We start from the raw sequence: 72,089 nt of genomic DNA on the forward strand, positions 1-72,089 counted from the left end.
ATGTATCTTTAAGCAGATGAAAAGAGAAATATGTCTACAGATGTTGGTTAAAAGGCAGTTAAAGGAATACTTGCAAACACAAATTGGCATGTTTGTATAATATCTTATGGATTCTAGAGTGTCCTGAACTAGTGGGAGTTACTTGAAAAGTCATGGAGAACAACGGCGGTAACAAGATGAGGGAGGAAGGGGGAAGCAAATGTGGTAGCCAATCTTGTTCGTTACTGTTAAGTAAATGTGCCTAATAAAATTATGTATCATCTGTCTTAAGTATTTATATTGAATTTATCATACTAAGAAATTAAGCAGCTATGTATCTATCTGAAGTACTTATCTGTTCCCCATCACCATAGCATTTGAGTGCCTCACAATTCTTATTTATCTTTACAACACCGCTGTGAGCTAGAGAAGTGCTGTTATCCATATTTTACAAATAAAGGGACTTATGCATGTAACTACCTCTTTAGGCACCTAAGTCTAACATTTAAGTGCCACTGACGTTCACAAAACCACTGCTCAGCTGCCACTTAACTCTGTTGGTGCTCAAGTCCCCATATATGCCAGCCTAAATTTTTGCCAGTAGGAATGTACAGAGCTGTCTTGCTGCCATACACCCCCTCCTCCCACCACCTAATGAGCTGCTGGGAGCAACTACACCTGATCCTCAGCAGAATTTGCAAATTTGGTTTTTCACCCACCCCGCCTTTGGGGCCCATTGGGTAGGTGTACTCAGAGCATTGCTAGCACCCACAAAACAGCTGGGACTGAGCAGGTTTGGCAGGGACACACAAATTCCCAAGTACCCAATAGCCTAGTCATTGGATACTTACCTGTGGTGAGGGGAGACCCAGGTTTGAATCCCCACTCTGCCTGATTTGGATCAAAGTTTTGAACCCAGGTCAACCAAATCCTAGGTGAGTGCCCAAACTACCAGCTTATTAGTATTCGGGGTGGCTTTCTCTCAGTCTCTCCTGTTGAAGATTTGTATAAATAGTTAATTATTGGAGAAGGGACTTGAACCCAACTCTTCCCCGCAACCCATGTGAGTACCCTAACCACTGGGCTATAAAATTAGTCTCTTGTGTTTTGTTGCCTAGTGACTAATTATTTATCCATCTTCAACAGAAGAGAGTGAGAGATACACACATCAGAATTCCCCATAATGTGGTCAGCACATTCACCTGGAATCAGGTAGACCTGGGTTCAAGTTCCTGCTCTATAGCAGAGCAGGTGAATACTGTAGCCACTGGGATATTGGCTATAATGGGATGAGGAGGCCAAATCCTAAGTGGACATAGGTTCCTACCTCCAACCTGTCACTCAGGTACTTAAGGCCCACCTCAATCGGAGTTAGTGCTGAGGTACCTTTGTGAGTCAGGGACCTCAGTTCCACCCCTTTCCTCTGCATTTCACTGCTGGCTAGGTTAGACATCTCCCTGCCCAGCTTGCTGGCTTCTGAGCCTCCCCTTCTTAGGCACTTGACTCTACAATGTATAGGGAGCCTGGGTGCCTACCTTGAGGCTGTGAATTCCAGAAGATGGCAGAAGACCTAGGACTTAGGTGTTGGTCCACTTTGTGAATCTATCTCTAAATGACTTTCCCAGGGTCATACAGAGAACATGTGGCAGAGGAAGGACATGAATCCAGGACTCCCCTGTGCCAGGCTTTTGCCCTGATCACTGAACCAATTGTTCATTTCTGAAAAATAACTTATAGGGACAATTTTTGAACTCTATAATTTCTAAAACAGTTCATGTAAAATGTGTAAAGAAATGTATGATGGTATCAAGTTTTTAGTGGTGCTAGTTTGGAGGTGCTGCATAATTCACTTTCAGGTTCAGTGTGTGAGGAATGCAGCACTTCTGAATTCATGCTGATTTAGATAACAGGACAATGAGCAGTAAATATGATGGGTTTCTAAAGAACAAAATCATGGTATAAAGGCTGGGTTGTGATCCTTCAGTCCTTAACTGCTGAAGGAGAGTTTGGGGTATGCAACTGCAAGAGGTGGCCTTGCTTGCTTCTTTTGTATCAAATCATAAATCAATTGGGTGCAGTCAATGAAATATTTCTGGATTTTCATTAAAATTAATTTGAGAAAAAAATATTGGCTTGGGTATTAGTAGTTACTTGGAGTGAAAGCTGCCTGATGGAGTGTGAATGAAGGATAAAGAAACAGCAATGTATCAAGATGGGGGGAAGGCATACGATGGGCTGCTGCAGTGATTCATGTTCATTTTATTTAATATCTTTATTAAAGATCTGGAAGAGGAGACAAAATGTGTGATAGTTAAATTTCCAGATAATTGCAAATTGGGAGGTTGTGTTAAGACAGAAATAATACAAAAGGCCCCTGTGATTAGATGTATAGATCCTTATCTTCCCCTCCACTTCCATCCCAAAAGGGACCCTACTTACGTGGACCATGGAGATGGAAATGCCAGTTCTGTGCCATCATACATCATTCACTGTGACCTTGTGTAAATCCCCCTACTGGAATTCCAGGGGGATAGGGCTGCATAGAGCTTTGCACAGTAAAAAGGAAAGCCACAGTCTACATTATCTCATTTTGGAGATGTTGGATGTCCGGTTAGATAGCTGCAGCAAAGTTAATGGTGGCTTTGTCCCAGCACCCAGAGAATTTTTCCTTTCTTTCTTTCTTTCTTTCTTTCTTTCTTTCTTTCTTTCTGCCAGGTTCCCGGTCAATGGGGAATATGAGGTGAGAGCTGGGGCACAAACATTTCCAGTCCTTCATGAGAATGGGTTGGGAGGTAACTGCCATGGGATTTCCTCAGCCAATTGTCTTTTTTTGTGGGAACACTTGCAGGGTATAACACCAATATTCAGTGGCAGACATTTATTTAGAAAACAGTAATGCTGCAAAGGACCAAGTGATTGATAGTGGAAAGTAAATTACACGAGACCTGTAGAAAGAATGTAGTATGGTGGTAATAATAAACCAATACAGCTTTGGACTACCTGCGTAGAGGCATCGTGAAGATATAGAGGCACAAATCAGGAAGCTGATGGTCTCCTGCCAAATGCTATTGCTAAGACTATAACAACTTAAGAAAGCTGCATTTATTCCTGGGCACTTAGTAATGTAAAGATGTTGACAAATTGGGAGCAAATCATTCATCAAGTAACAAGAATGATTGAAGGACTGAAATGGATGACGTGAAAAAAGATAACTTGCCCAAAGCTGCCTGACTGGAATATGATAATAATTCTCTACAAGTGTAACTATGAAGAGGGCTTAGAGGTCTGTCTGGGTAGAGCTCAGTGCAGGATCAGTGGCTGTCAGAGGCTAGCTGGCCCGTTAAGGTGGAGGTGGGGGCAGCTCAGCATCACCTGTGATGCAGCAACTATTCTCCTGCTGATCCTGACTTGGTGGCTTGATTGCAATTATTGGAGAGCTGGGAAAGGAAGGCTGACAGAGAGAGAGCTTAGTGGGGGAGAACACACCTAGAAGATTGAGAGTTCCCTCTCTTTGAACTAGGTCTGATAGAAGTTAGGTAGCAGGATAACTAGGAGAAAGCTGTAGGAGGGAGGTAGCTTCTGTGGTGGGCCTTGAAATAGGAGTTAGAGTCTAAGAGAGGTAGCCTTGGGACTCCATGTTCAGCTAAGGAATGGCACCTAAGGGTAATTTAAAGAGAGGAGAAATTGAGCCTGAGGGGGATAGAAGTGGTTTAAGTTCGTGGAATTTGTTGGGAATTCTAGAGGGGACACCTGGAAGCCCCTTCCTTGAAAAAAGGGTGAACCTAGAGAGGCTGTGGAACCTGGGAAGGTAGAGATGTTGTGAGGCTCTGAGACAAGGAGTGTAAGGATGACAGAGACCAGAGTCAGGGGCTGAAGACCTAACACAAGGTCATTGAATAATTTATTGGTAGGACTTCCTGTTACCCCAGGAAGAGGAGGGACTATAAGTGACCTGGCTAAAGAGCTGAGTCATGAGAAGAAGTGGGCCACAGTAGGGCTGGAGTGGTGTTTGGCAGCAGGTTCCAGGTGATGAGAGCCTGCTACCCCATCCTGAGCCATGAGGGGGTCTGCTGATTGGGGAGTCACTCTCCTCCAGTGCCAAAAAGTTAAAAATGAGAAAACTAGTTGCATGTGGAAGCCCAGAGAACAGCCTCATATAAATAATAGAACACTGTTGCATTACATGTGGTCCAAACCTTCTTTTCTAAAAGTACATTTGTGCAACTGTCTAGGAGCAACAGGAATATTCTGTGACTTTGTTTAATTTCACTGTATTTTTTCAACATTGCAGTGTTTGCAGCCCTAGCACAATATTTTGCTAATGCATGAGAAAATGAAAGTGAATCTGTCTCTTTTTGTTTTTCTGTCTGGTGTGTGTTTAACACACAAACAAAACATAAAACATAACAGCCTAGATTCTTTATTATCCACGTGGTGAGAAACACAAAATAAACACATGGCATAAACAGTACACTATAACCTTTAATATTCTTCAGTTTCAATAGTCCAAAGTGGAGCATTTAATATAGGGAAGGACACTAGTATTATTAACCGGCCTATACTGCCTTAAGGGAAGGAAAATTCAGGCTGAGTTACAGTATGGCCAACCCTAAGAGTTTGAAAATCATGAGTCTGAACCCAAAATTTCCTGAGACTTTCAAAAGGTGAATAAATTGTAAGTTTTGGTCTGGCTTTTGCACACCCCCTTGCCATCTTCAAAGTGTATATAACAATGGCAGGTTGAAAATTCAAACTTGAATGCCTACAAAATGTATGTGTGTGCACACATCCTGCTCTCCTGGATTCCACTTGTCTCTGGCCCTCCCCACTCCTTAGCTTCTCACTGCACAACTCCAGCTGCCCCCAAAATTCCAACAGCTGCCTCCAGCCTGCAGGTGAGGTTCCAACCTCTATTAACTCCTCCTTTCTGCAGTGTAGTGCTTTTGGAGGGAAAGGGGGAGTTTGAGGAACCTGCTGCTGGGCTCAATAGAAGGGTTGGATTCACCCTGTTGTGCTGTGCCTGCTCTGGGGCTCTGCCCCACTCAGAGCGCACAGCAATACCTCTGTATTGCAAGCAGTGACTATAGCTCTGCTCAAAAAGAGAAACTGCAGATGACTCAAGCAAAATTCTTGATCTGTCTGATTGATCAGAATTCAGCCCAAAATTGACACTCATGGTAATGTGAGTATTGACACCAGTGTCAGGAAAAAATGGCCAACCATGAGATTTTACCAGTCTCTGGAGCAATGATCTAAGGGCTTTGGTGGAAGCTCCAGAGCCTGTGACCTTTAAAACAAGGAAAGCTCTGGAAAATATCATGGTATTAAAACTCCTGCGTTGGCAGGAGGATGGACTATGACTGCTACTTCCTGTATAAAAAGGTTGGGTAGGGTTTTGATGTCAATTCTCTGAGAGATCAGGCTGTAGCCCTCCACTGCCTGCAGGATAAGGTGAAGCTGTGATCAGTAGGCTCACAGCCTGAGGTAGCTAAATTCCTAATAGCTGCTAGTAAATTGTATCTTTGACTATTCTCTAGCTTTTTTATGGGATTTGAACTTAGTATTCAATGCTTTAATATATGCACTTCTTGAATCCTTAATTGCTTTAGAACCTGTATCCTGAGTAGGCCTATAGCTTTGGCCAGATGGGTCGGAAAATTACGGTTCCTCTTGTGCAAAAAAATCTGGTTTTTCAATGAGATGAGAGTAGTTAAAGCAGTGCCACATTTCTTGCCCAAAGTTGCATTCAAATATCAACTGAAGGTATCATTTCTGATTCCTTGACTAAATCCTGGTCATGAGGAGAAGAGACTCCACTGTATGATTGCGGTGAGCCATCAGGATTTCCCTAAAAAAAAGACTTGATACCCATATGTTTGGGTCACTTATTTGTTTTCTAAGAGCTCACTCTACCAGAACATTAATGCCCTTCTAGGCAAAGAGAGTAGAAGTTTCTCCACTTGAGCTGTCCAGGGTAACCACCATGGCCACTCCATATACTTTTGTTGAGTACTGGTGAAAGCTACAGCTTGACATTTCTAAGCAGTACAACCAGTTAGTTATGGTCACCACTGAATACAGATTGAAGTCCTATGTGTTTCGGCATGTAAGAGGGCACTGGAAAATGGCTATTTGTGTCCTGCTGATTTGCTTTTTCCAAGTACTCCTTTAGCAGGTACCAGTCCAGCAAGCATCCCAAGTCTAGAAGTTCAGCAACGTAGCTTTAATGGCTATTGCTGCTGTTTTAAAAGTTAATCAAGCTTACTGCTCAGCAAAGCAACTGACCGTGAGCTAGCTAGTGCCTAACGCAGGGTGAGTGGTGATTGTTTGGGGAAGATCACGTTCATGTTCCTGACTCTGGAATAACTAAAGTAGACAGTGAAATCCAATCCACGTTTCACACAAGACCTTGTGCACGCTGGGCCAAGGGTGCTGAGAGAGTCATGGAGACCTCCAGCACGGCCAGATGTGAATAATAAAGCTGCTAACTGCTAACTGCACTGCATAGATTCTTCCTTTTATATATTCAAGGCTTCCAGTCTAATGTGACCTGTGCTGCAACACAAAGTGATCTTGAAGTCAACTCTGATTGTTCCTGACTCCAGTTGCTAGGATAGAGGAGATATCAATCCTTTCCATCTCCCTGAGGGTCCCCACAAGTTGAAGAAGTTAGGAGTGTGGTTATCCCTATGTTAAATATCGTAATTGTTTTATTTCAATACGCATTCACCTCCCATATTTCAGAGGTGGGTTAATTTGGAGGAGGTGAGGAATGTTGGCTTTACTTATTTTAAGCCATTCTAATAAACTTTAAACTACAAAAATCTTAAATGTTTTTCTTTCAGTGACAATATAAAGCTACTAAAGAATGGAGTACAGACTAAGTGTTGTGTAGTAGCATCAGTATTGCAGAATGGTTTTGAGCTTATTTCTCTAGAGAAACTGTCTTGGTTGCCCTTGGACAAATATTCTTCTCCAGTCTAGTAGAACGGCTCATGATGATCTCTCTTCGGAAGTTCTATTGGCACTAGTTTCTCTCTATGTTGGCCCATCCAACAAATGGAGCTCTTTGTATACTTCCTGAAAGAGAAGAAACATTTAGCATTCAATCAAATGGGCAAAGTTTGTTCTCCCCTTGTAAATATTTCTACCTCTTTGGCCAGTTCAGTGACACAGAAATAAGTTTTGATTACAGCTGGTCACATAATGCACAATCATTTGCTAGTAATACATTCAATAACTGCTTCAAGGATTTGTTGAATAGATTTATTCAATAAACAGTTTTTACAGCTTATCATGTAAAACATTATTTGCTGAGTAATGTAAGGAACAAAAACTGGCAAATTCATTGACTAGACTGTTGGGATATCACTCGGACCGCTTTAGTTTTGACACAGGATTCCTTCAGCTTAATTTTTGTCTGTGTAAGTATTTTAGTTACTTTACTATTTATTCAGAAACATAAATATCTTTGGAGCTTTGAAGAGAAAGACATGGTCCCATGAACTGTGGGAGCATGTTACCCTACTTATCCACTAGGTGGCAGTTTTTGCTTAACTTTTTTTTCTTTTTAAATTTGAATTAGATGGAGAAAGGAAAATACACCTCTACCCTGATATAACGCCACCCGATATAACACGAATTTGGATATAACGCGGCTAAAGCAGCACTCTGGGGGGGGAGAGGGGGAGGGACTGCGCGCTCCGGCGGATCAAAGCAAGTTCAATATAACGCGGTTTCGCCTAAAATGCGGTAAGATTTTTTGGCTCCCGAGGACAGCGTAATATTGGGGTAGAGGTGTACTTTATTATGCCGTGTGTAACAGACACTTGCATGTTGCTAGCTTTGATCTTTGTAATGATTCTTTCTCTTTCTGCAGTTTGTTTAATGATAGAGGAGAAAGGTGAGAGCAAAGGAGATTGAGTCCTTAAATCTTGTCCAATAAATATGTATTTCTCAGACTGGTAGTCAGCAACTACCCTATCCTATTCTCAAGTTCATTGATTTTTAAGGTCAGAAAGGTCAGATTTTTAAGGTCAGAAAGACATCCATAGAATCATAGAAGATTAGGGTTGGAAGAGACCTCAGGAGGTCATCTAGTCCAACCCCCTGCTCAAAGCAGGACCAACACCAACTAAATCATCCCAGCCAGGGCTTTGCCAAGCCGGGCCTTAAAAACATCTAAGGATGGAGATTCCACCACCTCCATCATTCCAGTGCTTCACCACCCTCCTAGTAAAATAGATTTTCTTAATATCCAACCTAAACCTCCCCTACTGCAACTTGAGACATTGCTTCTTGTTCTGTCATCTGCCACCACTGAGAACAGCCGACCTTCAGTCTTGCTTTAAAGGCTCCAAGTCATAAAGAATCTCCCTTGATAAGTTTCTCCAATGGCTAATTACCCTCACTGTCAAAAATGTCTTATTTCTTATAAGAATTTTTCTCATTTCAACATCCAGCCAGTAGAACTTGTTATATCCTGTCCTTCAAATTAGTACTACTTAGTGAAGGGGCACAGAGCAGCAGCAGAGATTGGATAGCAATAGTCTACTCAAATTCAGATAATGGTTGGTTTGATTAGCCAAAAGAATCCTATGGGACCAGGATTTCACCAATAAAGACAATAGCAAAATTCCCATTGACTTCAGTGGGGCCAGGATTTCACCCTATAACATCTGTAACATGACCCCATAAGAATTACAGTGGCCAACTACCGTTTTCTGTGATTTCCCTACCTCTTTTTCCATGATGTTGGACTCCTTTGAGGCTGATCTTTGTTAAAGCAGACAGCTGGTGTAGCTAAAGGCTTCTCGCCATCAGAGGAGTGAGGCCCTGAAGCCAGGGCCGGCTCCAGGCACCAGACGAGAAAGCACGTGCCTGGGGCGGCACATTGTAAGGGGCGGCATTCCGGCCAATCTTGGGGCAGCCAGCCCAGCCCTGAAGGGGCACGGACTCCGACCCGGGGGGCAGGAAGTAGTGATCCCCGCTGCTCATCGTGCCGCCGGGCTCCCCGGGACGCGCCACTCCCCGCCGCCTGCACTGGCCTCCGCCTCCCGCGCCGCTCTGAGCCCGGCCCGGCCGAGCCGCCTTTAAAGGAGCGGCTGAGCCATCACCTTCTGCAGCCCCCGGTCACCAGAAGGAGGGAGGGTTCTGCGGCGGGCCGGCGGGCAGCGCTGGCAGGGATGGTTCTGCGGCGGCCCGGCAGGCACTGGAGGGAGGGAGGATTCTGCGGCGGCCCGGCGGGCAGCGGAGGGGCGGGCCCCACTGATCCCGGCGCCGTTTGCACTGTGCCGAGCCCCGCTGCAATGCCGGCCCCACGCGGAGGTCGCAGACCCCAGCCAGCGCTGCCTGTGTCCGCCCCCTTGGAGCCTGCCTGGCCGGGAGAGGCACCCCAAGGCCGGAGGGGGGAGCCCATCTCGCCCGGCTGCAAGCGGGCTGCAGCGCCTGGCTGCCCACAGGCGGAGGGAGCGGGCGGGTGCCGCCCTTCACCCCCCTGCAAGCCGCCTTGACCGCCCTCCACGCGCTCCCTGCGGCTGCCGGTTTTTGGGGGTTTTTTTTGCTTTGGCAGTCCGGCCGCCTTTTTTTTTTTTTTTTTTTTTTTGCCTGGGGCGGCAAAAAAGCTAGAGCCGGCCCTGCCTGAAGCAGCCTTCCAATTGGAGTAATGGGACAAACAACTGAACTAGTTTTTAAAATGGAGCTTGATAAGTTTGTGAACAGGCTTATATGATTGGATTCCCTATGAAGTCTCTGACCCAGGAGGACCTTTGCAGTCCTGTGCCCTATGTAGGGTTGCAGCACATCTTGAGAAAAGTCAGGGAAGTCCTGAGTTTTACAATTCAGTCCTGTTTATCCCTCCAAAGTTTTTCAGGGGACACACATAAAAATTAGCGCACTGTTAAAAGGCATCAGTTAATTTCTGATCAGTGAAGCTCCTACCTAAAGAATGTGGATACAGCATATAAATACTATAGAACTGTAACTTTGTGCCCCTACGAGATTTGGGGGTTCATTGTTAAATATGTAATCACATAGGACCTCCTCTGCTTATGCATTATGGAAGGTAGCAGATGGAGCTCCATCACATAAAGGATGGTCAGAATGAACCAGGCAGAAGGAAAATGTGCAAGTATCCTCATTCCCATGTAGCCATCTAACTCCACTATTGCTGTGCTGGAGTTTGCCCTATACAACGGAGTAGGGACATACACAAGACCTCCTGGTAGGTCTTTTTTGGTGAGATTTCCCCCAACGAATCTGCAGACCTGAGCAATTTGGAAGGTTCTTTCAGATCAGGATTTTTGTGTGCTTAAAACTCATCTGAATCTCTGAAGCTTTTGATGTCCTCCCCATCATTAAAGGACAGATTCACTAGTGCACTCTTCCTCTTTTGTTCTGATACAAAGCAGCTGGAATGTACTGGGAGAACCTGACCTCTAGTCTAGATACTCTTACTGTTTACTTATTCATCACAATGAAGTTGATAGTGGGAGACTGTAAATCCTCTTTTGGGGCCTGGTCTTTCACCATTGAAATAAATGAGGGGTTTGCATTTACTTCAGTGAACGAAGGATCAAACCCTCAAGGAGTTTGATCTTGCAAGCAAACCTAAAGTAACTTTCCGTTTATTAATCTGGCAGTAAAAGGCCACAAGTTAACTAGGAGTGTGGTGGGGATGCAAATACACTTGATACTTACTGTTTAGCTAGTTCCATGGATATTTGCTCTAAAGAGCATCCCTTTGTCTCTGGTATAAACACAATGATGAAAGCCAGTGATGCTAGACTCATTATTGAGTAAATGAAACACACCCATGGCAGACCAATTAGGTCTATAAAAGAAAAAAATATGTTTTGTTAGTATTACAAGAGGGTTTTTTAGGCAGTCCCACTGAACTCAGGGTTGACAGCACTGAGCCCTCGTATTTGTAAGTAACTGTTATGCCACAAGGAAAACTTATATTTTTAATTGGTGCCTGGTGCAGGGGTGCTGGAACAATGTGTATAGTAGGGGTGCTGAGAGCCATTGAACCAAACTATAAACCCTGCATATAATGGAAGGAAACCAGTTCAAGCCAGGGGATGCAGCAGCACCCCTAGTTCCAGCCTTGTGCAAGCAAACTAGGAAACCACAAATAGAATTCAGCCATGTTCTACTGGCTTGACTTTTAACTGCTATCCCCCAATAGCAGGTCTGGTAACCACTGGTGCAGGTCAGAAAGGTCAGAGGCTCTGAAATGTATTTTTGATGCGAACATTTTATGAAGCAAAAATAACATATTTCACATAGTTGTAGTTGCCAGCTCTAACTAATCCTTTCATGCTGGCAGTTTCCAGTACTTCCATTGCTGATAGTCCACTCTGTGCCAGTAATGGATCAAGGAGTTAACTCCTGTTGGTTCCAGTGAATAACCAGTTTTTGAAAATACATTTGGAACAATGGAGAATACAAGAGATCAGAATCACAATCTCCTAGCATCTGTCAATTTGTGTCATGAGCTGAAAGTTAAGGCTGACACTCTGGGCTCTATTGTACGCTCAGATATGCAAGTACAACTCCTGCTTGCTTCAATGGAACCTGAATGCACCTTCAGTCTTTTGACTGAAGACTAACAGCCACATTTTGCTTGCCTGTGTAAATCCAGACTAACTCCACTTTTGCTAGTCGAATTTTTGTGGATTTACACTCATTTAACTGAACAGAATTTGGCCTGAAATTTCTCTTGCGTTTTAACCAGGGAAAAGCAGTCTATTTTTCCTTACCCTGTTTTAAGTCTGAATCGTACCTCTTTTTGATAATCTAATCTCAGCACTCTATCTAACATTACTGAACTCTACCAGACCTGCAGTGAGTTCCAAGATAACCAGCTGAGGGCTTACTCTGCTTCTGCTGAACTCTAGCTGGTTGAAACTCTGTTCTGCAGGAAATTCTGACATTTGGAAACTTGTTTTTGTTTGAAATGGTCTAAAACCAAAAAATTTCTAAACTTCTGGTGAAATAAAGTTCTGGAAATAAACTGTTTGAGGTTGATCAAATCATTTTAGTTATTTCTTATTATTATTTTGTGATATTATAATTTATAAACAGTCTTTTTTTTTTCAAAACAAAAAATCATAACATTTCATTCTGATACGGTTGAAACAATGTTTCAGCCTTATCAAAACACTTTTTTCCAGATTTTTCCTAAACAGAACTTCATCAAAATTGAAACTTGGCAGGAACGTGTCAGTTTTGATTAAATGGAAAAATATTTGACTGGAAAATTTTCAACCAGCACTAGTCTAGAGTAAAACTTCCATTACTTCAGGGGAAGCAGGATTGAGTCCTAACTATTATTTGTATAGCTTATTAGTGAAGAGATCTTTGATAGCCAGAGTAAGAGACCTGTGGCCAGATTCAGAGGTAATAGAAGTTAGTCCCGTACTCTGATTCCATTACGCTTCCTCAGGCATATTTACCCCCTACTTACGGGTGCGTGAGTGGAAGGCAGTGAGGGCTTCAGTTGAAGTCTAAATTGATCTAGTGTATTCTCTGTGGGGTCTGGAACACTCACCAGCAAATCACCTCTGAATTTGGCCCTTGCATTTTATTTCTAACATTTCAGTGACTGTTATGTTGTCCATACGGGAAAGGTTCATTGTGCCTGTGATGCACAGGCACATTGGTAGTTCACTACTGCATCAGCAACTCTTCTCAGGCCTGAAAAGCTCACTACACCTCACACATTGCTGTCACAGTGTTTATCTGTAAAGAATGTTGTGTGAGATGTCAAATGAAATCCGGTGATGCACTGGTCATTAGTATCACTGTGAAACGTATGTATTAACACTATAGGAGGAATTATGGATACTTATTGATATTAAGCTTTAAAATCTGTAACCAAAGGGAGAAACAGGTTTTCTTCCAGACAAGAGGGAGAACAGTTATCTCCCTCTTTCTGATGTAAAGTGAGTATGATGATGCCAGAAACATTGGACAGTTCATTTTGTGTTGGAGGTAAACAGGAGGAGCAAATTAATATGGGGATGAGAAATCAGCATAGGAAGACACTGGAGTCTGATCCCCAGGGGTTCATCCTGACTAGTGAAAAGGACCAACTTTGGGGAATATAAGGAGAAGCAAAAAGATGCTTTGGTTATCCATCACTGAGGGGACAGAGAGGTCAGTACTCTTTGTAACCATGAACAACCGATCCCTGAATGGTGGGTTGGTGACACTAAGAAGTGGCTGTAGTTGAGAAGACTGCCTTAGACAAGGATTGTAGCCCATTAAGTTTGTCACTAGAAAGTGTGATAATACTTTTGTTTTATTTGTAACCATTTTCTGTGTATTATCTCTGCTTAGTATCACATAACTTTCTGTTCTTGGTTAATAAACTTCTTTGTTTCATTGTAAGTACATCTCAGTGCTGTTGTGTTAAGTAGAGTGTGAATTCCTGGTTAAATCAAGCAAGCTGGTGTGTCTCTTTAGAGCCAGCACACTTGGTAATTTCTGTGAGCGTCCAGTGACCGGTTAGATGCTGCAGGGAAATGCTTCTGGTTCAGGAACTGAAGTGCACCAAGGGTTAACCTGCAAGGCAAAGTTAGGACTGGCAGAGTCCTTAGGGATCTGTGGGGCTGGCTAATCAACAGGAGTGGCAGGGAGTCGTCACTCAGTTTAACATCAACAGTTCCCTTTTATGCTGAGGCACAGGGCTAACACGGTGACATACAATGCTAGACACCCTCAGAAAGCATCACAATGCCCGGTAATGGGCATATACACTCAAGAAGAAACAAAGAATTCTTACCAGTTACAGTCAAAAATGTCAAGGAGATGAGGAGATTTATACCCCAGTTCATGCTAGAGGTTAAAGCCATGGCCCGTCCTCTGATCCCACCAGGGAAAATTTCACTCAGCACTAGCCAGGTCACTGAAAGGAAGGGAAAAAAAGACATTATTCTTGAAAGGAAGCCTGGGTGCCTAAAATTAGGGACATAAATCCACAATTAGGCACCTGAATGAGTGACCTGATTTTGTTTTGTGGTGCTGAACTCCAGCAGCTCCCACTGGACCAAGGCCCGAACTCCAAGCTGTGTGTGGTACCTTAGTCATGTGACTCACATTCAGTCAATAAAATGCCTGTCAACTGCTGTATTATAGGGTTTTCAGGGGCAACCCAACACTAGAACATTTTTTTCCTGTTTCAAGCGTATGCATAATACTACATGTCTGAAAAGTGTGAGGCGAGGTTTGAGAGTGCAATCCCTGCACAGCTGAATGTGAAAGAGGGAACTGACTAAACCTCTCTCTCAGAATACATGTTAATGTATGTGGAGGCAGCGAAACAGAGTGCCCATCGGTTTGTGAGCAGCACTGCATGTTATGTTGAATTATGAATACCTGCCAAAAATACAGCAAGTTTGCTATTCCAGCCATATGCTATATATATAAGCTTTCTTTCCTCTTGAGGTAAAGATAGATATGATTAATATATTTCTATTCTTGTTTCATGAGTCTCTTGCCTTTGTCTTATACAAAATATTGTATCACTCTAATATCCATGTACACATAAAGCCAAATTCTGACTTCACTTACACACAGTGATTTTAATTGGATTGCACAGGTGGAACTGAAGACAGAGGCCCTGATCTTTGGCTGTGCTGTGGCTGCTTTATGTTTCATACCACCAGTGCAAAATGATCCAAAAACTGGGTTATCCAGACACAAGAGGAGAACCCTAGTATAGGGGGATCTTCCTGTGGTGAAGAGTTGGTTTAGTAGCTCCTAAGCCCACCTGTCCCAAGTAAGAATACTAGGCCTTTCCTGTGCCCTGACAATCTGCTGTTGTCATAACAGATCCTTTAGGTCATTGGCAGCAGATCATAACTTGGATCAGCCAGAGGATGGTGATAGCTTATGCAGGAGGCGTGGACAACATCAGGAGAGCACACAGGTGGGGCACAGGCATCTTCAGGTCTTTGGTCACAGCCATGACTCTGGACCAGAACTGGGCCCTTAATGATTTTCTTTCTGTAGAACACTAAATGCTTGTTTCCTGTACACTTACACTAAAATCTCTGAAAATTACAATTTTAAAATAGAACATTTGCCAGTGCTTCCCATTGGGCCATATGCCACACCAAGTATGACGAAAGGATTCCTGTTTGGCAGGGGCAGAACTCATTGCTCCACGGCAGTGATAAATGTGGGTAAAAGAGAGACATTTCTGGGAAGAAAATGTGGATAACCTGCACTTTGCTGGCTCTGAGTAGTTGGATTTAGTGTCCAGGAGAAGTAGAGAAATATAAGCCACTCCTCTTGTCTTTGTAGTTTAAGGAATAACTCCACTGCCACTTGTGATGTGTTGGTCAGACTGAGCAGCATACTGGTCAACAGTTCGAGATCCATTCCTGCAGCCCGAAGAGGCAGGGGGCACAGTACACAAACCCTTGAAAGATGGTGCCAAATGTGGACGGAAGCACAGGGATTGCTGGGATGTGAAGCAGTGCATCACGGGGCATTGGGACAGGATCCAGGATGCCCCGCAACCCCCTCCACCTTCCCACAAGCCTTAGCGGCAGAAGAGGAAAAGATTCTCTGTGGAATAGCTGCCCAGAGTGCACCGCTCAGAATACCGCTGCAAGTGCCGAAAGTGTGAACACGCTATTGCGCAGGCAACTGTCAGTGTGAACACAACAGCGTTTTCTCTTCAGCGCTCACTGAGCGGCGCTGTAACTGCCGGCGCTGTAACTTTGCCAGTGTAGACATACCCTAGTACACCTCTACCTCAATATAACGCTGTCCTCGGGAGCCAAAAAATCTTACCGCGTTATAGGTGAAACCACATTATATTGACTTGCTTTGATCCACCAGAGTGTGCAGCCCCATCCCCCCGGAGCGCTGCTTTACCGCGTTATATCTGAATTCGTGTTATATCGGGTCGCGTTATATCGAGGTAGAGGTGTATGTTCTGTCCATCTTTTCCCCTAATCTGAATAGTAAATAATGAATGATTCTTGGCTTTTGACACCTCTCTGGAATTACTATCACTGTTTGTTCTTTTACCAAGAAACAGCCGCTGCAACAGGCACAAAGGGGCTGTGTTTTCCTCTTGGGATACCAGTAACTAGGTGTCAGCTTCTGTTTGTCATCATAATTAATACCGAGAGCTGTGAATCTAGTCCCCATGCAAAGCTCGGAAAATCTAACCTGCCTATCTCTAAAGCCACTTCTGCAGAGTAACTGACTGCTCCACCTGCCCTCGCTTCAGCAGATATGTTCAGCACTATAGCAATAAGCCCAAACCTCAACTCCGGGTCAGAAAATAACGCCCCTCCCCCACCATGTATAGCATTCCAGCATTGCTTCAAGTGTGCATTATAGTAATAATCACACAGCATACGACTGGACAGTCCTTGGGTGGTGTGCATGCTGCAGAGAGCACAAAGCTGTGGTTTTTCAACTCACAGTTTTTGAGTGTGAGCCAAGGAGTGCCAGGGTGGAGTGTGGTTAAGAATAGGGGGTGCATTGACACTGAAGGTGAAAGTGTAATTTCCAGCTAGGGGAGCAGAGCCATGCTAGCTTTGATTGAGCTAACATGCTAACAATAGCAGCGTAGTTGTGGTGGTGCAGGTGAGGAGAGGGGCTAGCTGCCCTGAGTACAATCCCAGCCAGGATCCTAGGCACTTACTTGGGTGGCTAGTCCATCCCATCACCTGTGCTGCCAGGGCTCTGCTGTTATTTTTTGCGCACTAGTGCGATCAAAGGTAGCACATGTACGTTTACCTGTGGTGGGAATTGTGCCTTCAGCTTGAGTGTTGATGCAGTCTAAGCGTGAGCCTCTGTGCTGAGGGCTAAGCCCTGTGCCTACTGAAGTCAAAGGGAAAGTCTCTCATTGATTTCAATGGGCTTTGGATGAGGCCTAAGTGAAAATATGCCTCAGCCCCTGTGTGTTCTCTCACTTACACTCAAGCGTGGAGTGCAAAAAAACCAAACAAAACCACACACCAGGGGCAGGGTGTGGTAAAAATGAGCATATTTGAAGAATTACATGGCTTTAAGTGTGATCCTCAATATGCAAATGAGGCACTTGACTAAGAAGTCCCCTCTCTGATCTCACTCCTTCTAGTAAGCAGAGTAGCTGCACAGCAGTGCTTTCAATGAGAAATTGGGCTTGTGCATTCAGTTCCCTGCTCGTGTTTTCCTTTCCTGCACCTGTGTTGTGCAGAATCAAGCCCTTGATGGACAGATTTAAAAAGCAGAGTACTTGAAAGAATTCAGGGTTTTAGCAGCATAAATTGTGAGACGAGATTAGGAGGATTTACGGTTTAGAAATGAAAGAGGTAGAGGTATGCAAGACTGAAAGGAATGGAATGGTCTATTAGCAACAAGAAGTCCAAACTGAAGATAAGAAGGGGATTATCTCATAAGCAATGTCAGCAGAATATCTGTAGGCAAAGGGTTCTTAGAATATGTAACAAACTTTCAAAGTCAAGGAGAGAAATAAGCGAGCAAATAAAAAACCAGGCACGACACTGAAACTGCGCAGAGAAGCAATGAATCAGCGGGTGCAGCTAATGCGTAAAGTTTGCTCTGAGGACAGACTCTCCTTAGGTCTTTCTCCAGCGGGACTCCTGGCTCTAAGTATTTCCAAAGAGTTAGATGATGAAGTACTTTGAGTGAAGGACATCTCCACATTTTGCTAAACTACCTGGGGCCAGATGCTGCTCTGCTTACTCTCCAAAAATAGTATGCTATTCCACAGGCATTTCCACTGATTTCAATGGGACTTCTTGCAGAGTAAGATGCATGTAACAGGGTCTAGATTGAACATGTAGCGTTGTGGCTCTGAGGGCCTGTCTACATGAGGAGATATACTGATATTATACCTTTACAGTTATGCTACTTTAACTCCCCGTGTGGACACTCTTATTCTGGAATAAGAGACTTTTCTGGTTTAGTTTATGCTGCTTTCAAAGAGTGAGTCACAATTTTCCCCCTGGTTTGCCTTTATTTCCCCCTTGGAACAAATCAGCTACTGCCCCATACTAGCAGCACTTTACTTCTACCCATTCTCTCTCCTTCTCCAGTTGCTCCTCCACCATCTAAATGGATGTTGGGAGTGGGGTGGGTGGGAAGGAGAAGCAGCTGCCCGTGGAGCCTGCTCTCTCCCCACTTCTACAGACCAGTGGTGCTGGTAGCCCAAGCAGAGAAACAAGGTGGAACATTTCCCCCCTTATTCTCTTGCATGGATGGGAAACGTGACAATCTTGCCATAATTGATTATTTTTTCTGTAACCTTTTTCTTCTGAGGCAGATAAAGCATACTGTGGAAAATCACACTTGTAAATTGTGTGGTGAGCTTAGAGCCATGTGACCCTCATTAACATCACCCGGTATGGTGTTTTAACACTGACCCCAGTGAATTTGATCATTTGCAAATACTTTAGCAGCAACTCCGGAGAAGGACAACAAAGATTGCTAGAAGTATGCGGAGGCTTACAAACAAACAAGTGCAAAAGCTAGGAATGTTTAAACTTGAAAAAAGGCAGAGTTAGAGGCAGTTTGTTTTATTCCAAACCAGGTAAGATAGTTAAGATGCATTAATAATGGCCTGTCTTGTTCAGGAGGTCAGACTAGATCAGTGGTTCTCAAACTTTTGTGCTGGTGACCCCTTTCAAATAGCAAGCCTCTGAGTGTGACCCCCCCCCTATAAATTAAAAACACTTTTTAATATATTTAACACTGTTATCAATGCTGGATGCAAAGCGGGGTTTGGAGTGGAGGCTGATAGCTTGCGACCCCCCCCCATGTAATAAACTTGTGACCCCCTGAGGGGTCCCGACCCCCAGTTTGAGAACCCCTGGACTAGATGATCATTACAGTCCCTCCTGGCCTTAAAATGTGTGTAAATGAACACAATCCTCCTTTTTGGCTCTATCCCATAATATGACAAGAGTGACCACTCAAGATTAATAGTCAGTAAATATGGAACAAGTGAAAGGATATATTACTTTGCCTGTAGTCAAAAACTGTATCTAGATTTGAAAAAGGACTGCATTTAATTACCATTGGTAAAACTAGCAAGCTAAGACAAGGGTAATCAAATGTCATGCCTCAGTGTGTATCCCAACTCCTTGGGAGATCAGGAAATAAACATTTTCCCATGTACCTCATTCTACAGTTTTCTAAGTACATTGATGTTTTAGGTATCTTATTTCTACTTTCCTCACATGAACTGGGCATTAGCTATTGCTGGAAGCAGGATACCAGAATTGATAGACCAATGATCTGGACTGGTGAGGCAAATTTTAAATTCACTTTTTTTCTTCTTCTGCTGTGATAAATTCTTTGGGCCAAATCCCTGAAGTCACATATGGATGACAATCAGGACTGTGGAAAACAGTGTTCAAGTCCTTAGAAATAATTAGTCTGTGTCCAAACCATGAGCATCAATGATATGGAGATAAGCTGAGCAATAATATAAGCACCCTTTGAGGAGCCCTTTTCTGAACCATAAAATATGTACTTCTTCCTCATTCCCCCTTCTGTCTGCTCCTCCAATTCATGTTAGAACAGAGTAGTTAAACATCCCTATTAGAACCCAGGGCCTCTTTTCTGTGTGCTCGATACTTGACAAGAATTGTAGCAATTCTAGTGTCTTTGGGAAGCAATACAATATTTTTCTTCGAATATATTCAGTTATATGTAGAAGAAAAAGAATATTCATGAATGTGGATTGCTTCCCTGTAAAAGGTGATTACTGTTGTGTAAAAGCTGAGCTGTTCTACAGGAACATAAAAATTGCCATCCTGCATCAGGACTCAGGTTCACCTAGACCAGGGGTGGGCAAGCTTTTTGGCCTGAGGGCCACATCTGGGCGGGCCATGAATGCTCATGATATTGGGGTTGGGGTGCGGGCTCCGGGGTGGGGCCAGAAATGAAGAGTTCAGGGTGCAGGATGGGGTTCTGGGCTGGGGCAGGGAGGGGGGTGGTGAGGGCTCCAGCTGGGGGTGCAGGCTCTGGGGTGGGGCTGGAGATGAGGGGTTTGGGGTATAGGAGGGTGCTCTGGGCTGAGATTGAGGGGTTTGGAGGGCGGGAGGGGGATCAGGGCTGGGTAAGGGGGTTGGAGTGGGGGGGGGCGGCTCAGGGGTGCAGGCTCCGGGTGATGCTTACCTCAAGCGACTCCTGGAAGCAGCGGCATGTCCCCCCTCCAGCTCCTACGCGTAGGTGCAGCCAGGCGGCTCTGCTGCGCGCTGCCCTGTCCGCAGACACTGCTCCTGCAGCTCCTATTGGCTGTAGTTCCCGGCCAATGGGAGCTGCGCTTGGGGCAAGGGCAGCGTGCGGAGCGGAGCCCCTGGCTGCCCCATGACTAGGAGCTGGAGGGGGGACATGCCACTGCTTCTGGGAGCCGCTTGGAGCGACCCCCAACCCTGCTTCCCAGCTGGAGCGCCGGAGCAGGGCAAACCCCAGACCCCGCTCCCCAGTGGAGCTCGAGGGCCGGATTAAAATGGCTGGTGGGCCGGATATGGCCCGCGGGCCGTAGTTTGCCCACCCCGACCTAGACCAATATTCTGTCTCTGAACATGGCCAGTACCAGATGCTTCAGAGGAAAGTGTAAGAACCCCCACAGTAGACAGATATGGAGCAATTTGCTTCCCACATCAAGTTTCATCCTAATCTCTAATAGAGATTGGTTTAAACCCTGAAGTATGAGGTAAAGGTTCTCTCTGTAACCTTACTGCACAATCTGATTCCTTTTTGTTCTTGCCCGTGTCGGCATTCATGCTGCCCCATCAACAAACAGCCCACTTGGCAGGCAAGCACACAAGAATGAAAAAATAAGCTTCAATGGAAAATGTGATTGCTTATAGTAAGTCACATACTGTAGCTTAAGAAATGCCTTTCTTATTAAAACAGGGAATATGTATTCCTACTTTTGGGTGTTTGTTCAGAATATTGAATCTAGGATAATCCTGGGAGGCATTCGCACAGGAATGGCCATAGAAGCCAGAGGCTCTAATTTATAAACAAGTTATGCACAAACTACTCAGGATTATTGCATATTTCACTCCAGAAAAGTATGGAGAGAAAAAAATACACAACTTGGGTGGGTGAATGTACCTGCTTTTCTAGTACGGAAGAGAGAGTACATTCTACTCCCGAGGGGACCACAGAACAGAAATGACTGCTGATTGAGACCCAGGAACAGGGGCAATACTAGTCTTTATGCTTTCAAACAGAAAGTGTATTCTTTTAACAGGAAAAAGTATGAATGTTTTTGATGTTTCCGTCCTATGAAGTGAGGTTGTTCAGGGCATATCTGTTCTTGATTGTCTTCTGAGCATCTCCCTTTGAGGTCTGATCCTACAAGTCCCATTGAAGGCAAAGTTCTGTGCATGCAAAGTTTGTAGAGTTGGGCCTGATATGGGCAATACTGCACATGCTTTTTTATTTTTTTAAAAAAGCGGTATATATTCCCCATAGCAAACAGTCACATCAAATGAGTTAGATCTTTCTCACAGTTGCACTGCTGTAAATCCAGACCAACCTTATGAATCAGTTACTTTGGAGCCTAAAGCCCCAATCCTGCAGACAACTCTGTGTGCTGGCTTCATGCTTTAAATTTAAGCCCACCCATGTTTGCAGGATTGAGGCCTCATACAGCAAAATGCAGCAGCAGGCTTGAGCTACCTTCATATGTCATGTGTCTTTGGGAAGCAATCTTGAAAAACATGCCCCCTTGAACTTTCTACTTTGGATAAGCTATAAACTTGTGACTTTAAAAAAATATATTTTTTTGGCATCACGCACCTTCTCACCTTACAATACTTGATATGATGTGTTTATCTTTGCAGGTGAAATCAAGTAGTGTGTTTGCACTTAGGCCTGGTCCACACTACCCCCCCACTTCGGACTAAGGTACGCAAATTCAGCTACGTTAATAACGTAGCTGAATTCGAAGTACCTTAGTCCGAACTTACCGCGGGTCCAGACGCGGCAGGCAGGCTCCCCCGTCGATGCCGCGTACTCCTCTCGCCGAGCTGGAGTACCGGCATCGACGGCGAGCACTTCCGGGATCGATCCCAGAACATCGATTGCCTGCCGCCGGACCCTCCGGTAAGTGTAGACGTATCCTTAGGGTCCTATTGAATAAAAATTGCTCTGGGCTTTTGTACTAAGCCTTCTCAAGATCAAGGAAGTTCTGAAATATCATCTTCCCAAGTGTGGAAACTGGACTGCGTTGAATTTGACACACTTTTAAAAAACTTTTTCACAGAATGACCACAAACAGACCACATACAGACTTGCTCCCGTGAATGTCAAGTGAAAGTAATGTAAAACCTTTACTGTGATAATCAAAGGCGACTATTTACTGCATATTTGAATGTAACATTTGACCTACACTACATGAAGGGCAAATGTTAAATTCAAACATTCAGTAATTAATAGCGGCCTTTTGATAGCAGATAAAAGGTTCTATATTTTTATTTGTGTGCTGCCTTCAGAGGCAAATGTCACTGTCACATAAAAATAAAATGTGAGAATGTATTGTTATTACAATAATATATATATGAATGAGATGGTCTGCATGCATTTGTAAAATTCATTCGACATGAGTTTGGGTCAGTGGCATTACTATTGCTACTACTAAATAACATTCAGCATAAATGTAGTGCTTTGTCTCTTCAAAACACTTTACACATGTTAGCTAACCAGGTCCTATCCCTCTCAGCCCCTGTGTGCATCTCCTGCACAGCTCCCTTACATGCAACCTCCCACTTTGCACAGTGGAACTACACGAGTTCTACTTCTAAGTAGTACTCTATGGCATAGCAATATGGAACTGGATTTGCACCTACCAGAGGCCCTGCTTATGCAAGGTACTTAAGCACATGCCTAACTTTAAGCACAAGTAGTTCCATTGAAGTCAGTGGGATTACACAAAGCTTAAACACATGCTTACATACCGTGCTGAACTGGGGTCAGAACACCTAACATTATAGCATCACGTTTTAATCAATTGTACTGAAGGTCTTTTATAGAAATAGGCAGCTAGCCTCAGTCCTTGTCAATTCTCTTCTCACAAAGCTGAATTCTGCCCTTTGTTACACATGTGCAATCCATTGACTTCAGTGGGGTTACAGGGATATATTACTGAGAGCAGAATTGGGTTTATGCTCTCAACATGCAACTCATTTGTTTGGAGGTAGCTAAGGGCTTCATCCTTCAGGGCGTTGAGCACTTCAACCTGATCTACCAAAGCACTTCATCACAGGTTTAAGTTTAAGGACTTGAGTGGGCCCTTTGAAGTCACTGGGAGGGACTCCTCCTGTGCTAAAAGCTTGACACCTGCTTAAGTGATTTGCTGAATTGGGCCAGACTACTCAGCACCTTGCAGAGTTGAATCCCAATTGAACTAAGGGAAAACTCTGGAATCTCAGCATTTTTTAAAAAATGATTTCTATGCAGGACCAGCTCTGGCTTTCTGGCCGCCCCAAGCAAAACAAAAAAAACCCCCGCGGCAGCCAGAAAAGCAAAGCAAAAAAAAAAAAACCTGCGGCGCGGCCGGAGCCAGGGTGCAGGGGGACTCCCTGCCCTGCAGATGTGCCCCAGCTAGCGGGGGGAGGGAGTGGGGGGAGAGAGAGAAGGGGGGCGGCCAGGGCTTCAGCGGGGCGCTGCCACGCGGCCCCTCCCACCATGCCCCCTGCCGGGAGGGCTCCACGCCACTCCGGTCGGCTGGGAGGGAAGGACGTGGGCAGGGCGCTCCCGTCCTCCACGCCGCTGCCCCCTACAGGGCGGCCGGAGCAGAACAAACAAACAAACAAAAGCGGCCGTGCCGCCCTAGGATTGGGCGTAATGCCGCCTCCTACAAGCTGCCGCCCCAAGCACCAGCTTGCTCGGCTGGTGCCTGGAGCCAGCCCTGTTTCTATTAAATTTGTCAGTGCTCATGCATAGATTAAGTAAATCCCTTTCTTGCTATAAAATGAACAATACTTAGTTATTCCACCACCTTGGCTCAGATTAATCTATTTTAGGAGTAGTTTAGAAAACTCACACTGCTCTCTGATGTTTATAATTCAGCTTCAGACTACCTAAGGATAATTCAAACTAGCTGGCCCTTTACTTGCATCAAGTATTCTATGAAAATTCAAACTGAATGCTGGCAGATGGATGGTGTTCAATCCATAGCAAGTGTTTTCTCTTGTGTTTTGGCATGTGCTCTCACTACACTGCAGCCTATCAGCCTGTGGACATGATATGAAATGAAGACTACATGTGGTGTTATTTGAATAGCACATGAACAATGAATTGGATACGTTCTATCTACATCAAATCCAAAACAACATCAGTGTAGTAGAGCAGAGCAAACTCTCAAATGACTCTGCTGTACATGCTGGCTATGCTATGAACCTCAAAATAAAAAGATGAATCAGTTGTTTTCTAGGAAAAATAACCCTAAAATATGCCACTTTTTTATTTCGTTTGAGCATAGGGGTTTCTATACTGTAAACCGGTGGTTCTCAAATAGAGTGACCAGGCAGCAAATGTGAAAAATCAGGACAGGGGGTGGGGGGTAATAGGAGCTTATATAAGAAAAAGGCCCAAAAATCGGGACTGTCCCTATAAAATCGGGATATCTGGTCACCCTATTCTCAAACTGTGGGTCGGGACACCAAAGTGGGTCACGACCCCATTTTAATGGGGTCGCCATGGCTGGCTTAGACTTGCTGGGTTCTGGGGCCAAAGCCCAAGCCCCATTGCCCAGGGCTGAAGCTGAAGCCCAAGGGCTTCAGCCCTGGGGGGAGGGGCTCAGGTTACAGGCCCCCTGCATGGGGCTGAAGCCCTGGGGCTTTGCCCCGCCCCCAGGGCAGGGGGGCTTGAGCGGGCTCAGGCTTCAATCCCCCCTCCTGGGGTCGTGTAGTAATTTTTGTTGTCAGAAAGGGGTCGCGGTGCAATGAAGTTTGAGAACCCCTGCTGTAAACTGATTAAACACACATTTTCCAGGTTTGAGCATTCTGGCTCCAATCCAGCAAAGCACTTAAGCACATGATTAACTTTAAGCACCTTGCTTTTTTAAAGACATGTAAACGCTGGAAATTTTATTTGAGTGAACTGTAAGGCAAGATCATGAAGAGTCTGTAAAACTTATGAACTCATAAATACAATGCTTCAAACAAATGTACAAGGGAACACTGTAGCATGAATGATTAACATTAAATTTCTGTGCACTATAAACAAATATAGTAAATTGATGTCTTATAAAAGCTTGAAATGTTACTTTGTCTAGTGTCAGAGATATTGATGAGAACTGTAAAACACTCAGCTTCTACCAGTGTCTTCCAATCTATTGTAAGGCAATGTGGCTTATACTATTTTGTAGCTGAATAATGTTCAACTAAAACAACTGCTGAGAGTAATGGGTTATGTTTAGAGATGGGCAAAATTTTAAGGCTGAAACTTTTTTCACTGAAAAATGCAAATTTGGGTTGTCTGAAACGTTTTGTAAATTAATGTCAAATTTGCAGAATTGTTTCAGTCAGGGAAAAAACCCTGAAAAAATCAAAACATTTCATTTTGACATTTTTGAAAAATGTTTAAATATTTTTATTCAAAATGACTTGTTTTGAATTTAACTTGTTTTCTTTTTAAAAGCATTCACCCCTTGCAAAAACGAAATGGAACATTTCATTTGATCCAAACAAACATTTTTCAGCTTTGCACAGCTCTAATGATGTTGCAAGTAACACTGCATCCTCACTCACTTATTTTCTTTACCAGATTTTCCAATGTCTTGAAGGAGATGCAATGTCCCCATTTAAAATTTGGTCAAAGTTGGGTTCTGCAGCAATATGTTGGGGGTGGAGGGAAATAGTGGCTTGATCATAAATATGAGCATGGCGTATCACCCTTGTCATCACATCAGTGGGTTGATCAAAGCCAGAAGTGAAGCTGGCTATTTTGTTCTGTTTTAAATTTGCACCAAGTGTTTGAAGGGAATATGCCAAAGAAATGTACAAAACAAGACACTTAGCATCTTCAAACCATGTAACAACTCAAACTAATGATTACAGATGTGCAAAATGCAGTGGGCCAATATCATCCCTGATTTAACTCCAATGACTTCAGTGGAATTACTGCAAGGTTGATGGTTTTGGTTTGCAAGGGCATGTCAGTATAGGCAGATACTTGGGATTTTTGGAAGTTAATTATTCTAAACTACAAGAAAACACATGAGATCTGTGTCCCCACTGAAGAGGACTACTCCAAAATAGTAAAAAGCTGGATGGGGATTTGTCCCCTTCATTTCCTCCAGTGGTTAATATTTCACTGCCTTGACTAGATTTCCACATACACACACACTGCCTCCTGCGTCTTGCCTTAAATCTTTGGATTTACATAAACTCAGAAACTCCCAGCAAAACTCATCCAAAACCGAAGTTTCTAGATTAGGCATAAATGATCTCGGTTTCACTCAGAATTTGGCTTCCATCTTATCTGAATTTCAACCCATTCTTGGTGAGTTTGGCAAAACTGGCCCAAATTTGGGTTTGCAGCAAAACCTGAAGCTAGCCATGTTTCATCCTGCTTTAGTTAGATTTCATTATTAGAAGTTTCACAGGCCTCTAGTAAAGATTGGTCCTACATAGAGTATGTCTTCATTGGAGAGTTAACTTAGGCTCTCACTGGGTTGCCCCTAATGTGGCTCCCATCCACACATAAACCCTTTCATCAGCGCTTAGTGGTACTTTACACCTAGGCTACTGGCCTCTCCTGAGATATAGGCTAAAACCCAATTGGTTCTTACACTCAAACTAGTAATCCTCCTCCCCTTTGTGCCATGGATGTGGGCTAAATCACTGGAGTGCTGTTAATCCTTCAATGCTTTTCCATGGTTCCCTCTGTCTGCCCAGAAGGACAGACACATTGTCCTACAGTTCACTGGGATAGAAACAGAGAGTGGCTCAGCTTACTGCGGAATAAAGGACCATGAGATATGCCCCCAGAAGTCCTAGCAACACACACAGGTGAATGCAGCACCAGTGTGAGAAGACGGGGTATGTTCACATTGCAGCTGGAAGTTGTATTTTCCAGTTTGAGGAGACATGTCACACTAGCTCTGATCGAGAGAGCACACTAACAATATAAGTGTAGCTGCGGCAGCGGGAGGGGATAGCCACCCCCAGTACACACACATCCAAAATGCTAAGTAGATACTTGGCTAGCAGCAAAGGGAGGGGAGAGCTACCCATGTATGTAACTAGCATAGACAGGTATGGAGCTGTGAGACCCTCTCATCCCTTATGTTGGTCTGACTGTGCTTCTAATTTTAGCATGCTAGCTCATGAGAGCTAGCTCAGGCATGTCTCCTCAAGCTGCAAATTACGTCCCAGCTCGAAGTGTAGATGAACCCTCAGTAACTCAGGTATGGCTTTGCAGTATGGCTGCTCAGACCCGAGCGAAAGTAACCCTGGCGCTGACCACCCAGTTAGCTCTGCAGTGACGACATTAGTGAGCAAAAATCTTCTGTTCAATGCAAATTAATTCAAAAGGGCACCTAATGGAGTCCAAATAGAATCATTTTTATCTTACTGGGCCCATTGCCAAGCCATAGTAGCTAGGTTGGGTGCTCGGGAGATGGGTGGGAGTGAGTATAGGAATCCTCTCTCCCTACAGAGCAGCTGCGGTGTTGTTCCATGACAGCTACTACAACACTGAGGTTGCACTGGACCTCTACATACTTCTTCCATGATGGGGTGGGGACAGAAAGGGGGAGGGTTCAAGTAACTGCCTAGGCCCTCCCCTGTCCCCTTATACCACACTCACAAACACTTTCTGCATGGTGGGATGCAAAGGCCACTGTGAAATTGAGCTCAACACTGCCCTTCCCCCTGGTGCAGTGATTGCATTGCCATGACCTCTCCACAGACACAGAGGCATGATTAGGTCCCATTTGCTTAGCTACACAACGTCTTCTGACTCTAGAAGTTAAGGGGGAAAAGTGATTAACTGAATAATCGATATGTAATTCTGTTCTGTTCTCCCAGTGCTGAATAACGAATGGCTGAGGTTAACAGAATGTCCATTTATTTCTTGGTGAAAATGTCAACTTGTGAACGTTAGGCTTATTAATTTAAAAAAACCCACCCCTGAGAACAAAAACTTAAAGTTGGCTTTGCCTTTGCAATTTTATAAAGCTGCTTACTGGGAAATTAATTTTCCTCTGAAGCCCTGTAAAGGACATTCAATTCCACTCTTAGGATAAGACTCCCAGATATTAAATCCCACTATTTAACTAATGATAACAAATACAAATATAGGGCCTGATCCTGCAAATGCCTACTTTGTAATAGATCTTCAATGGGAATAATCAAGGTAGTCAGCAGTACTCATCATAGTCAGTGTGTGCAAGATCAGGCCTCTGTAGTATGTGTAGGGAAAGAGCCAGAGGTGAGATTTTATTGAGGATGATATTTGGGAACGAAGGACCAAGTTCTCAGCTGGTGTAAATTAGTGCATCTCCACTGAAGTCAAGGAAGCTGCACTAATTTATACCAGCAGAGGATTAGGCCTCAAGTGTATTGTTCAACTGCCTAAAAGCCTCTACAACTGCAAAGAGAACAGGTTAAGATTTTACATTAGAAAGAGGAGTCATTTTGTAAAATATTTAGAAGTATTTAGAGAACATGCTGGGGGGGGGGGTTACACACACACACATACATATATATATATATAACCAAAATGCAGAAAATTATTCATGCTCCCCTTCAATAAAAGCATTCCTCACCATAGAATAAGTGCCAAATTATGTTCCTAAACAGCAGAAAAAGTCCCTCCACCTTTTGGGAGAAGTGATCTGCATCTGGTGTTTCTATAACAGAAGTCAGTGTTGTCGGTTTCACAGCTTTACAAGCTCTGGGAAATGTGTAGACCTCATCTGGACAATTACTTTTCCCTGCAATTTCAGAATCGCATGCAGAATTCCCCTTATCTGTGTTAGTTTTGCCATTGCCCCAAACTCTATCAGCTCTGTTCAAACTGTGAATTGCTCCTATGTCCATGAGTTTAATTTCACTTGTTGGAATAAATTCAGACCTTGCCATACATTCTGTGCTTTGTCCATCTTAGCGAGAGGCCATCAGGAACTGGTTATGGCTACCTAATAATATGCCCTAGCCTTGGCCCTGCTGCAGGTTTGAGCTGCCTGAATGCTGCTCTAACTTATGCCAGTTAGGTACGGGCCTCTACAGATCACACACCAGTTGGCTATAACTGCACTTCATATGGCTATTCTCTCACTCTCCTCAAGCATGAGACAACCCCTGGGCCAGAGGATGTGGGGTGGAACACATAGGAGCTGGTTCTGCCATCTCTTTTGTTTGTTTCTTTGTGAATTCCAGATGCTGGGAATATCCCCAGCAGGGGATTTACTGGAGTTTTCCATTCTCTTTGCGCAGCGTGAGCTTCAGTCCTAAGTGGCACAAAGGGAGCAGACTGGGACAAAGAATCTGATCCTTTGTAAACGGGTGTCATTCCATTACTGTTAGTGTGGAACTGTACACACTTATATCAGGTCTGAAAGTAGCCTTGTTGTTTGCAGGGAAGAAACAAAAACAAAAAACAAAGCCCTGGCTGGGATGATTTAGTTGGGGTTGGTCCTGCTTTGAGCAGGGGGTTGGACTAGATGACCTCCTGAGGTCTCTTCCAACCCTAATCTTCTATGATTCTATGATTCTAACAGGATTATCACACTCAAATTCACGGGTCTCACTTAGGAAAATAGTCTCATCATCAGGAATTTCCATTGCCTCGGTCTTACAATTAATGGTGACCAATGGAGTTTACTTTTATTTACAACAAAGAACTTTTTATTTCTGTCCCCAAATGGTTATCACATCATAGATATGACTTGCTTTTCTATTATTCCAATTAATTTTCTTTCCTTTAGAATGTGACCATGAGCAGATACCCTCTATAGAAGACGTTTGTTTCCTAGTCTATATTAAATACATTTTCACTATTGCATCCAACTTTCAATGTAGGCAACTTATCTGTGATCCATGTACGTACAGCATTAAACTCAGCATCCTACTTCTGTTCTGTGTTCTGTTTTAGGCATAGTATCATCTGTAGGCTCTAATTTCTCATGTCCTATGTGTATGGCAAGTTCTTATGCCTGAACATAGGTCCTGAGGGCCCATATCTCTTTGTAAACACTCACTGAAATCAAACAAGTTTCCACCTCACTCACTTTGTCTTTGCAGCTTCATTTTCACTATGGATTGATAATTATCTGCTGTGCACGTATTTTTGTTTCCTGATTAATGGGGCTCCTCCCCATTTGACCTTTTTGAAATGCCAGATGTTGATGACAGAAGATAAAAAAACCAAAGGTGTGTCAAGTATGTCTAACATCTGCACCTTAGTTAATAGGAGCTCATGGTGCTTATGTGAGTACGGTCAGCGAGACAATGTGTGCTGTCCTGCAGTGTGGTGCAACACTGATTTATTGCGCTTGTAATGTACCCTAATAATTGTCTGAAACCGAGTGTAAGCGAGAAGCTGGATCGCACTTCATCAAACTTAATGCAAAACAGACAAATAAAGCTGCCCCTCTTATCTTGCATAAGGGCTTGTTTATATAAATATACAGTATATTGGAATTAAAATTGGACTAGACAGCTGCTCTCTTGTCTACAACTCTTTTATAATGCAAAAAGGCTTTAATCTATCTGTTTTCATAACGGTTGTGTCTGAGTGCTTTCATAAACAGTAACAGACAGTGATATTTAATGAATCAGTTCATAAGAAAATCTAATTGCTTCTGGTAATTTGGTAAAAAGAAGAAACCACTGAGGTACAAAATATAAAACAAAAAATGGCTACTGAGAAAGCTTAAGCAATAACTGGACTCTCACTAGAGCCAAAATTCCTTGCACAGTAGGAAAAAAGGAAGATTAAAGAGCTGGATTGGAATAATATGTCCGATGTATGTACTGCCATGTTCCAGATGGATTCATATGTACTCTCCATAAGAATTTGAACTACACATACTCTAAATATCATATATTTTCTAAATAGAAGGCTATTGTGGCCAGCTTTGCCCTACTGGATGAGGTGGTGGAAACCTTCTGCCCCTTTCAAGGCTAGGCACAATCCCATCTGCCTGGGGGTGCTAATTACTCAAGAGAGAATACAGATGCCAAGTGAGGTCATCCCCAGCTCCCCTCCTTCATATCAACCAACGGAGCAAGCCAGACATGGAAGGGAAGTTGCATGCTGCACTCATTGAAAAGGTAGTGAAACCTCCACTACTGTCTGCACCATCTGGGGGCCCCATGGAGATTGTCTGGCTTTGTCAGTCAGAATGTTCTGGAACTTATACTGTGGCATGGCCCCTCCCTTTTCCACATGGATCGTGGTTTAAAAGTAACAATTTGGCAGACAGTGTAACAGGTTGAGGGGATGAGTAATCCAAACATTTTAAATGGGCCAATTTTTATAATTGAGGGATTGTTTTTTTTAAAAAGCTAACACTAAGAAAATTGAATTTAACAGACGAAATCTACACATTTGAAATATCTTTAAAGGGTTTGAGCTGCAAGCAGAAAAGCCAGGAGTTACACATGAAACTCAATCCTTATCCTGCCTTTCAGCCACGGCACATATAATTACAATATATAAAACCTTCTATTATTTACAGACTCCAGCAATTCCTTGATTCAGTTAATCTGAGCTTTCTGTATTTAATCAGTTTTAGCTGAGCCTTGGACACTGAGTTACTACACTGTATAGATACACCAGCACATTTATTTCATATCCAGTGTACATCGCAAAAGTGCCCTTTTTCAAACCTATCTATTTTAAAGTCCCTAGAACTCAAGTGTCTGTGGAAAGCACACTCAATTGCATCCCCGATGCTAGAATAAGTTGCCCCTTCCAATAAAATAGACGTCCACATTTTGTTTCATTTGAAGAAACTTTTAATTCCTTGTTTTAAGAAAACTTGTTAATGGAATAGGAATTGAAATTGTGATGCTTCCCTACTGGTTGCTATTCTAGGATTAGTTTGTGCTCTCTGTTACACTGGTGTAAACCTGAAGTAACTCTTTTTAGTGATGTTACTCAGTATTTATACCAGTGTAACTGAGAACAGAATCTAGCCCTTAGAATGGTTATAATGTACTAAAGTATGCTGGAGTAACATGCATCCGATGAAGTGGGTTTTAGCCCGCAAAAGCTTATGCTCAAATAAATTTGTTAGTCTCTAAGGTGCCACAAGTACTCCTGTTCTTTTTGCAGATACAGACTAACACGACTGCTACTCTGAAAATTATCAAACTGCTATCCCTTAGGTCCCTCTTGGCAATGAATGTTTATCTCAGGCAGCTATCCTAGTGAGCTATTTATCCTAAATAAATAACTATTGTTGGGTTTTGTCTTCACTTTTTTGCCTTTAGTATGAGAGTAGGGTTGTTATGCTCATGGTAAACTCTTTATCATAATTAACTGCAAGGAGTACACTATGTTTCCAAGCCATTTTTGTGTCAGGGCACACAGGCACACAAAGTCTGTTAATAAATAATGGGCTTTGTGCATGCACATTTTACAATCTGATTTTTTAAAAATCAATCCGATGGGTAAAATAATATGAAAGAGTTTGTGAAAAAGAAGAAGGAAAAGAGTAGTTTTAGTCACTGGGAATGGGAATGGCAGGAAAGTTGTCTTCTGTCATTAGTGAGGACCCTGCTGTGGTGTTTTTTCTAAAAGCTCGCTTTGGTTTAAATTGATATTTTATAGATTGAACAATTCTTAACTTTTTTGTTGCTTAGTCTGTTCAGGATAGGAAGTGTATGGGCCAAGAGAGTTTACTCAGTAGGATTAAATGTTTTTCATTTCCTAGCAGTAGGTTGGATTACATGGTCAGCGTGGCTACATGCTCAGAGAGACAGAACCTCAGCTGGAGTCAATAGGTGTAGCTCCTGTCGAGTTGGGGATGCTATGCTCATTTGAAGCATCTAGCAATATGTTTTTAACTTGGGTTTATGAGCCATCACAGTATAGCTTATGTAGTATCGTTTATATGGTAAGAAAAAAGAAAAGAAAAGGGGTGGAGTGTGGGGAATTAAAAATGGCTCTGGACACAGTCAATGGGATACAGAGTTTTTCACTTATAGGTCGCTGATTCAAATCAACACCAGTTGGCAGTGACTGAGGGTGAAATCCTGGCTTTGCCGTTGACTTCAATGGGGCGAGGATTTCACCCTGAAAATTACCGTTGGTTGGATATTCTATATTAAAATATAGAAATTTTAAAATTTCTCAACCTACTTTGTAGTGGTAACATGCCCTCATCACCATTAGGGCCTCTAGTGGCGATCTTAGCAGAGAGGTCAAAGACTGACTGGGCAATGGAGACTGAATTGCTCTCTCGCACGCCTTGAGTTGGTTTCTCCAGAATAGGATCAGAGTCTGTTGGCAGAGCAGCATGGTGGAAACACATACTGCTGCTTATTGTGATGTTTGTTCTGTGGATTGAGAACTTCAATTTCCAGTGATGTCAACATGGGCATCTTACACCAGTGCTTAATTTACTTTTAAATAAATCATTAAAAGGAATAAAAAATATGAAATACTTACTTGGTCCAAGACCTATGGAAAAAGCAGCAACATAAACAAGCAAGCTGGCCAAAGACAGCCATTTCAGAGCAGCTGGAACTTCCACAGTGTCTATTACTATGTGGGATGCTGTTTGGCTTGCTGCAGAGGTCCTTCCTCCTGCCAAGGCTGTGCTGTTCTGCTCCTCCTCCTTAGCAATTTCAAATTTTCTCAGCGTGGTTAGTGATGTTCTGCCCTGGGAAGGCATACCAGCAAACTGCTCCTTGAGACTCTCATTGCTGGCACTCACGTTTCCTGGTCCATGAAAAATGGAATCTTCCAGGAACTGGTTTCTACAGATATTAGTGAAATTCATGTGTATATTAAGATTCACCAATCCCATGGTGACCAGTGACACTGCCATAATAGAAGAACCAATACACAGAAAGGTTTTGCTTCCAACTTGATCCACAAAAACAGTGGCTGGGATTGTACTAACCACTTTAACCACTCCAACTCCAGTCGAGGCCAAGCTAGCTGCTTCATTGCTCTGGAACCCAACTGACTTCAAAACAGTGGATGCATAAAATAAAATGTTTGGCTGCCCTGTTGTTTGCACAAAAAACACTAGCGTGAGGCCTATTAGCATTCGGGCTCTCATGTTGTCTTTTGAACGAAACAGGTCCAAGAAACTGTACTGATGTTCATCTTTCAAAGAAGACTTGATCACAGTGAGTTCTTCAGCAGTATTTGAAGTTGCCCTTAGCCTTCCCAGTACCTTGCTAGCAGCTTCATCACTACCTTTCATAACAAGAAACCGAGGACTCGGTGGAAGGAAATACATGGCAATAGCTTGCAAGGCACCTATTGGTATCACAAGGCCAAACATATACTTCCAGCCATGGGAAACATTGGCGAACACATAATTTGAAATGTAGGCAAAAAGAATGCCAATCACAATCATAAGTTCATTTAATGATACAAGCAGGCCTCTTCTATGCTGTGGGGCTATCTCAGCGATATATACACATGTTGCAATTGAGGATAATGATATTGAAATGCCAATAGCAATCCGTCCTACAATAAGTATGCCATATGATGTACTGAGTATCAAGATCAGGCTTCCCAGTACAAGTAAACAAGATGCTATAATAATCGCAATTCTCCTTCCAAATCGGTCTATTAGGAATCCACCAGTAAGTGAGGCTAGTAAGGCCCCAATGAGGAGGGAGCTTACGACTATTTCCTGTTGTTTGCAAGAAAGTGCTAGTATACTGCTTAGCTGAAGAAGAGCCCCAGAGATGAGTCCCAGTTCATAACCCATTAGGAATCCACTGATGGCAGCAATGGCAGATGACAGAAAAGTAAACGTTCCGCATCCTGGAATTACAGAAGAAAAACAAAAATGAGCTCTGTACCATTCTAATCATCAATAATAAAGTTATTTTATAAATCTGTCCTCAAAATCTTGTTCTAAGGTCTCAGTTTGGGGAAAAACAATATGATCAAATGAAGAAGAACCCAACAACATTGGTCATATCAAGTGACATTGCTGAAAGCAGGAAAAATATATATCATGTAATGCACTTCGTTTTTCCCCTTTATTTTTAGTATCTCTTAAGCACCTGATCCCAAACCCATTGAAGTAACAGAAAGACTCCCATTCAGTTATAGAGTTTAATGCCAGGTGGGAGCACCAGATCATCTAGTTTGACCTCCTGTATATCACAGGCCACTAACATTACCCAGCACCTGCATATTAAGCCCAACGACTGAGGCCAGGTCTACACTACAGACGTATATTGGTATAACTACGTTGCTCAGGGATGTGAAAAATTCACACCCCTGAGTGACTTAACCCCCCATGTAGACAGTGCTGTGTTGGTGGGGAAGCTTCTCCTGTCAACATAGCTACCGCCCCTCAGGGAGGTGGATTCATTATGCCGATGGGAGACGCTCTCCTGTTGGCGTAGTAGCATCTTCGCTAAAGTGCTACAGTGGTGCAGCTGTGCTGCCGTAGTGCTGTACATGAAGACAAGCCCTGAAATTAGACCAAAGTATTATGGCCCACAGGAGACTAGACTATTATGTGCCAAGACAGAGAATAGGAGGGACCAAGGTGCACCAGTGCCTGGGGAATGAGTAAGTGAGATATACGCAGATAATACTGGCCAGTGACCCACACCCACACAGTGCAGGAGAAGGAAAAAAACCCAAGGTCACTGCCACCTGCTGACTCCACATATGGTGATCAGTTAGACCCTGAGAATGTGAGCAAAAACCAACCAGCCAAGCACTTGAGAGAGAGAATGCTTGGCACCACCTCAGAGCCCTGGTGCTCTCTGTCCAATGTTCCATCTCCAGCCGTGGCCATCCCTGATTTTCCAGAAGAAGAAGATAAAAATAAATTGGTGCTGGGGGAAATCCCTTCCAATCCTGATCCCTGCAAGTGGTCAGCTGAAGCCCTAACACATTAACTTTTAGAAACGTAAGATGTAAACAAGAAATGGGTCAACCCCAGGGCTGTTGAGCCCTGTCCGCTACCATCACAAGCAACCCCATCAGACAATCACACTCATAAATTTGTCCAGCTCTCATTTGACTTCACTGGCTTTTAGATCAGACCCTAAATAAGTAAGCCTGCCCAACAGTGACAATGGAACAGACATCCAATAAAGAGGCTTTTGCCAAGAAAGCATTTTTTCCTTTTAAATTTCCAACATTTTTCCTAAGTTGAATTTAGTCGCCACGAAAGGCATCAGACTGACAGCCCTAGAAGTCTTATCCACACAGTTGGTATATTATAGACAAGAATAGTACATGCTTCCTAACCAAAGTGCTTCAATACCACCTTGGAGGGACCACCCCTACATGTGAGAATATAGTTTATCCTGGACTCCCATTAAATCTTTGGCCTTGCTGAGAATGCTAAGGCTGCTGATTTTGGGGGTGTTCCTTTGTAATGTGGACACTTATCCACTGGGAACCAGACTAAGATTTCCAACCCAGTTTTGCAGCTCCAGATAGATAGATTGGATATTTCAGATAAGCCAAATTTTGGGGTGCAAACCTCTGAACACTTTGGGATTCACTCATCATTAATCCTTGGGTTCTTTGTAACAAAAAGATCAGATATTTCACATCAGAACCAGCACTAGGCATAAGCAGACTAAGCAATTGCTTAGAGCCCTGAGCAGCTCAAGGGGGCTCCCTATTAATTATTAGTATGTGTTGTGTGTGAGGAGGTCCCTAAAAATATTCCTGCTTAGGGCCCCCAATGGGCTAGCATCGCCTCTGTTTCATATAGTTTCTGATGGCTGCACCATTGGGAATAAAAACCAGATGGTGATAGAATAGACAAAATTGAGAACATATGCTATTGTATCTCTACTTTAAAATAAACTGTGTTTTATACATCTGAGATTCATTATTTATTACTACAAGAAAGATGTAACTGATCATATTCTGCTTGTTGTGAAGCCTTTGCACCCTAGCCTTTGATGGATAATTCTAGTTTATTATTGTTGGGTTAATTCTTCCACTCAGCATAGTTTTTTTTTTTCTTCTCAGCATGATGTTGGCTACCACACAATTAGAGGCCAAGTGAATTGACTGCTGATTTTCCAGTTAGTTGCAGAGAGCTCATATACCAGTGGGAAGTGGCTTCTGCAACATAGTGCAGACAGTATTTCAACTAATTCTTTTGGGGCAGGTTTGGATGAGTAGTTCAGTCAACTTGGCTGGAGAGTGGTGTATGGTAGAAAGATACCTAGCCCATCTGAAAGTAATGGATAGCTCTGTATTTATTTTCAATTGCTGTGATCTCCTCTGCACTATACCCAATACTTTTTTCTCCATTTATGCCTACAGTATCCAAGACCAATAGGTTTATTGGAAGCACTGATTTGTGTAAAGTTACACTGTGGGCCAGATCTTCAGGGGACATAAATTGGCTTCAACTGAGCAACCCCAATTTACACCTGCTACAAATCTGGCTAATGGTATACATATGTGATACAGGTGTTAACCTCACTGCAGAAACTAACCTTCTCCCAACTTTGATCCTCTGCTTTTAATACAGTAGTAGTGCTGGGGGGGAAATCCTTCAGTTATGCCCTGGTGGAGGAATTCAGTGGGGGCAGGAATAAGACTTGTGCCCCCGGGATAAATATTATGGTTATTTTAAAATAAATTATTTTTGATTAAAAAAAGTATGCCAGTTTGGTATGGCCCTCAGACAGCTTGGAAGTTACCAGTGTGGGACTCAAGGCCACAAAGGTTGTGCACCACTGATGCATGCCAATGTTTAATAAGAATAGGATGGTTATTGTATTGGTAATTTTAAATGTTAGCTTTGTTTTTTCACTACTAGTTGGAGAACCTCCTATCGGGCCTGAGGATCATGTTATTAGATCTACCCAGTTTTACAAACTTGCGGCAACTTGTGTTACACTGTTGATCTACAACTCTCACCTCCTCTCTCTTCCCCCAAGCAGGTTTGGGAACAGCTAGTTACACCAGTAGAGCAGGTTTTTAATTTTTAGGGAAGCCTCTGGTTCCCGTTTGTTGTCTGACAGTGCCCCCCACCCACCACAGTTCTGCAGATGAGCCTATCATCTGTCAATCCTGGCAGCCTTTTGAAATGAATTGTGCTGCCTTTTCAAATTTGGCCCTTGAATGTACAGCACCTTCTGGCATGAAAGGGGCAAATAGAACATTCTACAATCTCAGCAGCAATCTCTCTCAGCAGTTCTATGTCAATCACATTTAATCTGCAGTCATTGCTTTTCCCTGAAGCCTATACGTGTTTTTATTATTACTGGGCCAAATCTTAATGTCCCTTACCATACTCAGTCCTTACTTGGGCAAAATTCTCATTGGGTTAAATCCTGAGAGCTTTACTCAGCTTCCTCTCAGGCCAGGTCTACACTATAGAGTTATATTGGTATAACTATATTGCTCAGGGGTGTCAAAAATCCTGACTGACGTAGTTATACTGACCTAACTCCCGGTGTAGACAGTGCTCTGTTGATGGGAGAGCTTCTTCCGTTGACATAGCTACCGCCTCTCATGGAGGTGGATTAACTATGCTGATGGGAGAAGCTCTTCTGTTGGCGTAGTAGCATCTTCACTTGCGCTACAGTTGCGCATCTGTAGTGATGTATGTGAAGACAAGCTCCAAGTCTTTCCCCGACAAAACTCCCATTGACTTCAATGTGACTTTTGCTTTAGACTTCCAGTAGTTTTACAGACACTCCTTTTAAATACAGGCTTTTTGTGATATTTCTGGGCAGAGAGGGTTTTAGACATTCCCTTTAAAAAACACTTCTTTTAAAAATATATATATTTCTTTTGTTTTTGTGAGAACCGTAAAATATATATAGCAATTCACTGTCATGTGCTGCTAATATATATATTTTAATGGGAGGCTTCCGTAAAAAATTCTGGATAAACCCCATGGCCAATGGGTGTGTGACTAAAAATAAAAAGGATTGAGAAAGCTATTCATTTGTTTTTCCATTTCAACAAAAATGCTTTTTCACAACCAAGGAAGAAAGCAGCACTGCCTGACAAACAAACTTATCTTTAAGAGCATTTTCTAAAATGTTTATGCTTTGTTCCTGAAAATCAGACTGAGGATAGTAACAGTATTGCCTAGAGTTCCGCATGTGTAATTGAAATTAGGGGTAGAGATGAGGGATGAAGATGTTATGGAGGGTGTGCATCCTTCCCCATAATTTTTTTAACCTGTCATTTGGTGCAATCTGAGCCATTTCAAAGGTAACTGTATATTATGAGATGCACGGGTAAGTCATTTCTGGCAGGGAAGATTTATAAGCATTCGGGGCGGGGCGGTGATTCCATCAGAGGCAGGTAAAACCATCCTTATCTGCCCTTCAATTTGTAGCAGGCTCCTGACTATGGGCATTTCGGAACCCTGTCCAGCACATCACAGCAGCTTCACATCTGAGATTATTCCAGGCATGGAGATTCCTGTTGTGCACAAATGTTTCTACATTGTTTTTTAATTACTCCAAAAAGCACATTTCAGTTTCTCTGTCTCCATAATGACACAATTTAAAAAAATGTAAATAAAATGATTTTGTTGTTATAATTTATTATTTGTAGAACAGTGATGCCCACAATGCAGACAGAAGGAAATTGCTGCCCCAAACAGGATATGTTGGTTATGGGATGTGGAATCTTTCATCACTGCGCCCCTGGTACAAATCCAGCCCACTTTCATAATGTCTGGAAATAGATGGGTTGTTTTTTCAATCCCTCACCTTCCTGAACTGCCTCACGGGTAATTTGGGGTGAGAAATTCCACATTTCCGGGAAAGAAGCAAACAGCTTTTGGGAAGGTTTTTTTGTTTGTTTGTTTGTTTGTTTGTTTGTTTTTTTAAAGTGTTCGCTATTTGCAACTATCCAGAGATTTGGAAAGTTGGGTGCAGTTCTGTCAAAAATAGGTTAATGGTAAATAGATCAGGCAGTCAAAAGTGCATGATAAAAGGAGTTTGTCACATAGATATGACTATATGACGCAATGGGATTCCCCCTCTCCAATAGGACAAGGCATTTATTTGTAGCCTTGGTAGATCATGAGATATCAAACCTTAAAACTGCAACATTTGTATGGAAAATTGATTTTAAGTAATTTTTAGAGATTTCTACAATGTATTCCTTCATTTCCCTCTGGTTATCTCTTTCCTCTTCCTCTGAGAGCTGGACACTTAGACTGGATTCAAGAGGGTTGAAAAAAAGTTTTACTTTCCCATGGAAGTTAAAACAGTTCAGAAGGATATGGATCCTTTAAATTGGAGATTATTTTCAGGCCAGCTGGTGGAAAATATATTTCATATATTCATAATTCTACAGCCCTTTAACAATAATTTCTAAAAATATTGCTGAAAATACAGTACTTTAAAACTGAAATTTGTACAATTGTTATGTCACTGAAAAAGAAAACAAAAACAAAAAGAAAACCCAACCCAGTTCACGCTTTGTGGCTGCGTTAGTGCAAAAGACTGAGGTGTTGGAAAGTACTGGGTACTGGGTACATTGTAACCTGAAGATTATGTTGCATAAATAATGTACAGATTGTAAAAACAATAGTTCAATAGTGTGTCCGCAAACTGAATGGCTTTTTGTTCATTAACCTTAGCTTCCCTGTGATCCCAGATATCAGTGGATATTGCTGGCCTCATCAATAACTTTTTATTACACTCCAACAATATTATTTGTGCCAATAGTATCTTAATATATTTGGGTTAGTTAGTTCATTTCTAAGCGAGCATTAACTCAGTCATAGCCCTCTCTGGCTTACAGCAATGTTTTCTTTCTTCTGCCTCAGCTTTAAATCATGGTAACAGAATGTAACAATTTTGTGTCACCTCCTTCTGATCTCAGTAAAAGAATCTCTAGGTGTAAAAAATGTGTTACACCAGAGGCTGGGAGAAACTGACGGTTAAAACAGCAAAGTGCAGATGGATTAAAGTTGCTCTATGATTGCAAATATTTTTTTCAGTAGTAATTTTATATTGGATTCCTAGTCTGCAGATCCAAAGTCAAACTGCCATAAGCAGGTGCAACTCCCATTGGAGTCAATGAGCTCCAGTGATTTCAAGGGGAGGGTTGAATTTGGTCTTTAGTGTGCATGGGTCACAATAGAATAGACATTGCGGGCATCAATGGCTCTTTTGAACTTTCAGGTGACTAATCTGCAAAAGGAGAAGGATTTACACATTAGAGGGTGCATCCATGAGCTGTAGGATCAAGGCCTTCAGGGGAAAGTATTTCAAACACCCTCATTCAAAGGGAAAGGTGACACTTCGTTCTTTGCTCACATTTTCCCTCTCTTGCAATGCCAGGAATTAGGGGGCAGATGGACAGTGTTAATTTAGACTCTCCTGGCTTTTGCCAGGCTATTTTCCTCCAAACCCGATTGTTATTTACATATATTTGCTCCTATTGTCATTCAGTCACAGCTGGCATTCAAACTGTGCCACATTACCTGTCTGAGTAGGAAGCTTGTGTAGGTCGGCGTTGCTGCTGCTGTCGCCTCTGTTATCATCACTCTCTCCTGTTCTCATTTTCCTGCATTGCTGGTTGAGGTCCTCCGCATTCTGCACAGGTACCATTGCCGTTTAACAGCTCTATTCCACACTTCAGGGTAGAAACACTTCACAGGGCAATTGTCCGTCCTGTGCTGCCAACAAACGCACAGGTTATTTTCCTCATGGCAGCGTGATACAGAAGCTTACAGAGTGTATGGCCCAGAGTGATTTGTGAACAACTTTGTTTCTATTTCAGAAGGCTTTGCCCTTTCTAGTGACACAGGCTGTTGCTATTCTTGGTAGCCTATCACAGGCAAGTGGGAGGGCCATCTTGCAGAAGTATTGTTTTTGCCTTTAAACAAACAGTTGAAGCCATTAGGCATTCACACAGAGCTCAAGGCACATTCTTTAGCCATTAGCTTAAAGGATCTCTCTTGTGTTAATGTACCTTTTTAAAAAAAAAAACAGAGAAGGAGCATGAAGGGCAATTTAAACTATTTGCTGTGTCAGCTAAAGTTAGGGCACTGAATACACACAGATGGTGTCAATTAATTCTTTTGAATGATGAACAAGTTATTAAGAGAAATTCTAGAGAGCAAAGCAGCGTCAGTCTTTCAGCCTCTGAGTGCATTACCCAGTGGTAGCGATGATATATTTTTAGTCATTTCTACCGTGCCACAGTTACGCATGGCACTTTACAGATTAATAAAAAGGCGCCTGCCACATGAGTTTAGAGTCAAAGGGCCCAATCCTGGGCACTGCTAAGTACCCACAATTCCCACTAACTACAACCAAAGAAAGGGGCAATAATAAACGAAGGGGGGGGGGGGGGAAGAAAGACAAGGGTTACAACAGTGAAAGAGGAGCTATGTACATAGAGCTATGTACATACTCCCTTGAGTAGGCCCATTGGCATCAGTGAGGCTAGCTGTTCATGTAGGCATGCACCAAGTGAGCCGGTAGTGTGGTGTAGACTTTTAATTTTGTTTCTTTTTTGTTTTGTTTGTTTTTGTTGCAGTTAATGCATTAACACATGGGGATAGAATGGGAGTGAAGGCTAGGGCAGAGGGCAGAGGTGGAAGGCTGGTAACTCTTGCACTAGTACCATTTTCAGGAAGGAGCATTCCTAAACATTTTTCACCTTAATTAAAACAGACACCAAACACCCCTTATCAGTCTTTGCTTGACAAGGACATTCTACAGAAGAGAAAATAAATGTATTTTCTGACAGGTGGGTCACAGGAAGGTCTAGAGGCAGGAACATTTGGATTCCAAAATAACAAAGATTCTTGCTGCGGCCTTATTATTTTTTTTTTTTTTTTGGCAGTACATTTGGCATTGTCTTACAAGAGTCAGACTAATCTTTCTCCCACCAGTAAATTTTTTTTTAGAAAGAAAATCAAATAAGAGCATATCAAGGAGTCAGCAGCTATTGGATGCTGTCAGAGTCTGTAAAAAAAAAAAAATACTCACTACTTCCAGCGAGATATGTTTTCATGTGGTACATTTAAAAAAGAAAAAAAATCATGTTTATTTTGAATTTTTGATAAAAATGGGGCGCTGTTTCTATGGTGGGGGGAGCTGTAATTTTGTTTTGAAAAATCTGTTTTAATTATGAAAATGAATAATTTTATCTATGGCAAGATTTCCCTGTGACAATCTGACTTGTACCCAGCCTTTTCTGAGGGCCTGTCCTGTTTCTTGCGTGATTCTCAAATAGCTCCCTCCCTGAACATGACTCTTAGACAAAACTCAGACTCTTTTTTCAGTTAGATCCCTCAACAGATCCTGCTTTCTTCTAGTGTCCAAAATCCCTAACCCCTCTCTTTAATGATCTTGGTGATGCCTGAGGGCATTATCCTATGTGGCATATTGGCTGGAAACAAGTCCCTCATCCTGGATGCTTGTCTTTGGGAGAACATGTGTGGCTCAATTCCCCTCTCTTGACTGCTAGTTTGTGGGGAAGCTAGATTCTTTGTTTGACCCTCTGTAGTGTTTCAACTCTGAGATGATACATACCATAATATATTGCGTAGCCAAGAGTATATGAGATTTCAGTTTAGTGGCAGCGGGGGCCCCACAGAAAGGTTATCAGAGGACCTTTGGGCCCTCACTGCTGTCTAGCAAAGATGAGGGCTGTGTTTGTGAGGAGAAGGGCCTAATAGAAAATCATAAAGGTAGAATAATAACCATGGTGGACTTCCCCCATCTCATTCTCCTTTGGTGGTGGGGCTAATCAAAAGTTTGTCAAACCTTAAAGTTTGGGTTCATGGATGAGTGATGGAGCAGGTCTGAAAATATGGCCCATCACTAGATAATCATGTATGTCAGAGATTACATTGATTTTGTTTCTGTGGGTTATCATTATGTTTGCCTTCCAACTAATAAGAGGCTGTTTTGCTGGAAACAGAGACAACCCCTGAGGAGTTATAAGAATGTTCTGAGAAAACAGAGGAGGCAGCACTGAAAGCACTATAATTAGGTTTATCTCCTCCCTCCTCACAAATGTCAAGAATTTTTAGAGCTTCTACCCTTCCTCCCCCCTCAAGGGGACACTGCAAATCTTCATAAAATATTTACCCCCAGCTTTGAGCCGATTCAGCTTCAGCAGTCTGTGCAAGTATTATTTACTTTTTGTTTATTTTTTACAAGAGTTGGAGAGAGACCCTATGACTGTATCCCTTTTCCATTCTTCCCTTCCCTTCCACACGTATCTCTCCATTTAAAGTGCTAAAGAAAGGCATATTTATTAGGTAGAGGTGGTGGCACTGGGAGGAGGGCTATTACCTACTCTCCCCATCTAAAAACATTCTCTCTCAAGGCCCTCTTCCCCGGTATGAGAAGGATTCTGCTGCCAGTCTAGGTAATAAAAGGAAGAGGCTGCTTCTCATCAAGTTTCCAAAACTTCTGTTAGGTAGATTTTACATTACAAGTGCAAAATAAATAAAGACATAAAATTTAGTGATTTCAATAGAAAATTCCCAATTGATCAGTTTAGAGAAATGGACTAAGAGTCAGGAGGCCTAGAGCCTTATCCTTTAAAACGCTTAACTTGGGAGCCAAAGGGACCCATAAGTCCTTAAAGTTAAGCTCATATGTATGTTTTTTGCAGGACCAGGGCCCCAGTTTCTCTTCCAAGCAATGCCATTATTTTACCATGTAACACTGCTGTCGGGCAGCCTTTACCTAACTTTTCCCACTGAGGTAGCCTCAAGAGATAGCTCTTATTTTCATTTGTGGGACAGCAGTTTGTACACGGTGTTACTTAAGCAGATTGTTAAACAACACAAACAATAATACAGGATATTCAGTCTAAAACAGTGAACTGCCTTGTTCATTATTCTGATTAGAGTGTTACCTCAAATCCCTTTCTGAATATTTCCGCTGATAATGCCTCAATAGCATCTCTCTTGTCTGGCCAGAGGAGAGGGTGCTATCCTGAGACTTAAGGAAACCCGCATTCAGTTCCTTGCTCCACCAGAGGCTTCCTGTGTGATCTTCGGAAAGTCTCTCTGGTTATATCTACACTTCAAGCTGGAGGTGTAATTCCCCGCTCAAAGAGATGTAACTGCACTAGCTATGACTGAGCTAGCGTGCTAGACATAGAGTGTAGCCATAATGGTGTGGGTGGCAGGAGATGGTAGCCTTTCCAAGTGTGTACCTAGTGTCTTGGGCGAGTATATACTTGGAGCAGTATGTACTTGGAGCGAGTATGTACGCTTGCACTGCTGCAACTACATTCTATTTTCAGTATGCTAGCTCGATCACTGCTAGCGTGGGTGTATCTCCTCAAACTAGGAATTACTCCCACAGCTCAAAGTACAGCCACACCCTTAGTCTCTCTGTGCCTCAGTTCCCCATCTGTAAAATGGGGATAATAGCACTTCCCTATCTCACAAGGGAGTTGTGAGGGTAAATACAGAAAAGCCTTGAGATGCTCAGATAATATAATGATGGGGACCATATTGGTACTTCAGATAGATGAATTCTTCCTTTCATTAGGAAGTTTGTTCTTATTTTTAACCTAAACTTGAACTTCTCCATTTTAAGACTATTCTATCTTGTAATATGTCCTTAGTCAACATTGAATGAGCCTCCCTCCCTCCTGTATATTATTTTCTTGTATGTTATTGGCCCTTTCCATCTGTTTCTTTATGGTATATAAGTTATGTTTTCTTCATCATTCCTCTATTGTCAGACCTTCCAAACCACTTATCTGTGCTGCTAATTTTTTATTCTCTCTGGGCCAAATCCTTGCTTAATCTTTACTCTGGCAAAACTCATGAGTAAGAGTCTACTTGAATAAGGGCTGAGTAAAAACATAGTAAGGACCTCGGGGCTAGGGCCAATATTTGTTACCAAACTTCTGATAGTGTGTTGCCTACAATTTTATATTAATAACAAGAAGATCAAGGATATGAATGTGACTCACCTTCAGAAGCGATGCTGTTTGAATGGGGCACTGGGGAAAGTCACCACTGCCATTGGCCATCTCTCCCCTACTGCCCTTTGTGGCACACATATGGAATGTCTAAATGACACATGGAAATCATAAAAGCATTGGGCTCTCCATGTTGGTGAATTTGTGACTGCTGTATAAAAATAGACAAGGTTATGCAAAGGAAAAACTGACTGATTTGCAAAGATGAACAAAAAACCATTTCCTTGTCTCTGGTTCTGAGAAACTTTTAATTTTGGAGATGAGATAGGGCACAGGTCAGTGGAGTAGAGATAAGAGATAACTGAAGTGGCTCACAAAGATTTTTAAGTGGATCTAAATATTGAGGTGAGATAAAGATGTATCTAAGTGACAATTGGAGAGGCATAGTGAGAAGACATCTGTGAGCGTTGTATAAAGTGACCCCTCTCAAGATTTGTTCAGCATTACTATTTTTCAGGGTTTTTCATGCCCCAATCCAAGAAACTGCAAGACTATATTAATTGTTCATATTTGAACGATGAGCATTTCTCTGTCAGTGAGAATGGGAACTACTCATTTGTCTTGAGATCAATGGCTTGGCACTCAGCCAGGTACAAAGGGCTTTTTGCCAAGTCATCAGTAACAAGCAGAGAGTAAGCGAATCCATAACTCAGCAGTTGAGAGAATCTATTCATACAGTAGTGGCTGAAAAACTGAGACATCAATAATATTAGTGTTAATTGATATCCTACTATAGGAAGGAACTGGAAAAGGACTGGCTGTAGTCAATGAACACAAACAAAGAGAGGAAATGCTGGCAGTTCATGCCCAAACTCTACAGCCAAGAAGATCATAGGAAGAGGATGTCATAAACCAGAATGTTCACAGAGCACTTGCTGGTGGTCCACAGAGCAGGACCGTCCCTAGGCATACGCAGCATACACAGTCGGGGGGTGGGGGAAGGAGAGTAAAAGACCGGGGGACTTAAAGTGACAGTGCGCTCACTGTCTCTCACACTTCCCTAACACACACACTGTCTCTCTCACACACGGACTGGCTCTCAGACCCACATACACTCTGCTTCTCACAAGTCAGAGTCCCCCAATAGATTCTCTCTCTCTCTCTCTCTCTCTCACACACACACACACACACACACAGAGTCTCACACTCCCCAACACACACTTTGTCACACAGTCCCCCAACACACAGTCTCTCTCTCTCTCTCTCTCTCTCTCTCACACACACACACACACACACACACACACACACACACACACACACACACACACACACACAGAGTCTCACACTCCCCCAACACACAGTCTCACACACACACACAGGCTCTCTGTCTCTCTCACACACACTGGCTCTCTCTCACACACACATACACACACACACGTATTATTGTTGTTATTACTGCTTGGTAATTCCTGTCAAAATGCTCGTGGTGAGCCAGGAGTGGCAAGGGGCTGCAGGAGGGCCGTGGGCTCTGGCAAATGCACCCCCCATGTGACAGCGCGAAGCCTGCCATGAGCCACTGCCGCAGTGTCTGCTGCGTACGAAGCTCGGTGTGTGTCAGCAATGGGGGCGGTTCTGGGGATCCGCAGGCGGGGGTGGTGGCTGTGCTCCCTTGACACACTGGGGTCAGCAGCGCTGGCTGGGGACCGCCTTCAGTGGAGCATATGGGCACCAGTTTAATAATACTGCATAGAACCCCATAAATCCTAAGTATGGCCCTACCACAGAGGGCTGGCTGGTCACATAGTGTTGGCTCCTCCCCCTTATTTACAGAGGAGAAAAACAGGACATATGTGAGGGAGAAGACAACGTGAAGAGCAAAAGCAGACAGTGCATTTAACTCTTTTCTAAAAGACCCAAGCACCATATTAAAGGTAACTAAAATACATTAAGTACTTACCTTATATTACTTTTCCATGTATGCAATTAATATAATTGCCACATTAATGTTACACAATCACAAACTGGAGGGGAGATGTCTGTACTATTGTGAATGGAGAGAGGACAGTCCACAAGATCATCTTGAATAAGAAAGCCTGTCTTTATTTGGGAGCCCTTATCATAAAGGCTGCATCTTGGACATGACTGATTGGGTCCCAGTCTGCAGAATGTTATAGAGCAGCAGTTCACGACACCCAGATGGTTTGCAAACAGATGATAAGGGGTTACAAGTCCAATCACCCTGTCCTTCTCATGTTGCTCCCTGAGAAGGGACTCCTGGTGAGAACTGGCTAAGGGAAGGGCATTCTGGTATGGAAAAGGTAACAGAGCGGGAATCCCAATATGGAAATGATTAAGAACCACTGGGATGGACTGACAAGTTAACCAGGCACCATGCAACATAATAACGATGCTGCAGCTTCGGAGCAGACAGGATGTCATGCTGTTCAGAAAAAAGGAGGAGGACTGAAGGGATTGCAATTAATAAAGCAAAAAGGTGAGGGTGAAAATGTGAGCCAGTAGCGCTCACAGGAAGCATTTGTTTCACTGGTGCCCAGATGGCATCAAAGGCATCAGCTGAGCTATTTTCTTATATCTGCTTTCAGAAATGAATCTTTTGGCTGACTTAACAGCTTATAATTAGAAAAATAATCACGATAGAAACTGAAGAATTACTTTTAATTCTAAACTGCTGAATAAGGGGAATCTGTAGGCTTTGGGCCAATGTTTCTTGCGGATCCCACCCTATACAAATGTTCCTGGTCTCAGCTCCTGTCTTGTCTACATTACCAACAGTCCTATTTTGTGGGATTGGAAACAGGGCAGAATGCACTCCCATAGAAACACCTCTTTGACTTTTTGAATTTGTTCCCTTCACATATTTTTAAAATAGGGGGGGAAAGAGTGCACCCATCTTATCTCCTTGGGCCTTCATATCTAGCGAGTCACAGCTGCTCAATTTCTTCCAAAATCTGGAAGTAAAATTTGGCAACAAATCCTTAAGAAAATATGCCTGGCGGGCCAGTTCTCTATGGGATTCCTACCTCCTTGAGTGTCAAGCTTTTGCTCTCAAAAGCAAAGGTCCACCTCCTGTTAATAAGGTCAGTTGGACAGGCATGCCTGGATCCTGGGAAGGGGAGTAGGATAACAATTCAGAGAGAGAGAAAAAGAAACAGCAGAGAAAAGGAAGAAATGGAGAAGCAAAACCAAGACAAACATACAAGTACTCCAGAAAAAGAACAATATAAAAAAGCACAACTAGCCTCACCTCTCCCCCTTGCCATTAGAAGATGAGCTGAGGCATTGACACCCACTCAGCAATGGAGTTTGGCAAAGTTCCAAGTGGAAAGACATAAAAAGAGACAGAAAAATATCCCAAGAAAAATAAGTAATCCATCCTTGAGAAAGTATAGTTGTAAAAAATAACACGCACTTATTATTATTATTTATTAGTTAATACGATGTAATTCACATAGCCATCCACCCCACCCAAAAAAGCTTTTTGCAAACCTATGTTAAGCTTCACGGCACCCATGTGAGCGAGGTAAGTCTCATTTTCCCCTCTTTGCAGGTGGGGAAACTGAGGCACGGATGTTATGTGATTTGCCTTAAGACAGCCACACAGTGACTCTGTGGTAGAGCTGGGAAGAGTGTCCTCATGTGTCCCCAAGTGTCCTCAGGCTGAGTTCTGTGCTTTACCTACAGGCAGTTCTCTCTCTCTCTCTCTCTCTCTCTCTCTCAGAGGGGCTATTAAGTTATATTTACTTATTTAATTCAATTATATATATATTTTTAAAAAACCACAACAAAGCCTTTCTGAAAAGTCCTTGACATCTGTTAAGCAAACAAATAATCAACTCAACCAGAAGCTAAGACCATGCTGCAACAATTTCCCTTCCTCTTCAATCGGTAAAACACTTACTAACTTTCTACTGCACCTACTGTTTTCTCTGCATTAGAAGTGCCTCTCACATTGGTACCTTCTTTGCATTTTGTCAAATCTGCAGCGCGAGTGTTCTTAAAATGAACAACATGTGCTGAGTCATCATCCGAGATTGCTATAACATGAAATATATGGCAGAATGTGTGTAAAACAGAGCAGGGGACATACAATTCTCCCCCAAGGAGTTCAGTCACAAATTTAATTAACGCTTTTTTTTAAATGAGCATCATCAGCATGGAAGCATGTCCTCTGGAATGGTGGCCGAAGAATGATGAAGCATACAAATGTTTAGCATATGTGGCATGTAACTACCTTGCAATGCTGGCTACAAAAATGCCATGCAAATGCCTGTTCTCACTTTCTGGTGACATTGTAAACAAGAAGAGGACAGCATTATCTCCTGTAAATGTAAACAAACTTGTTTGTCTTAGCTATTGGCTGAACAAGAAGTAGGACTGAGTGGACTTGTAGGCACTGAAGTTTTACATTGTTTTGATTTTGAGTGCAGTTGTGTAACCAAAAAAAATCTACATTTGTAAGTTGCACTTTCAGGACAAAGAGATTGCACTACAGTACTTGTATGAGGTGAATTGAAAAATACTATTTCTTTTATCATTTTTACAGTGCAAATATTTGTAATAAAAATAATATACATTTTGATTTCAATTACAACACAGAATCCAACGTATATGAAAATGTAGAAAAACATCCAAAATATTTAATACATTTCAACTGGTATTCTGTTGTTTAACAGTGTGATTAATCATGTGAGTTAACTGAGATTAATTGACAGCCCTACTTTTTACCATCAAATTGGAAATATCTTTGGTTTAATTTTTCTCTCACCTATGTAGTATATATACAGTATTCCCATTGGAGTTAATAGAGAAAAACTGGTGTAAAACTGTAATAAGTGATTAATCAGATTGATATTTGTGGCCAATATGTTACTTCCAAGAGTAGGTGAATGAAGGACTTATTTTATCCAACCACTTCAATGTAGATTGGGACTATAAGCTTAGCTCACAGAAGTATGCATTTTACATGTATTTTGGGGGAGAGGCAGAGGGCACAATGGAGTTAATTACATTTGGAATTTTAACAACTTTGATTATGCTGGATATTAGTTAAAGCCCAATCCTGCAACTTGATTTGCATTGGTGTTGTCATCTGCCCATGTGCTGTCAGTTGCAGTATCTGGGCTTTAAACCAGTGAGTTGATAATGGCACCCACTCTCTGAAAATCAGGCCTCTTTAAGATGTCTCAAGTAGGGCACCAAAAAATGGAGTCCCCCAAAAAGACTACTTGGAAATTTACCTCAAGGTTTTTGTAATTCATAACATGTAAATATGTTTCTTCTATATATGGTCCTCTCATGATGCATCACTGAAAATTCTCACTGCCCTTCCTTATCAAGAGAAATGTAAATTACTACATGTATTTTGTGTGCCCAACAACATTTATGCCCCTCCACCATTTGTTCGTCATACACAAAATGTTCATGTTTTTAATTATTTCCATGATGTATTTTATTGAATATCTAGAGTAAAAAAAAAAATTGGTAAATGTCAGCAAGTGGTATTTCAAGTTCTGGTAATTTTATTGATCATAGTTTGCAATTTAAAAGAAAGTTTACATGCAATGAGTAATACTGAATGACTGGAACCAGATTTCCAAAGTTCAGCAAAGGTTTCAAAAAGTTATATCCTAAAAGGTAATGTTATGTTACATACACCTCCTGTCTCAAATGTACAGATTGTTTTACAATGTGTGTGAAATATACACAGTGCACAAAATAATGTTAAGGGATGTATGTTTAAAATAGTCTGGTTTTGTGAATACTTCTTTGAGATTGTTAATAATCTAATAGCTAATGATGAATGAACTTCAAAAGAGTTGGAAATTCATGCTCAGCACTTGCCCTCTGCATTTCAGTCCCCTTTAAGGTCTCAAGTTGGGCACTTAAAAATAAAGACACCCCAATTCACTAGTCACTTTTGAACATTTATATCTGTAATTCTTAACAAGAGTTACCAAAACTCTGAGAGGCGGATAAAAGGGACAGAACACAGAGAGAGAAGAAGGAGCAAGAGTCCTGCCCAGCAAAAGTGCCAGCGTGTCACCCTGACTTTTTCTTGGAAAGAAAAACAAACATTTTTTTCCTAATCTAATCTATTATGCCAACACTTTGCTATTAAACTAGTGACTACTAGTACTAAAGTGATTAGAATATGAGCCATGCTGGGTGATGGGGAGCATCCAGGTGTGTTAGGACCAAAGGCATCTTCATGATAATACCTAGCTCCTATTCATCCATAGATCTCAAAGTGCTTTACAAAGGAGTTAACTATCATTGTCCCCATTTTATGGAGGCACAACTGAGGCACAGAGAGGTGAAATGACTTATCCAAGATCACCTAGCAGGCCAGTGACAGCATTTAGAACAGGACCAAGGTCTTCTAAGTCCCAGTCCAGTGTTCTAGGCACTGTCTCTGTATTTATGTTTTAAAATAGAGATGAGTGAAATGCTGCACTGGCAGTATTTTGACAAAGGGCTCCCACAAAATGTTACCTCCTCAGACTGTGGTAAGACCCATGTGCCAGGTGTGCACTTGTTTGCAGAGAGCAGCAATGAGGGACGTGAAACTATTCATTTGTTTTCTAATGAGAAATGAGAAAACTCGCATTATAACTATAAAGAGGAAGGGGATGCTATTTTGGCAGACAAACTTGTATTAAGTGTAATTCCCTGGAAATGTTTAGACTTTGTTCCTGAAAAATTATGTTGAGTATATTGATAGTATCTACTTGTGCTGTTTGAAACGAGTTTTGTGCATGTGCTTGTAGGGGTGAGTGTGTGAGGGCAGAGGGGAGGGAGTATCTTGTAAAGAGACCCGGGGTGGAGTATCATCCTGAAAACACTTTTTTCCTGAAAATACCTGACACTTGATATAGTCTGCTATATTCCTCAGACCAAAATTGTCTCTTCAGAAGTTTTTTTTTTTATAAACCCCGAGGCTACGTCATCTTTGGAAGAGATGGTTAGCAATATGCAGGGAGGGAGTGAATTCCCATCAGGGAAAAGGAAATTACCCCAACCCTCCCTTTAATTTAACAATATGATTTTAACAAGGGGCTCCTGTGAGCCATTGAGAAGCCCCTCCTACATACAGCTGGATGGAGGAACCATTTTGAATAAAATAAAACTCAGATTGTTTTAAAGTTTGCAAAATTCTGATAACTTTTTTATTATTAGTCTGCAGTTCAAAACCGCAAGCAAAGTAGATTCTTCATTGGATATGTCATCCCACATATGCCTCTAGTCTCTTCCCTCTCTCCTGTTCACTTGAAATCAGCCGCTGTGCTGTTGTACTCTGCTTACAGCTCCCCACCTCTGATTTGTCATTGAGTCTCTCCGACCCCAATTCCTCTGCCCCCACCCCTATGCATACACGCTCATTGGATCTTGTTTGTAAATCTGTATTTCATTAGGTTGGCCTACAACTCTGACACCTTTAAAATTATCAGTATTCCATTGCCTGAACTAGGATACCAACATGAAAAACACTCTAAGCTTAACCGTGGCTTTGCCCCAAGCAAGGGACAATGCATTGTTGTGCTGCCCTTTGGAGCAAACCGTAACATATTTCCCCATTGCTCCAAGGAGGAAGTGCCCTGTGCCAATGCAACACCAATAGACCCTAGCCGTCAGCAAGCGGGATCAAACCTGGGACCTCTGGAGCTTAGGGCATGCATGCATGAGGCTGTTAAGCAGACTCATTTGATCTTGGTCTTTAAGTGGTCTCGGTGCCACTAGATGGGACAGAACACCACACCCAGAAGGTGTGTGGGTTACACCAGGTCTATGTGTGATGCAGCTTACTTCTCTCAGTATAGCTGGGAGGAGGTGTTTGGAGGAATGAAGCCTTGAATCCATCCACTCCCTTTCTCCGCCTGCCACCTACCAGGAAGGGTCTGCCTTGGCTCTGTACAGCCTCCTCTCCTCCTCAACTGTGGTATGAGTAGCTGGTACAAGGGAGTATATGGTGTCTTATATCCCATTATTCCCTTGCACTGCTACACACTCTGATTTGGCATTGTATAAATGCAGATAGCTAGATATGACAAATATTCCAGTCAATGTGGTGCAAACAAAGCTTTATAATTCCAATAATGCATCTGATCTGGGTGAGATAGATTGGTGCAAAATGTGGATGAGAAAATACTTTGTAGTTGCTACTAAAGGTTGGCTGTGAAAACTCTTCCTGCCACCAATACAAAGTGTGCAAAAAACATTCTTGCCTATGACTGGAACTTTGATTTTATTTTTTCACTGTCCTTAGCTACAGTTGCCTTAATTGGATATGGGGGGCAGACTACTGTCCGGGGGGGGGGGGGGGGAGCAGCAGGCCCATTCTCCTTGTCTAGTATCTTCAGGGGATATATCACTCACTCTCTGCCCATTGGCACATAACGCCTATCCCATTGCAAAACCTGGCTCTGCCACTGCATCCACCCCAGGGTGAAGATTTTGCAGGTTAATGAATGTGATATATATAAACCAGAATAGTATCAGATTAAGAATCCATTGTAGCTACTCTGATTATAATCAAAAGGTATTTTTGAATTTTAGATTTGGGACACTAGGCTTTAAAGTTAGAGAAGCACTGCATTTAGGGATCTCTTCTATTATTCCACCCCCTTTGTTATTGTGGGAGGGCAAGGTCAAATCAATGTCTTTGACAGTTCTCAAAGCAGCTCAAGTTGTGGTTGTTCTCATAGAATATCAGGGTTGGAAGGGACCTCAGGAGGTCATCTAGTCCAACCCCCTGCTCAAAGCAGGACCAATCCCCAGACAGATTTTTGCCCCAGATCCCTAAATTGCTCCCTCAAGGATTAAACTCACAAACCTGGGTTTAAGCAGGCCAATGCTCAAACCACTGAGCTATCCCTCCCCACAGCATATCTCTTCCAGGAGTGAGTTCCAGCTGTGTGCCAGACACTCAGAAAGCATCCTCTCTTGTGCACACGAGTCTCACTCTCAGGCTGACAATTCCATTGTTCCACAGACCTGCTGGGAGGTGATCTTTATTGCTCAGTCAGTCCCCTGGCCTGGGCAAAGGTAGCTATAGTGCCCACTACCTTCAGACAGAGCAGGAAAAAGGAAACAAATAGGTTTTGGAGCATGAATTGAATCACTTGATGGTAATGCAGAGACCTCTCAATGAGTTTTGTACATACATTTTGTATGTTTTGATAACATGCTGAATCTTTCAGAGGCAATGATCATAGAATCATAGAATATTAGGGCTGAAAGAGACCTCAGGAGGTCCTCTAGTCCAATCCCCTGCTCAAAGCAGGACCAACACCAACTAAATCATCCCAGCCAGGGCTTTGTCAAGCCGGGCCTTAAAAACCTCTAAGTATGGAGATTTCACCACCTCCCTAGGTAACCCATTCCAGTGCTTCAGCACCCTCCCAGTGAAATAGTGTTTTCTAATATCCAACCTAGACCTCCCCCACTGCAACTTGAGACCATTGTTTCTTGTTCTGTCATCTGCCACCACTGAGAATAGCCTAGCTCCATCCTCTTTGGAACCCCCCTTCAGGTAGTTGAAGGCTGCTATGAAATCCCCACTCACTCTTCTCTTCTGCAGACTAAATAACCCCATTTCCCTCAGCCTCTCTGCATAAGTCATGTGCCCCAGCTCCCTAATCATTTTCGTTGCCATCCGCTGGACTCTCTCCAATTTGTCCACATCCCTTCTGTAGTGGGGGGGGGGACCAAAACTGGACACAATACTCCAGGTGTGGCCTCACCAGTGCCAAATAGAGGGGAATAATCACTTTCCTCGATCTGCTGGCAATGCTCCTACCAGTACAGCCCAATATGCCGTTGGCCTTCTTGGCAACAAGGGCACACTGCTGACTCATATCCAGATTCTCGTCCACTGTAATCCACAGGTCCATTTCTGCAGAACTGCTGCTTAGCTAGTCAGTCCCCAGCCTGTAGCGGTGCATGAGATTCTTCCTTCCTAAGTGCAGGATTCTGCACTTGTCCTTGTTGAACCTCATCAGATTTCTTTTGGCCCAATCCGCTAATTTGTCTAGATCACTCTGGACCCTATCCCTACACTCCAGCTTATCTACCTCTCCCCCCAGTTTAGTGTCATCTGCAAACTTGCTGAGGGTGCAATTCATCCCATCATCCAGATAATTAATTTAATAAAGATGTTGAACAAAACCAGCCCCAGGACTGACCCCTGGGGCACTCCGATTGATACCAGCTGCCAACTAGACATTGAGCCATTGATCACTACTCGTTGAGCCTGACAATTTAGCCAGCTTTCTATCCATTTTATAGTCCATTCATCCAATCCATACTTCTTTAACTTGCTGTCAAGAATACTGTGGGAGACCGTATCAAAAGCTTTGCTAAAGTCAAGATATATCACATCCACTGCTTTGCCCATATCCACAGAGCTAGTTATCTCATCATAGAAGGCAATCAGGTTGGTCAGGCATCACTTGCCCTTGGTGAATCCATGCTGACTGTTCCTGATCACCTTCCTCTCCTCTAAGTGCTTCAAAATGGATTCCTTGAGGATCTGCTCCATGATTTTGCCGGGGACTGAAGTGAGGTTGACCGGTCTGTAGTTTCCCGGGTTCTCTTTCTTCCCTTTTTTAAATATGGGCACTATATTTGCCTTTTTCCAATCATCTGGGACCTCCCCCAATCGCCACGAATTTTCAAAGATAATGGCCTTTACAGCTCCACCCTGTGGTCCTACTGGGAAATAACATCAGCTGCCTTTAGGACTTAAAGGATGCTTTGTGGAATTTTTTCACTTGCAAGATCTTTCCCTGTGCTCAGATACTATGATGAGATATGTTTTGTAAATGATACATGTAGCATGAATAGTAACAGTTATAGAGTGAGAGAAAAAGGGAATCAGAGTTTAGAGAACGCAGAAACTCACAGGAACAGGTTTATACCTATACTCTTCAGTTATTTAGAGCCCCAAGCTATTTAGAGTTCCTATTGTAAATGCCAATAGGAAAAGTCAATTAATGTTTTGAGGGCCTCATACCAAACTGAGCAAACATTCAGACATATTTAATGAGAGACGCTTTTGTTTCTGTGGACTATTGACTTGAAATGGGAGCTGCTTTGAAGGGGAAGATGTAAGATTTAATTTTTTTCTTCCACTAGGTGTCACCAACACTATATTTTTACAGACTACAGGAATGGCTAACATAGAATGTCTCAATAACATTTCAGCCAATGAATGGGCACATTACTTAGGGTTTGTCTACATGGGGAAATTGACCAGCAATAGCTACTCCAGAATAGCCATAGTGGCTATTCTGGAATAATTGCCTGGTGTGGAGACTCTATTACAGAATAAAAGTGATATTATTCTGCAATAAAATCTAAAAATTATTCCCTGTCAAAAATTATTCTGGAATAGCTAATTTATACCAGACTCGCTATAGCAGAATAGTTACTCTGGAACACCTGTACCAGTCAATTTCCCCTGTGTACATAAGGCCTAATGCTCCTTCTTCTTCTTCTGGTTTTTCATATCAGTACAATTAACAGTTGGAAATAATTCAAAAAGAAGAACATTCCCTAAACAAGAGAGTAACTGCTAAAATGAGTATTTGTAGTTAGAGTTTCTGTTCCTCGTGGCCAGTGCAAGAAAGGGGCAACAGGAGGGGTGTTTTAACACACTTTTGTGCCTCTCTAATTCTGGCCCTGCTTGGGAGCTTGCTGCAAGGCTGCTCTAAGTTGTATTGGCTTATAATGCCCCTCTCTGCGCTATTACAACCAGCACAGAATAGTTGGAGCACAGTGCACTCCAGCCACATCCCCTCCTATCATCCCGGCCTTCTCACTACATTGAGACCCAGGAGTGTTGCCAGCACAGAGCTATTTCACAAGCTCTACATCCATTTCCCATCCCACATCAAGGGTATCCTGCTTGGAATGTTTAAGTCCCCTTTTACTCAAGGCAGTCTAGTACATAGGCACACTGTGGCCCCCACAGCTCCAGCCCTGCAACACCACTCCTATATCATGCCCCACCTTTCACCTCCCAGAGATGCATGGTGCAGTGTACCACTCTGAAAGCTATTTTTTTCAGTTTCTCTGCACTACATCAGCTAGACTCAGGTCAAGTTTCCAGGCTTTTCTTCACAATCAGGAGGGCTAGCATCTTACTTTTAAAAAAAAAAATGAAAGTTCTGATATGATCACATGACTCCAGGAGATGATGCCCTAGGCATATGCCCATAGCGCCTATGTCTTAGTATGGCCCTGCCTTTACCACCCCAAGCATTACCTGAAGCCATCTAAAGGGGCTGAGGTCATGTGGCAGACTTGAGGGCCAATATATAGGTTCAATTGCTGGAGAGTTTTATCTCTGAATAACCAAACTTCAGACTTCAGCACACTTTCCCAGCCAGGGACTTGGTCTCGGTCTCCCACATGCATCCTGCAGGTCATGACATAACAGTGTCTAACCACAGCCAGAGGAGCCAGCGGTGTGTGACATGGGAATTTACCCGCCCTGACGTGAGCAGGTCAGGAAACAAAGAGAATATCTTTGCCACATGGCTGTGTGCTGCTCAGTTGGCGTTGGAGGCAGGTGTGGCTGCCAGGTTTTGTGCTGCTCCATGTGGGGCATTTTATGTAAATTATTTAATGGCATAATTTGCATATTTGCAAACATTTTCTCACCCTCCCTCCCAACAGCCTCCCCTTTCCTGCCCCCAGCCCACTGCAGGCCCCACCCTATTCTCTCCCTGCTCCTCCGCCCGCTGCAGGCCCCTGGCCTTTCCCACCCTACCAGCTGCCGCCACCACGGCCTCCTCCCTGATGCACTAGCTGGCTGTGCCCCAGCAAGGGGAGCAGTGAGAGGAGAGGCAGAGATGCCACCTGCCTCCCTCAGGCCCGGTGCCACAGCAGCCCCCAGTGGCAAGGAGGTGAGCTGCAGCTTTTGCTGGCCATGCAGCTGGATGTGTGAGGGTCCCTGTGGCTGTGGGGACATGTGAGGGGCAGGCTGCCGAATGCCTGGACTGTGGTGGCAGCCCTGGGTAAACGCAATATTAATAAAAATGTAACAAAGGAAACTGCCTCAATTTCTCAGCCTAGACGGGAGCCTGGCAGGGAACTGCAGGAGGTGGCTGCAGAGTGTCCAGATGTTCCTGGAAGCAAGTGATATTGCAGAGAGAGTCATAGCCTCCATTTGGCTACTTGGGGTCACACGATAAGGGAATTAAACTTTGTAACCATGACTCAAGTCAGGTGACTGGGATGGGAAATAAAGTAAGGCCAGCATTCCTATCTCCTACACCAGTGGTTTTCAACCTGTGGTCTGCAGACTATGTCTAAGGGCTGGTCCACACTAACCCCCCAGTTCGAACTAAGATACGCAACTTCAGCTACGTGAATAACGTAGCTGAAGTCGAAGTACCTTAGTTCGAACTACAAAGTACTTACCGCGGGTCCACACGCGGCAGGTAGGCTCCCCCGTCGACTCCGTGTACTCCTCTCGCGGAGCAGGAGTACCGGCGTCGACAGCGAGCACTTCCGGGATCGATTTATCGCGTCTAGACAAGACGCGATAAATCGATCCCAGCAGATCGATTGCTTACCGCCGAACCCAGAGGGAAGTATAGACGTACCCTAAGATTTACAAAGGGGTCCGCACCTCCATTTGAAAATTTTTAGGGGTCCGCAGATGAAGAAAAGTTGAAAACCACTGTGCTACATATTTTTTACAGGATGAGGTGAAAATAAGTTAGCACTTACATACACTAGTGCCTTTAATCTTCAAAACACTTGGCAAGCATTAGTTAATCTGGGATGGGCAGGTGCTGAGGGTCAGCTAATGTTGCTTCTAGCAGCAATAACATCTGCAAGGAAATCTCCATGGTTACAAAAGCACTATGCTGTAGAGTACAGATGCCTCCTGGTACTTCCCTGGACTCCTACCCAGGCTGTATCTGCCCTCTACTTCCCAGAGTCCTAAATTCATGAAGGAACATAGAGAGGCTTCTGTAGGATCCCGGGATGGGAGGGATGTGCAGAGGAACTGCTGCTTCTCCAATTCTGGCTACACGTCCCTCTGACATTAGATTTTGTTCCAATCAACCTATATGCAAGGAGAACCATGAGTGCTAAGTGGTGTATCTGACTAATCTGAGAGGACAGAGAGTAGCAGCAGGGATTAGGATTCAGGATTTCCCATCTCCTGGTCCTGTGCTCAGAACACACCACCATGCCCATCCTTAAAAGAAGAATTAGTACTTCTGTCTTTTGGTTTTGGCTCAAGCCAAAACTGGCAAGGAAGAGCTTCTTCGCTCTGATTAATTGGAATATGGAACAGGCTACTCTGTCATGGCCTGGATGCACAAAGTAGAAAAAGGCAAAAAGGGATACAGTATACTTAGAATCAGAAAATACAGTAGAATATATCTACTAACTATCATGATACACTTGCTGGGAGGTTAAACATGAACTAAATAGATATTTGGGGAGGGGGCTCTGTCTACAAATTATGTTGTATTGTAATTAGACCTTAAAATTAACCTGCTTTAAAGAGTTGTCCCATAGTGCATCTCTTACTTTGAGGTGTCCAGTAAAGTATTTTTTTAATTAAACAAATGCTCTTTACACTAATTTCTGATGGAGAATTTCTAATATTAAAAGTTTATAATCCTGATTTTGGAATCTTTTGGAAAGCAGATTTAAATACTACATTTAAAAGGAATGGGGGGAAGGAAAGCTTTTAGTTTTAAGCAATTAACTAGCTTTTGTAATGATTCTTTTAATTGGAGTAGTAGTGTTGGTCTGTACTCTCTTCTCAGAGTGTGGAGTTCTATAATAAACTAGAAAGAAAGCTCTCTGGAGGGAATGAAGCTTCCTGGAAATACCACATTTACATTCACAAATTAATATCCTTTTTATATCCTGACAGGTTTATCAATGTATTCTTTATCTGTAGGGTCAGAGGAATTCTTTTGTTTAACTCCTCACCTTATTTAGGCTCATTGCAAAAGACTACGATTTACTGAGCATGTAAGCAGAAAATTTAAACCTGTAAAGATAGACATTCTAAATTTAGGAAGGATAATGGAAAGCATTGTTCTTAGAGCTAAAATTTAGGACAGACAGCATAGTGGAAACAGATTAGTGCCAAGCTATTTGCTTCAACAGCAGGACTTGTCAATTTGCCATTTATAAATATGAGGACCAAATTTTTGTCTTAGTTACCTATGTAAACTGGTATTATTATAATTTACACTGATATAAATAAGAGCAGAATTTGACCGTAGGTTTTTATTCTGTTCTTTCTGAAAACCAAAAGGGTCACGGAGTCTGATTTAAATGAAATTTACATTCTTTCAACCAAACAGCAAACAAAAAGGATTAAAAAGGGTACTTAGAAACTCCAGAAGTAGCACAGAGCTTGGTAGGCTCTTCAGCAAATTTCATGCATGGATAGAAAGTTGAATATATGGGAAAACCTTTCCATAGACAGGAAGCATGAGATTTATACCAGAAATACTGACATTATACCAACCTGTGTTGGAAATGGTGAGCACTTTAATAACATCAGAGACAGAAACACATTAAGGCATATAGAACAGATATATAATTAAATCTGCACCCCAATTGATATGGAGTACCATTATATTAAAAGGATGCTATTTGTCAGGTTAGAAATCGTGGGCCACATCTTTGGGTCCTGCCAAGCTATGCTTAGTGCTGGACTGAGCAGGAAGGTAGTTGGGAGGGGAAAAATAGTTAAAAGCCCTATTTTGTGGGTTTAAATTGGATTTAAGTGGCACATAAACCTGGTGCTGATCTCTGCATATGGGTGAAAATCACCCAGACTGAATAAATAATACCTGCACCCTAAATGATTCTGCATGAAGTACCGATGTTCCTACCTGTGAATAATAACTGTGCACCAATTACAGTCTGCCTGGGAGATACACAAGTGTTCAGGGAGGTGAAGAGGCACCTTTCCCCCAGAAATCTCATTCAAAAGTACCCAGAATTGAGGGCCACATTCTGCTTTCAGTCACACTCATCTAAATATGCAGTAACCCCATCACAGTCAATATAGGCAGTCTGTATTTATTTTTTATGTGTTAAATGCTGCCAATGTGCAGCCTTTATCCCATTCTTGGGCCTCAATGTCATAGTGAATTATACCCAGGTAAGCAGTTATTGCTGTGTGGAATCACACAGATTTCATATAGACTATGGGTCAAATATTCAAAGGCACCTAAGTGACTTAGGATCATAAGTCCCACTGAAAATCTCCTAAGTCATTTATGCACTGTGATACAGGAGGGCCAGGGAGCAGTGGTAGAGGGGAAGTATATAAGCCCTAGGCTAATTAAGGCGTGGTTCCCTGTAGACTAGGGAGGGTTTCTACAGGTTAATTGGAGCACCTGTAGTCAATTAAGGCCCTGTAAGGAACCTAATAAAACCCCCTGCTTCAGGCAATCAGGGGAGGAGGAGGAAGGAGAGAGGACTGGAGCTTGGAGGTGTGTGCGAGATTAGAAAGACCAGAGAACCGAAGTAAAGGAGACCCTGCCCCGGCAGGGCAGGGAGACTCCCTCCCTCAGTGTCTAAGGACCGAGGGTGACCCCACCCAAGGGGGAAGAGGGTAAGAAACCTGCAGGGGTTGAGAGGGGCTGGGACTCAGAACGAGGAGCAAACCCAGACCCCTCCCCCGTTTCCCTCCTCTACCATCTTCCTGGACCACTAGTGGGGCCCTCAGCGTCCAAGAGCAGGGGCAAGGGGTGGCGTCTTAGCCCCCCTGCCAAGAAAAGTGCAGAACCCACCATACGAACATCGGCCATCTGGTCACATGTGGTTTTAGAAGTGGGATTTCTGTGTCGTGAACATAATCCAAGGTGGGTCACGACCACCCTGCCCCAAGATGGAGGACGTGGTCAAAGCACTGGTGGAAGCCACTGCTGCCCAGCAAGAGGCTACCCAGGTCCAGGCAGCTGCCCAACAGGAGGCCATGCGGCTACAACAAGAGACCAATCACCTGCTGATGACCCAGGCCACCCAAGATTGGGCCATACTATATAATCAAGCAGGATCTGTTGTACAGGGTAGTGCCAATATGGGGGGAAGTAGTAGAACAGCTCTTGGTGCCACGGAAGCACACAAGGGCTGTATTAGAGTTAGCTCATAGTCATCTGTTTGGGGGACATTTAGGAGCAGACAAGACCCTGGATAGAGTCCTAAGGAGGCTCTACTGGCCGGGAGTATGGGCAGAAGTCCAGTGGTATTGCACCTCCTGCCCAGAGTGCCAGCTGCATAGCTCCCGACCTCAGTTAAGGGCCCTGTTGGTACCCTTGCCTATAATTGAAGTTCCTTTTGAAAGGATAGCAATGGATCTAGTGGGCCCACTAGAAAGAATGGCCAGGGGCCACCGAAGCATACTCGTCATCTTGGACTACGCTACACGGTACCCCAAAGCCATTCCTTTAAGAAACCCCACATCCACGGCGATCACAAAAGAACTGGTGCAGGTTTTTGCTAGGGTAGGCATCCCTAAGGAGATCCTGACAGACCAAGGGACTCCCTTCATGTCGAGAGTAATGAAAGACTTATGTATCCTGCTCCGCATCCAAGCCTTGCAGATACTCAATCTATCATCCCCAAACAGATGGTCTGGTTGAGCAATTTAACCACACTCTCAGGAGCATGATCCGAAAGGTGGAGGCCCAATACGGAAAAGACTGGGATGCCCTCCTACCATACCTGATGTTTGCAATACGAGAAGTTCCCCAAGCATCTACTGGATTCTCCCCCTTTGAGCTACTGTACGGACGCCACCCATGTGGCATATTAGACATCACGAAGGAGGAATGGGAGGAACAACCCAACCCGGGGAAGAACGTCATTGCACACATAGCCCAGATGAGAGAATGAATAGCCCAAGTGACCGCCATCATATGAGAAAGCATGTGGAGAAAGCACAAGAGGCCCAACGAACCTACTACAATCGTTGGGCAAAAACACAGAAATTTCAACCAGAGGAACGGGTGCTGGTGCTGGTACCAACAACAGAAAGCAAGCTCCTGGCCAGTTGGCGTGGACCCTATGAGATCGTGGAAGCTGTTGGGGAGGTGAATTATAAGGTGAAGCAGCCAGACCGCCGAAAGCCAGAGCAGATATACCATATCAACTTACTGAAACCCTGGATCGATCAGGAGACGGTTCCATCCCAGGCAGATGACCCACAAGGACAGGTAAAGATATCCCCCGAATTAGCCCCAGAACAACGAACAGAGGTCGTCAAAATGATCCAGCGGAACCAAGATGTGTTCTCCATACAACCAGGCCGTATGACACTGATCCAACACAACATCATCACCTGTCCCGGAGCAAGGATGATGATAAAACCATATCACATACCAGAGGCAAAAAGAGAAGAAATTAGGGCTGAAGTAAGGAAGATGCTGGAACTTGGGGTGATTGAGGAATCACACAGCCAGTGGTCCAGCCCTATTTTCTTGGTCCCCAAGCCTGATGGCGCCCTGAGGATTTGTAATGACTTCCGGAAGTTAAACGAGGTATCCCAATTCGATGCCTACCCAATACCACGTATTGATGAGCTAATGGATCAGTTAGGCAAGGCCTGATACTTGACCACCTTGAACTTGGCAAAAGGCTACTGGCAGATCCCCCTGGCTGAGGACACCAAGGAGAAAACCGCTTTCTCTACACCCGATGGCCTCTTCCAATATACTGTCCTCCCCTTTGGGCTCTATGGGGCCCCTGTGACTTTCCAACAATTGATGGACAGATTACTTTGACCCCATGCCAAGTATGCTGCCGCCTATGTAGATGATGTGGTAATCCATAGCCCTGACTGGGAGATGCACCTGGGGAAAGTGGAAGTGGTACTAGATGCTCTTAGGCTGGCCTCACCGCTAACCCATCCAAATGTGCAATAGGGTTAGCCAAGGCCAGATACCTCGGGTATGTAGTCGGAAGGGGCCTGGTGAATCACCAATGGAACAAAGTGAAGGCAATACAGGAATGACCCTGCCCGATCCGCAAGAAGCAAGTCAGAGCATTCTTAGGGATAGTGGGGTACTATTGCCGGTTCATCCCTCACTTCACCAGAAGGGCAGCACCTCTGACAGACCTGATAAGAGCTCAGAGCCCGGAGATAGTTAAGTGGACCGAGGCGGCAGAAGAAGCTTTCACAGACCTAAGGACGGCCCTCTGCAGCCATCCAGTGCTCATAGCCCCAGATTTCAAAAAGGAATTCATCCTACAAACAGATCCCTCAGAGGTAGGACTTGGGGCCGTCTTTTCACAGATGGTGGGGGATGAGGAGCATCCGATACTTTACCTTAGCCGAAAACTCCTGCCCAGGGAGCAACGGTATGCCATAGTAGAAAAGGAATACCTCGCGGTTAAATGGGCCATGGAGATTCTACGGTACTATCTGCTTGGGCAGCGGTTCACCCTTGTGACAGACCACTGCAATTGATGCACACAAACAAGGAGAGGAATGCATGAGTGACTAGATGGTTCCTATCCCTACAAACTTTCCATTTCCGGATACAGCATAGAGCCGGAAGCCAACATGGCAACACAGACAGCCTGTCACGACAACACTGTATCTCGTCCCAAGTAGCCCAACCCCATAGTATTGAGCTGGGGGCGGGGTCAGATATGTGATATAGGAGGGCCAAGGAGCAGTGGGAGAGTGGGAGAGGGGAAATATATAAGCCCTAGGCTAATTAAGGCATGGTTCTCTGTAAACTAGGGAGGGTTTCTACAGGTTAATTGGAGCATCTGTAGTCAATTAAGGCCCTGTAAGGAACCTAATAAAACCCCCTGCTTCAGGCAGTCAGGGGAGGAGGAGGAAGGAGAGAGGACTGGAGCTTGGAGGTGTGTGCGAGATTAGAAAGACCAGAGAACCGAAGTAAAGGAGACCCTGCCCCGGCAGGCAGGGCCAGATTAAGACCTTTAGAGGCCCCAAGCACTGAAAAGATTATGGTGCCCCCCCATATGTAATTCAAAATAAAAACAATATTATACCGTAAAATAAAATTTTATTTTTCGAAATTACACAAAACTTACATGTATGCTGAAATTTAAAATAGCTTCTTTCTAGATTTTCTGATTGCAAAATTCTGGATAAGTTCATCGAAGCTGACTCGACGAAGCATGTCCACTTCCATACACAATAGGGAAAGTGAATCAAATCTGTCCTGACACATTATTGTTCTCTGAGGGTTTTTTATTCTTTTCAGCTGAGAAAAAGAGCGTTCTGCGGAGCAGTTAGTAATCATCAATATTAGAAAAATACGTAGTACGATCTCTACATTTGGAAACACACATTGTATTCCGTCTTTCAATATTGTGTCATGAAGATCAATGTGACTGAATTTCATTTTTCCTGTTTCATTAAACTTTGTGCACATATAACAGTGGAACTGCTGTGCTTCTCCACAGAGATTCATGTTCGAGTCAACAGGGTATGAGTCAACTAGGTTTTGGGAACCTTGTGAATATTGTTCATCAGATAAGTTCATATCATTTAGAAAAGAAAATCTACTTGATACTTCTTTGTACATTTCCCCTCTCCTCTTCATATGATCTTCAAGTGTATCAATTATAGCGTAGTAAGTAGATACGCGAAATTTGTCTCTAGGATTCAATGCTGTTTCTGTTGCACTGCTATCATTTGCTTGTTTTTCCATCATGTGCCAGCAATGCCCCTCTGCCATGTACATTGGCCAAACCGGACAGTCTCTACGCAAAAGAATTAATGGACACAAATCTGACATCAGGAATCATAATACTCAAAAACCAGTGGGAGAACACTTTAACCTGTCTGGCCATTCTATGACAGACCTGCGGGTGGCTATCTTAAAACAGAAAAACTTCAAAAACAGACTCCAACGAGAGACTGCTGAGCTGGAATTGATATGCAAACTAGACACAATCAACACAGGATTAAATAAAGACTGGGAATGGCTGAGCCATTACAAACATTGAATCTATCTCCCCTTGTAAGTATTTTCACACTTGCTTCTTATCAAACTGTCTGTACTAAGCCATCTTGATTATCACTTCAAAAGTTTTTTTTCTCTTACTTAATTGGCCTCTCAGAGTTGGTAAGACAACTCCCACCTGTTCATGCTCTCTGTATGGTGTGTATATATATCTCCTCAATATATGTTTCACTCTATATGCATCCGAAGAAGTGGGTTGTAGCCCACGAAAGCTTATGCTCTAATAAATTTGTTAGTCTCTAAGGTGCCACAAGTACTCCTGTTCTTTTTGCGGATACAGACTAACACGGCTGCTACTCTGAAACTTGTTTTTTCCTGATTCGCTTGCGGGACTGGGCTTCTTTGTAGTTAGTATCAGGCAAGATATCTTTTGATATGTCTTCAAATCTTTCGAAATCATTCCTCAAAGTGTGTAAGTGGTCTGCTAATGATTGACAGAGGTCTGCACATGTTTTCAAATCCAATTCTTTTTCTTGGAGAGCTTGACTTGTGTGGTAAACGTGTTGTAAAATTTCATTCCACATGGTCAACATGAATACAAACTCTAGTTCTTGCATCTTTTTTTGCAATGTTTTGTGCCTCGTATAGTTTCTCCCTTTTGTGATTGGTCTTCAGCTATACTTTCTAATGCATCCACAATCTTTGAGTAGGACTCCAGAATTGCACTTGTTGCCACTGCATGTGCCTCCCAGTGAGTATTAGAAAGAGATTTCAACACACAGTCATTGCCCAAATATGTTTTAAGAACTTCCCATCGGTGTGTTGAGGCAGAGAAAAACGTATAAAGTAACTGGACTGTTGAGAAAAACCTTACTGCCACCGGACAACAATCAACAGCACTGCGGCCAATAAGATTGAGAGAGTGTGCAGCATGGTATGAATATGGCATATTTATTCTGTTCTAAAAGCTTCTTCTGCATTCCTTGATAATGCCCTGACATGTTGGCAGCGTTGTCATAAGATTGACCTCTGCACTTTGAGAAATCTATTTTGCAAACTTGGCACAGATAATGCAGTACTTGATTTGCCATTTCTTCACCAGTGTGGCTTTTCAAATTGAGGAATGTTATAAATCGTTCAACTGGTTTTCCAGCTGTGGGAGACACATCTTAGTACAATACTCAATTGATCAATATGTGAAAGATCAGGTGTAGAGTTGACAGATAAACTGAAGTACCCAGCAGTACTTTATTTCATTAGACCAATGAGTTCAGCACATATTGTCTTGGATAAGTATGATGGGTTACCTTTGCCAGCATTCCCATATGTTGAGATATGGCCTGCTAAAAATGGGTCAAACTAAGCCACAAGCTCCAACAATCCCAAGAAATTTCCATTCTGCAATGATCCAAATGTGTCATTTGATCCCTGGAAAGGCAGACCACGTTCAGCTAATGTTTGAATAACAGCTATAACATGCTGCAAGACATGTTGCCAGTATTCACGCTCCCCTTTAATTTGTTCTTTCAATTTTTTTGTCAATCCAAAGCCCTGTCTTCGATTTAAATATGTCAACATTGAATCTCTGTGAGTAGTGCTATTTTCATGTTGTTCAATTAAAACAGTATTCCGCCAGTCACTAAATCCATCTGCAGCAAACCGGGATGTTGAAGGTTTATATGCAAAAAGTTTGCAAACAAAACAGTACACAGACCCTGTTGATGGTGAATACAGTAGCCATTCTCGAGTGTATTTCTCACCATTTGCTTTCATGCCGAAAAATATTTTTTGTGGACAATACCTTGTTTGTTTGCCATTGGTAAAAGTCCGACATGATTTCTCAAATGGCCGAGTGTGGTGTTGACAGTCATTTGGTCCACGATCTATCCAGTAAGCTACATCATCGGTACTGAAATCAACCCACATACCAGGATCTTTTCTCCTATTATTTACAGCCTGAGCAGGTTCAGTCTCTGACACATCAACACCTTCTAGAACAATGTCTGTTTAACCACCAGGAGTAGGATGATCAGTTACAGTCTCTGATTTCCTCGCATTATTTTGATCTACCTTAGTAGGATGCCCCCCTGGTTTAGGTGGGGATAAGTAATAAAAAGAGAACAGAAAAACGGGGGAAGAGTGTGTAGTGGAGTGTAAGGAAGTCTAACAAAGTTCTGATTTTTCCCATGATGACTACTTAGATGCTTTTTTTGAAATATCAAATATCAAATTTTTTCAAAAAAAAATCTCATTTTTTTTGGTGCCCCCTGTTTTGCTGGTGCCCTAAGCACGTACTTAGTCTGCCTATTGGGTAATCCAACCCTGCCATCAGGGCAGGGAGACTCCCTCCCCCAGCGTCTAAGGACCAAGGGTGACCCCACCCAAGGGAAAGAGGGTAAGAAACCCGCAGGGGTTGAGAGGGGCTGGGACTCAGAGCGAGGAGCAAACTCAGACCCTCCAACGCTTGCCTCCTCTACCACCTTCCCGGGCCACTAGTGGGGCTCTCAGCGCCCAAGAGCAGGGGCAAGAGGTGACATCTTAGCCCCACCACCACCAAGAAAAGCGCAGGACCCACCATACAAACATCGGCCATCTTGTCACAGCACTTTTAAAAATTTAACCCTGTATGCCAGGATAGAAGCATAAAAGACAGACACATAGAAGAGAGAATGAAATGGGAAATCAGAAGAACAAGTAATTTAGGCCCTGATCCAGCAAAGCACATAAGCATGGTCTTAACTTTAGACACATAGGTAGTCCCGTCACTTCAACTTGACTATTCACATGCTTATAGTAAAGCCTATACTTAAGTGCTTTGCTGGATCAGGGCCTTAGAAGGGTTTTGTTAGTTTTCTTGCTTTGTTATTATTGTTAACCCACTACTTGTGGTCATTTACACCAGTGTAACTGAAAGCAAAATTTGTCCATAATCCCATGCTAGTGTTATGCATTCATTAGGATCAAATGGTAACTCCCAATAGCTGTTGTTAGTTAGAAGCCTGCAATTTGCATAGATATATATGTCTTATACCCTAACTGCTAGATCTGTTTAACCTAGCTGTATACACAAGGGGGGAGATAGTTCCTACAGAAGGCTATCTACTGAACATTACAGATAGCACAATGTATGATAGAAAAAAATATAAGGTATAGGATTTCATTGTTGCAGTTAAAATGCCATTGCTGAATCTGTGTAGACCTGGCGACCATAAGTGCACAGAATCAATGGGCAGGCACCTAAATAAGAGTTGAACATTGGAATTATGTTTTTAGCATTATCATCTTAGCTGCATTACAATTATAATTTATAACTGAGTGACAGATAAAATAGAGAAAGGTATAATAGGTCTCATTTTTATTCAGTTACTGTAGATAAATGTTAGATATTAAACTATAAGCAACATATATTACAACCACATTATAATGGCTTGGGTACTGCAGGTATCCTTATGACTAATACTGCATGCAGAAACATCATACATCACCTGTGAGCAATGTGCCATGCCTGTGTGGACAAAGAAAATTGGGTTCCTGAACCCTGATATAGGAAATAGGGTTTATTTATCATTTAAAATCATTTCTTCAAAAAATCCCTGATGATCTATAAATCCTTTTTACTTCACTGCTTGAAGAATAAGTGTAGGACTATCTTATATTATAAAGATATATTTGCTGCAGTAGGCAAAAGGCGCTTACAAATATATGGGCATTGTATAGAGGCTGTTCACATATCCACAAGTGGGAAGAATATCCCCCTTTATGGTGAACACATATACCCTGTTGGTTTTGGAGGTAGTTAGTACTGGACTTAGTATTGATGGACAAACATTCAGAAGTTTGGTTCAAAAATGCATCAGGCCAGATTCCAGCTAGACTGCTTGCATTTACGTAGGCTTTGGCTGGGTTTGAGATTTGGCCTGTTGAGAATTATTGCCTGTTAAATAAAAAAAAATTGATAAGAAAAATGTCTTACAAAGGATTAACAATCATCTAGTGCTACAACAATTGTGTACTAGTCATATACTCCTCTATCCCAATATAACGCTGTCCTTGGGAGCCAAAAAATCTTACCGCATTATAGGTGAAACCGCGTTATATCGAACTTGCTTTGATCCGCCGGAGCGCGCAGCCCCGTCCCCCCGCAGAGCGCTGCTTATATCCGAATTCATGTTATATCGGGTCGCGTTATATTGGGGTAGAGGTGTAATTTAAAACACATCATGAACCTGATTTTTCTCTTAATTACACAGGTGACAATCAGCTGTGAAATCAGTGAGTTTACATCAGCGTAAAACTGGTAAAAGGCAAGATCAGAGTCGGGCCCATTATGTTTGTTTTTTAATTGTCAGTTGGCAATAATTTTAGATAAAATAACATTATCAAAGCAAAATGGATGAATGTGCTTTTGGGAACCTTAACCTTAAGCATTACCAAATTTCCAAAATGATTGTTAGAACTGGCTCCATAATGGCAAAATACGTGTGCATATACTTAAGGTAAATTACTTAAATTTGACTCACACTTATTCATGAGGCCCATATTATTTATTACTTGAGGCTTCATTTGAAAACTTATATTCATGAAAATGTTCACAAATCTGTACTGGAAATTCATCATTATTTATTTAGTTATCAGTCTTACACCATGGGGAATTTTATTTAAACAAATCATATTCACAATATACAGGCTCTTTAAGCACAAAAAGGGGACAGCTATGGTCTAAAATTTATTCTCATGAGTCACCAATAAATCCTGACCATAAACTGACTCATTAGATTTGGGTAGTCAGGAGTTTTGTTAAACTCTCTGCAAAATTCTTGCATTTTGGTACTCAAATGCACACATTCTCCTTTGACTTTCCTTAAAATTCTCAATGTTGAAGAGCTCTATCTTCCAGAGGTCACGGATCATGATGTCTTGCATTCCTCATGTATTCTTGAGCTGCTCATTCATATGCTCAGGGATCACTCCAATAATCACCAGGATTGTCTTTGTTCTAGTTTTCTATAATCATTTCACTTCGTGGCAGAGTGAACAGCCTTTCAAGGGGAGCAATGAGGGCAAAAAACCTAACTGATTCCAGGACAGAGCTTGATAAATTTATGGACGGGATGGTATGATGAGGCTGCC

The 72,089-nt window shown here is 42.9% G+C and overlaps 1 protein-coding gene across 1 annotated transcript; it reads right to left on the reverse strand.

Annotated features, from left to right (window-relative positions):
- Positions 1-6,959: 6,959 nt before the first annotated feature.
- SLC2A12 (solute carrier family 2 member 12) lies at positions 6,960-41,702 on the reverse strand. The gene is made up of 5 exons (XM_065401911.1): positions 41,576-41,702; positions 33,604-34,941; positions 13,769-13,891; positions 10,678-10,810; positions 6,960-7,059 (listed from the first exon to the last, which is right to left on the reverse strand). Exons 1-5 carry the CDS (start codon positions 41,700-41,702, stop codon positions 6,960-6,962), a joined length of 1,821 nt encoding a protein of 606 aa, XP_065257983.1.
- Positions 41,703-72,089: the final 30,387 nt, after the last annotated feature.

Source organism: Emys orbicularis, chromosome 3 (genome assembly GCF_028017835.1).
Source record: "Emys orbicularis isolate rEmyOrb1 chromosome 3, rEmyOrb1.hap1, whole genome shotgun sequence".
Classification (NCBI taxonomy): Eukaryota; Metazoa; Chordata; order Testudines; family Emydidae; genus Emys; species Emys orbicularis.

Excerpts from the sequence above, each read along its gene's own strand:
- SLC2A12 (XM_065401911.1), bottom strand. The coding sequence starts at position 41,702 with ATGGTACCTGTGCAGAATGCGGAGGACCTCAACCAGCAATGCAGGAAA. Across the intron at positions 13,892-33,603 it reads TTCCATAGGTCTTGGACCAA|TGACCTGGCTAGTGCTGAGT; the intron begins GTAAGTATTTCA and ends CCTTCCTTTCAG. Across the intron at positions 7,060-10,677 it reads TCCATGGAACTAGCTAAACA|GAAGTATACAAAGAGCTCCA; the intron begins GTAAGTATCAAG and ends CTTCTCTTTCAG.